The 60,948-nt window shown below is 40.0% G+C and overlaps 1 protein-coding gene across 9 annotated transcripts; it reads left to right on the forward strand.

The window, feature by feature from the left end:
- Window positions 1–31,586: 31,586 nt before the first annotated feature.
- Window positions 31,587–37,225, forward strand: LOC106827642 (saoe class I histocompatibility antigen, A alpha chain-like). Of its 9 annotated transcripts, none has more exons than XR_011505115.1 (8): window positions 31,587–31,804; window positions 32,134–32,363; window positions 32,573–32,848; window positions 33,466–33,741; window positions 33,866–33,970; window positions 34,070–34,243; window positions 34,411–34,440; window positions 34,588–37,225. XR_011505115.1 is itself a non-coding variant. In XM_070515327.1 (8 exons), exons 1-7 carry the CDS (start codon window positions 31,602–31,604, stop codon window positions 34,653–34,655), a joined length of 1,188 nt encoding a protein of 395 aa, XP_070371428.1. In that variant the 5' UTR covers window positions 31,587–31,601; the 3' UTR covers window positions 34,656–34,659; window positions 34,791–37,225. The 9 variants fall into 9 exon arrangements, 3 of the variants coding, with proteins under 3 accessions (XP_070371428.1, XP_070371427.1, XP_070371429.1); XR_011505117.1 differs by having other exon boundaries at window positions 34,122–34,243; XM_070515327.1 differs by lacking the exon at window positions 34,070–34,243 and having other exon boundaries at window positions 34,588–34,659; window positions 34,791–37,225.
- The last annotated feature ends 23,723 nt before the right edge of the window (window positions 37,226–60,948 follow it).

Here is a 60,948-nt window from a genome sequence, read left to right on the forward strand (position 1 = left end):
TTGTTTGAAACAATTAATGATTGGTTCTGATGAGGAGAAGGCTTACTTGCCAGTATGTGATGGGTTCATGGACTGCACCTGACTGTCTGTTGTCCAAAGAGGAAATGCTCCAGGATGTGGTTTCTGTGGGTCAAAAGTTCAGTTGGCATTCACTTGTGAATGTGCATAAGCTTCACTTCTTTAATGGCCTTCCAACTCTATTTTAGAAGCATTGACTTTTGTTACTCCATTTTGTAATCTTTCTCCACACCATAAATTAGTTTGGTCTGTTTTTGAATCCATATACATGAAATCGTAAGTCTCTACTCTCTTGAGTCTGGGTTGTTTTGTTCAACTTCTTTGTTGGTGAGATTCATCCATGTTTATGTGCATAGCAATAGTTCGTTCATTTTTATTTCTGTATAATATTCTATTCTCCAATTTTGATTTATCTGCCAGTGGAGTCTACCTAAAGCCCGACTCAGCTTCTTGGACTCTCAGCCACCACTCCCAACTTGACAAGTACTTTGAAGCATGGCATTATTCAATATTGGGCTCACATACCTGAGATTTCCCTCTTTCTAAATTCTGGTCCCATCAAGTCCTCTCTGCCTTGATAGCTCTCCATGGCCTTCAAGTGGATATTCTTACCTACTGACCAACTTTGGTAGTTGTTCTTGGTGGAGTGTTGGTCTGAACCAGGCTAGTCTGCAATCAATGGAGCTGGAATACTGCCCAGTTTTGTTTAATACAGATTTGGAGTTTCTGAGTCTTTATGCCCTAGTTGCCTTGACTGCGTTCTGAGAGGAGGGGAGGAAATATGCATAATTTAATCAATATGTTCAATCCAGTAGGAAACAAACTATCTAATGGATCTTAACTGATCAAAAATACAGCCCTTCCTGCTCATAGATGAACAGGGCCAAGGTCCATAGAATTTCATTTTAACTCATGGCTTAGACAAGCCATAGTTATTGAAGACTACTCTGACTAGGTGTCTGTAAGCTAAAGAAAAATGTAGATGGTAGGAGTTTCTACAGTTTTCTGGAAGGATGCTGTATTTTACTGTGGAAGTCATCATTTCTAGTTGTTGCTAATCTGACTTTTTGTTGACAAATTAGTTAGTTTAGCCTTAATGTTACATTGGAAGATGGTTAACTTAGCCCTGGCATGTAGTTGTGTATATTGGCATTAGCAGTGGTTTGGATTTTCAGTGTTCCCCTAATTAGGCTTTAAGACATGTGTGCATTGCAGTGCAAATCAGAGTGGTGCATGTCCCTGTAAGGGCAACTGAAGACTATAGATACATTTATACATATCTCTGTTTTCTTATGTTAGTTTGCCTACATCTTTGACATGTACAGTTCTAGAGAGTTTGACAACTCTCAGTAGCATATAGGATGGTCCTTCATCTTAAAAATTTCCCTCTGTATCCTTTTTATCACTCCTTTCTCCACTACCAGACACTGCTAATCTGTTACATATATATTTATCTTTTCCAGAATGCCGTATGAATGGAGTCATATAACATATAACTTTTTGGGTCTGGCTACTTTCACTTAGTAAAATTCATTTAAGATTTATCCAGGAAGACTTTTGACTTCTGCTTCCACATGTAGGGAGCTTGGCAGTTGCCACTCTAGCCTAACAAGTAAAAAGCTGAACTGATTGACTGAAAAATCAATAACTCTTACTCTATCTATAAATGAAAGGAGGACAGAGGGAAAACTACTGCCCCCAAGATTGGAGAGACAAACAGGTGATACAGGGGGTCGTGGCTTCCCAGAGGAGAGGCTCATGAGCAGAAACTGCCACAGGAACCATGCCAGGGTAGAAAAACCTGAAAAGTAATTGACAAATTGCTGGAAGGTCAGAGTGGACAAGTCTTAGGGTTAAAAATGCCATGGGGATCCAGTCCTAGGGGAACCCTACAATACAAAATTTACCCCCAGGAGCTCAATCCAATTCCCACAGGAAACAGAGCAAAATCCCCTCCTGCTTCCAGAAAGTGGAGGAGGAAAGGAACCATTTTGAAATATGCCACTGCACTCTCTTCTAAACAAGGCCTTCCCCTCAGAAGAAATTAGTTAATCAGAGCCCAACCTGCTGGGGTATTTTCAGAGCCTAACTGGCCCAGGGAAAAGGAAATACCCAGCTCTAGTCAACTCTAGCCTTCCACATGAGAGAAAGGAAATACATAACTCCAATCCACTTTAGCCATAATGTCCCACCTGAGGTGGGAGAAGAAAACTGAGAAACAATTGTAAAGCTTGCAGTCCTGAGGCACAGGCTCACTAGAAGACAGAGAGCTACTAATGGGACTATACAATGCTTCCTCTCTCCCACATACCTTGCCGTTACATTGCCAAAAGCCTATTTACAGCAGTTCCTTTACTTGCTATATCATGTTTGGCTATAAAGTAAAAATTACAAGCTACACCAAAAGAGAAAAACACAATTTGAAGAGACAGGGAAAGCATCAGAATCAGACATGGCAGAGATATTGGAATTATTACACCAAAAATTTTAAATAATTATGATTAATATGCTAAAGGGTTTAATGGATAAACAGACAGCATGCAAGAACAGATGGGCAATGTAATCACAGAGATGGAAATCCTAAGAAAGAACCAAAACTAAGTGCTAAAGATCAAAAACACTGTAACAGAGATGATGGCTTTGTTATTAGACTGGACATGGTTGAGGAAAGAGTCTCTGTACTTGAAGCTATGCCAAGAGAAACTGCAAAGACTCAAAATAACAAAACAGACTATCCAAGAACTGTGGGACTACTAAAAAAGGTATAGCATATGAGTAATTGGAATATCATAAGGAGAAAAAAGAGAGAAAAGAACAGAAGAAATATTTGAAACTATTCTGACTGAGAATTTTCCCAAATTACTGCCAAACACCAAACCACAGACCCAGGAAGCTCAGACAACACCATGAGGGATAAATATCACAACAAAATACACCTAGGCATATCATTTTCAAGCTATGGAAAATCAGAGATAAAGAAAAATTCCTGGGGGCCGGCCCAGGGACATAGTGGTTAAGTTTGCACACTCCACTTCAGAGGCCTAGGGTTTGCAGGTTCAGATCCCAGGTGCAGGCCTAGCACTGCTCCTCAAGCCATGCTGTGGCAGCATCCCACATACAAAATAGGGGAAGATTGGCACAGATGTTAGCTCAGCAACAATCTTCCTCAAGTAAACAGAGGAAGATTGGCAACAGGTGTTAGCTCAGGGCCAATCTTCCTCACACACAAAAAAACACAGATTGTCAATTGTCTAAAGGCAATAATTAAAAAACAAGGCCCAACTATATGTTGTCTACAAGAAACTCACTTTAAATACAAATAAACATATACATTATAAGTAAATGGATGGAGAAAAATACACCATGCTAACCAAAAGAAAGCGGGAGTAACTATATTAATTTTGAACTGAACAGACTTCAAATAAGAAAAGTTATCAGGGTTAAAGAAGAACATTGCCTAATGATAAAGAGGTCAATTCTCCAAGAAGATGTGATTCTTTACCAGTAAGCACATAAAAACAGTGTCAGACTACATGAAAAACTGATAAAACTGCAAGAGGAAATAGATGAGTCCACTATTATAGTTGGAGACTTCAAAAGCCCTCTCAGGAATGGACAGGCCAGCAGGCAGAAGTCAGTAAGGATGCACTTGAACTCAACCACACCATCAATCAACTGGATGTAACTGAGATCTAGAGACTACTCCATCCAACACTAGCAGAATACACATTCTTCTTATGCTCACACGGAACATTCACCAAGATGGACCAAATTCTGGGCCATAAAACACACAGTAACAAATTTAAAATTGCAATCATAGAATGTCTGCTCTCAAACAACAATTGAATTAAACTAGAAATCAATAACAGAAAAATAACTGGAAAATCCCAAAATGCAATGGAGATTAAACACTCTTCCAAATTATGAGTGAAAAATGAAATCTTAAGAGAAATTTGAAAATATTTTGAAGTAAATGAAAATGATAACAAGACTTATCAACACTTGTGCGATGCAGTGCAAGGAGAGCTTAGAAAGAAATGTGTAGCATTGAATGCATATATTAAAAAAGAAGAAAGATATAAAATCAGTAATTTAAATATCCATCTTAGGAAGCTAGAAAAAGAACACCAAATCAAATCCAAATTAAGCAGAAGATAAGAAATAATCAGAATTAGAGCATAAATCAATGAAGTTGAAAACAGGAAATCAATAGAGAAAATCAACAAAACCAAAACGTGCTTTTTGGAAAAGATCAATAAAATTGATATGCCTCTATCTAGGCTAACTAGTAAGAAAAGAGAATGGATACAAATTACCAGTGTCAGAAATGAAAGAGGAGATATCACTGAAGATCCTACTGGCATTACAAAGATGACAAAAGAATGCTATGAGCAACTCTATGACCACAGACTTGACAACGTAGATGAGATGGACCACTTCCTGAAACACAATTTGCCAAATTCACACAGAAGAAATAAATAATCTGAATAGACCTATGTCCATTAAAGAAATGGAATCAATAATTAATACCATTCCAAAACAGAACAGACCAGGCCTAGATAGGTTCACTGGTGAATTCTACCAAACACTTAAGGAAGAAATTATACCAATTTTCTACAATCTCTCTCAAAGGATAGAAGGAGAGGGAATACTTCCTAATTTATTCTCTGAGGCTATCATTATCCTGATACCAAAACCAAAGACACCGTGAGAACAGGAAACTGCACAACAGTACCGCTCATGAACATACATGCAAAAGTCCTCAACAAAACATTAGCAAATAAAATCTATAATGCATAAAAAGAACTATACACCGTGACCAAGTAGGGTTTATCCTAGGTGTGCAAGGCGGGTTCAACATTTGAAAATCAATTAATGTAATCCATCACATCAACAGGTTAAAAAGGAAAAGTCATATGATATATCAATAGATGCAGAAAAGGCATGTGACAAAAACTAACATCCATTCATGATAAAAACTCTAGGTATATTGGGAATAGACAGAAACATCCTCAACTTGAAAAAGATTATCTGCAAAAAATGCACACCTAAAATCATAATTAATGGTGAGAAACTTGAAGCTTTCCTGCTAAGATCAAGAACAAGGCAAGGATATACCCTCTCAACACTCCTTTGCAGTGTCATTCTGGAAATCCTAGCTAACGCAATAAGACTTGTAAAAAAGGAAATAAAAGGGATACAGATTGAGAAGAAAGAAATAAAGCTTCTATGTTGGTAGATAACATGGTTTTCTTTGTAGAAAATCCAAAGAATCAACCCAAAACTCCTAGAACTAACAACTAACAAGTGATTATAGCAGATTGCAGGATATAAGGTTAATATTAAAAAGTCACTAACTTTTCCATACACCAGCAAGAAAGAAGTGGAAGTTTAAACTTAAAATCTGATCTCGTTGACATTAGTACCCCCCCAAAATGAAATACTTAAGTATAAATCTAACAAAATATGTACAAGATCTATATGAGGAAAACTATAAAACTCTGATGAATGAAACCAAGCTAATTAAATGAAGAGATATTCTATGTTCGTGGATAGGAAGGTTCAGTATTTTCAAGATGTCAGTTCTTCCCAACTTAATCTACAGATTCAGTGCAATCCCATGAAAATCCAAGCAAGTTATTGTATAGATATCAGTAAGCTGATTATAAAGCTTACATGGAGAGGCCAAAGAACCAGAATAGTGAAGAAAATATTGAAGGAAAAAACCAACATTGGAGGCTGACACTACCTTACTTCACGACTTAGTAAAAAGTCATTAAAACAGTGTGGTATTGGTGAAAGAATAGACAAATAGATTAATGGAGCAGAAAACAGAGCTCAAAAATAGACCCACATAAATATAGTCTACTAATCTTTGATGAAGGAGCAAAGGCAATACAATGGCACAAAGATAGTCTTTCAATAAATGGTGCTTGAACAACTGGACATCCACATGCAAAAAAATGAATCTAGACACAGACCTTTTATCTTTCACAAAAATTAACTCAAAGTGGATCATAGCCCTAAATGTAAAACATAAAACTCCTAAAAGATAACATAGGAGAGAGACGATTGGTGGGCGGAGCAAAATGGCAGGGTGAGCTGACCCGGGATTCTCTCCCCTCTAAAATACAACAAAAGATTGGAAGAACTGAATTTCAGAGAATAAACATAATGCCAGCTCGTTAGAGACCTACAATACCAAGAAGGCGGAGATCATAAACCTAGCTTTACCCCTTTGGAGGCGCTGGAATGGTAGGAGAGAACATCGCTCCCTCCCCTAGAGTCTGTGATCGCTGCGGCGTGGGTCGGGAAGGAGCGGGGGGAGGGGCCACGCGACCGGGGGATCATCCAGGACTCCTGCCGCTGATTCAGTGGAGACCCGCTGATGGGGGGGGGGGGAGCTTCCATCCGCGGGGACCCTATAAATCAAGGGCCTTGGGAGACCAGAGAACAGAACTGATCTGAACCCAGACCAGCAGGTGTGAGTAACAGCCCCTCCCCCCCAGCAAAGCCAGTGGGCACAGCCATCTTGCCCCAAGGCGGAGAGCTAACATGCCGGTCTCGACTCCCATCTAGTGGCGACAGGCTGTAACTGCAACTGAATTCTACCACCATGAGAAAAAACCGCTCCTCTACCATCCAGCAATTTATAAAAGCCCCAGACCAGAAGGAAAACAATAAAAACACAGAATTAAGTCCTGAGGACTTGGAATTAGGTAAACTAAGTGATAATGAGTTCAGAGCAGCTATAATCAAAAAACTCAATGAGGTAGAGAGAAAGAGAGACAAGCTGAGTTCTGGAGTTACTTCACAAAAGAGATTGAAATCATAAAGAAGAATCAAACAGAATTACTTGAGATGAAAAACACAATGGACCAGATAAAACAGAATACGGATTCCCTGAATGCCCGTGTAGACAACATAGAGGAGCAAATCAGCATAATCGAGGACAGACAGGCTGAATGGCGCCAGACAGAGGAAGAAAGAGAACTAAGAATTAAAAAACATGAGGAAAATCTCCGAGAGATAATGGATTCAATGAGGAGTAAGAACATAAGGATCATAGGAATTCCTGAGAATATGGAAAAGGAAAATGGAGCAGAAAGTGTGCTTAACGAAATTATTGAAGAGAACTTCCCAAATCTAGGGATCAACGGAGAAATGTGTGTAGAGGAGGGTTTTAGATCTCCTAGATTTGTCAATGTAAAAAGACCCACCGCAAGGCACATAATAGTAAAGTTGGCAAATAGGAATGATAGGGAAAGAATACTTAGGGAAGTAAGAAAAAAAAAGAGAATAACCTATAAAGGAGCCCCTATCAGACTGTCAGCGGATTTCTCTACAGAAACCCTACAAGCTAGGAGAGAATGGAGTGATATATTCAAAGCTTTAAAGGATAAAAACCTTCAGCCAAGAATACTCTATCCAGCACGAATTTCCTTCAGATATGAGGGAGAAATTAAATCTTTTCCAGACAAACAAAAGTTAAGGGAATTTGTAACTAAAAGCCCTCCATTACAAGAAATCCTCAAGAAGGCTCTCATACTTGAAAAAAGGAAAAAGGGAGAAAGAGGACACAATCCACAGACTAGGGAGACTGATGGATAGAACCAGAACAGGATAGCAAATATTCAACTATAGCATTAGGGTAAAAATAAGGAAACTACCAAAACAAGGACGATCTTAGCACTCTAACTACAAATTAATAAGTTGGAATAAAAAATGAAAATAATTATTTAGGAGGGGAAGAGCAAAGGGTCTAAATCAGTATTGGTCGAATAAGTAAGAGACCACCAGAGAATAGACTATATTATACACGAGATTCTAAATACAAACTTCAAGGTAGACACTAACATAAAGTACAGAACAGAGTCACAAATCATAGATAAGGAAAAATCTAAGAAACCCAGCATAAGAAATTGCAGTATTAAATGGGTAGTCTAAAGCACACAGGAAAAGAAACACAGGAAAACAAGATAATGAGCGACAGAGTGACAGCATTAAGTCCACATGCATCAATAATCACTCTCAATGTGAAAGGATTGAACTCTCCAATAAAAAGACACAGAGTGGCAAAATGGATTAAAGAACAAGATCCAACAATTTGTTGCCTCCAGGAAACACACCTCAGCCCCAAGGACAAACACAGACTCAGGGTGAAGGGGTGGAGGACAATACTTCAAGCAAATAGCAAGGAAAAAAAGGCAGGTGTTGCAATTCTCATATCAGACCAAGTGGATTTCAAAATAAGACGGGTAAAGAGAGACACAGAGGGACAATATATAATGATCAAAGGGACACTTCATCAAGAAGAATTAACGCTTATAAATATCTATGCACCCAACACAGGAGCACCAAGATTCATAAAGCAACTATTAACAGACCTAAAGGAAGATGTTAAAAACAACACAATAATAGTAGGGGACCTCAACACCCCACTCACATCAATGGACAGATCATCCAGACAGAAAATCAACAAGGAAATAGTGGAGCTGAATGAAAAACTAAAACAATTGGACTTAATAGACATATATAGATCACTCCACCCTGAAGGAGCTGAATACACATTCTTCTCAAGTGCACATGGAACATTCTCTAGGATAGACCATATCTTGGGAAACAAGGCAAGCCTCTACAAATTTAAAAAAATTGAAATAATAACAAGCATCTTCTCAGATCATAGTGCTATAAGGCTAGAAATTAATTACAAGAAAAAAGCTGAGAAAGGCACAAAGATGTGGAGACTAAACAACACACTACTGAACAAGCAATGGATAATTGAAGAAATTAAAGAAGAAATAAAAAAATACCTGGAAACAAATGAAAATGATAGCATGCCATACCAACTCATATGGGATACAGCAAAAGCTGTATTAAGAGGAAAATTCATCATAATACAGGCACATCTTAACAAACAAGAAAAATCCCAAATAAGCAACCTTAAAGCACACCTAACTGAACTAGAGAAAAAAGAACAAATGAAGCCCAAAGTCAGCAGAAGGAGAGAAATAATAAAAATCAGAGCAGAAATAAATACTATTGAAACGAAAAGGGCAGTAGAAAGGATCAATGAGACAAAGAGCTGATTTTTTGAGAAGATAAATAAAATTGACAAACCACTAGCCAGACTTACAAAGAAAAAAAGGGAGAAAGCACAAATAAACAAAATCAGAAATGAGCGAGGAGAAATAACAACAGACTCTGCAGAAATACAGCAGATTATAAGAGAATACTACAAAAAACTATATGCCAACAGAATGGATAACCTAGAGGAAATGGATAAATTCTTGGACTCCTACAATCTCCCAAAGCTCACTCAAGAAGAGGCAGACAATTTGAACAGACCAATCACAAGGAAAGAGATTGAAACAGCAATCAAAAACATCCCAAAGAATAAAACCCCAGGACCAGATGGCTTTCCTGGGGAATTCTACCAAACTTTCAGAGAGGATTTAATACCTATCCTTTTCAAGCTATTCCAAAAAATTAGGGAATATGGAACACTTCCTAACACATTCTATGAGGCCAACATCACGCTGATACCAAAACCTGACAAGGACACCACGAAAAAAGAGAACTACAGGCCAATATCACTGATGAACATAGATGCAAAAATTCTAAACAAAATTTTGGCAACCAGAATTCAGCAATTCATCAAAAGAATCATACATCAGGATCAGGTGGGATTCATACCAGGGACACAGGGATGGTTCAACATCCGCAAATCAATCAACGTGATACACCACATCAACAAACTGAGGAATAAAATCCACATGATCATCTCAATAGATGCAGAGAAGGCATTTGACAAGATCCAACAGCCATTTATGATAAAAACTCTGAACAAAATGGGCATAGAAGGAAACTACCTCAACATAATAAAGGCCATATATGACAAACCCATAGCCAACATCATACTCAATGGGCAAAAACTGAACACCATCCCCCTGAAAACAGGAACGAGACAAGGATGCCCTCTATCGCCACTCTTATTTAACATAGTACTGGAGGTCCTGGCCAGAGCAATCAGGCAAGAAAAAGGAATAAAAGGAATCCAAATAGGGAGGGAAGAAGTGAAACTCTCGCTGTTTGCAGACGACATGATCTTATATATAGAAAACCCCAAAGAATCCATTGGAAAACTGTTAGAAGTAATCAACAACTACAGCAAAGTTGCAGGGTATAAAATCAATTTGCATAAATCAGTAGCATTTCTATACTCCAGTAATGAACCAACAGAAAAAGAACTCAAGAACACAATACCATTCACAATCACAACAAAAAGAATAAAATACCTTGGGGTAAATTTAACTAAGGAAGTGAAGGACCTATATAATGAAAATTACAAGGCCTTTCTGAGAGAATTGGATGACGACATAAGGAGATGGAAAGACATTCCAGGTACATGGATTGGAAGAATAAACATAGTTAAAATGTCCATTCTACCTAAAGCAATCTACAGATTCAATGCCATCCCATTCAGAATCCCAATGACATTCTTTACAGAATTAGAACAAAGAATCCTAAAATTCATATGGGGCAACAAAAGACTCCGAATTTCTAAAGCAATCCTGAGAAAAAAGAACAAAACTGGAGGCATCCCAATCCCTGACTTCAAAACATACTACAAAGCTACAGTAATCAAAACAGCATGGTACTGGTACAAAAACAGGTGCACAGATCAATGGAACAGAATTGAAAGCCCGGAAATAAAACCAAACATCTATGCACAGCTTATCTTTGACAAAGGAGCTGAGGGCATACAATGGAGAAAAGAAAGTCTCTTCAACAAATGGTGCTGGGAAAACTGGAAAGCCCATGTAAAAGAATGAAAATTGACCATTCTTTTTCACCATTCACCAAAATAAACTCAAAATGGATCAAAGACCTAAAGGTGAGACCTGAAACCATAAGGCTTCTGGAAGAAAACGTAGGCAGTACACTCTTTGACATCAGTATTAAAAGGATCTTTTCGGACACCATGCCTTCTCAGAGAAGGGAAACAATAGAAAGAATAAACAAATGGGACTTCATCAGATTAAAGAGCTTCTTCAAGGCAAATGAAAACAGGATTGAAACAAAAAAACAACCCACTAACTGGGAAAAAATATTTGCAAGTCATATATCTGACAAAGCCTTAATATCCTTAATATATAAAGAAATCTCACAACTTAACCACAAAACATCAAACAACCCAATCAAAAAATGGGCTGGAGACATGAACAGACATTTCTCCAAAGAAGATATACTGATGGCCAATAGGCACATGAAAAGATGCTCATCATCGCTGATCATCTGGGAAATGCAAATCAAAACTACACTAAGATATCACCTTACACCCGTTAGAATGACAAAAATACCTAAAACTAATAGCAACAAATGTTGGAGAGGTTGTGGAGAAAAAGGAACCCTCATACACTGCTGGTGGGAATGCAAACTGGTGCAGCCACTATGGTAAACAGTATGGAGATTCCTCAAAAAACTAAAAATAGAACTACCATACGATCCAGCCATCCCACTACTGGGTATTTATCCAAAGAGCTTGAAGTCAGCAATCCCAAAAGTGCTGTGCACCCCAATGTTTATTGCAGCACTGTTTACAATAGCCAAGACGTGGAAGCAACCTAAGTGCCCATCAACAGACGAATGGATAAAGAAGATGTGGTACATATATACAATGGAATACTACTCAGCTGCAAAACAGAACAAAATCATTCCATTTGCAATAACATGGATGGACCTTGAGAGAATTATGTTAAGTGAAATAAGCCAGCGAGAGAAAGATAATCTGTGTATGACTCCACTCATATGAGGAATTTAAAACTATGGACCAAGAACAGTTTAGTGGATACCAGGGAAAGGTGGGGTGGGGGGTGGGCACAAAGGGTGAAGTGGGGCACCTACAACATGACTGACAAACATTAATGTACAATTGAAATTTCACAAGATTGTAACCTATCAATAACTCAATTTGAAAAAAAGATAACATAGGAGAAAACCTAGATGACCTTGGGTACGGCGATGACATGTTAGATACAACATCAAAGGCATGATCCGTGAAAGAAATCATTGATAAACTGGACTTCAATAAAATTTAAAACTTCTGCTCTGTGAAAGACAATGTTAAGAGAATGAGAAGACAAGCCACAGACTGAGAGGAAATGTTTGAAAAAGACAAAATGATAAAGAAGTGTTATCCAAAATATACAAGGAACTCTTAAGAATCTACAGTGAGAGAACAAAGAGCCTGTTTGAAAGATGGGCCAAAGACCTTAACAGACACCTCACCAAATAAGATGTACAGATGGCAAATAGCCATATGAAAAATGCTCCTCATCATCTAGTATCAGGGAAATTTAAATTAAAACAGCAATGAGATACCACAACACACTTATTAGAATGGCCAAAATCTGGAACACTGACAACACCAAATGCTGGTGAGAATATGGAGCAACTGGAACTCTCACTCGCTGCTGGTGGGAATACAAAATCGTGTAGCCACTGTGGAAGACAGTTTGGCTGTTTCGTACAAAACCAAACATACCCTTACCATAGGAGCTAGCAATCACACTCCATAGTATTAGCCAAAGGAGTTGAAAATTTACATCCACACAAAAACATGCAAACAGATGTTTGCAGCAGCTTTATTCATTATTGCCAAAACATGGAAGCAATCAAGATATCTTTCAGTAGGTAAATGGATAAATAAACTGTGGTACATCCAGACAATGGAATATTATTCAGCACTAAAAAGAAATGAGCCATCAAGCCATGAAAAGACATGGAGTAATCTTAAATTCATATTAATAAATGAAGGAAGCCAATCTGAAAAGGCTACATACTATATGATTCCAACTACATGACATCCTGGAAAAGAGAAAACTATGAAAACAGTAAAAAGACCAACGGTTGCCAGGGGTTGGGGTAGGGGTTAAGATTGAACAGGTGGAGCATAGAAGATTTTTAGGGCAGTGACAATACTCTGTATGATATTATAATGATGAATACACGGCATTATACATTTATCCAAACTCATAGAATGTACACCACCAAGAATAAACCCTAATGCAAACTGTGGCCTTTGGATGATTACGATCTGTGAGTGTAAATTCATCAATTGTAACACTTTCACCAGTCTGGTGAGGGATGTTGACAGTGGGAGAAGCTGTACGTGTGTGGGGGCAGAGGGTAGATGGGAAATTTCTATTAATTTTGCTGTGAACCTAAAGCTGCTATAAAAAATAAAGTCGTAAAAAGACAAAAACAAAACAAACAAAAAATGTTCAGCCAGTTTGTTACATGAATAGTTCCTTTTTTTATCATTGAATAGTATTACAGTGTATGATGTACTGTGTTTGTTTATCCTTCCACTGTTGAAGGATATCTGGATTGTTTACCATTTTTAATGATTACAAATCAAGTTGCTATAAACATTCACCTGCAGTTGACCTGTGGAAATAAGTTTTCAATTCATTGGGGTAAATATCTAGTAGTGTGATCGCTGGAGTGTATGTAAAGTGTATGTTTAACTTGTAGCAGACTTCCAAACTATCTTCCAAATTGGCTTTACCGGTTCTCATTCTCATTGGAAATGACTGAGAGATCCTGGTGTTCCATATCCTTGCTAGCTCTTTTTATTGTCATTAAAAAAAAAAATTTTAGCTATGCTAGCATCTCATTGTGCCTTTAGCTTGTATTTACCTAATGACAAGTGATGTTAAGCATCTTTCTATTTTATTTGTCATCCATTATCTTCTTTGGTGATGATCTTTCAGTCAATTATTAAATAGGGATTTTTTATTTTCCAGTTGTTTTTTAATTTTTTTAAGTTTTTTAAATTTTTTATTTTTTTAATTGCAGTAACATTGGGGTATAACATTATATAGCTTTCAGATGTACATGGTAATATATTTCAACTTCTGTGCAGATTATATCATGTTCACCACCCAAAAAGTAATTATAGTCCATCCCCTCACATGTGAGCCTAATCACCCCTTTTGCCCTCCATGCCCCTTCCCCTATGGTAATCACCAACCCAATCTCCATTGCTATGTCTTTGTTTTTATCTTCTACTTATGAATGAGATCATATGGTATTTGACTTTCTCCCTCTGACTAATTTCACTCAGCATAATACCATCAAGGACCATTCATGTTGTCACAAATGGCCAGATTTCATCATTTCTTACAGCTGAGTAGTATTCCATTGTGTATAAATACCACATCTTCTTTATCCATTTGTCCCTTGATGGGCACCTAGGTTGCCTCCAAGTCTTGGCTATTGTGTATAATGCTGCAGTGAACATAGGGATGCAAGTATCTTTATGCCTTCGCGTTTTCAAGTTCTTTGGATAAATAGCAGTGGGATAGCTGGATCATATGGTAGATCTATTCTTAATTTTCTAAGGATACTCCATACTGCTTTTGATAGTGGCTGCACCAGTTTGCACTCCCACCAGCAGTGAACAAGGGTTGCCTTCTCTCCACATCCTCTCCAACATTGGTTGTTTCCTGTCTTGTTAATTATAGCCATTCTGACCTGAGTGAGGTGAAACCTCATTGTAGTTTTGATTTGCATTTCCCTGATAACTAATGATGTTGAGCATCTTTTCATATAACTGTTGGCCACTCAGATATCATCTTTGGAGAAATCTCTGTTCAGATCTTTTGCCCATTTTTTAATTGGGTTGTTGGGTTTTTTCTTGTTGAGATGTATGAGTTCTTTGTATATTTTGGATATTAACCCCTTATCTGATATATGGTTGGCAAATATCTTTTCCCAATTGTTAGGTTGCCTTTTCGTTTTGTTGATGGTTTCCTTTGCTGTGCAGAAGCTTTTTAGTTTGATGTAGTCCCATTTGTTCATTTTTTCTTTTGTTTCCCTTGCCCAGTCAGACATGGGACTTGAAAATATGCTGCTAAGACCCATGTCAAAGAGCATACTGCCTATGTTTTCTTCTAGAAGTCTCATGGTTTTGGGTCTTACATTCAAGTCTTTAATCAATTTTGAGTTCATTTTTGTGCATGGCATAAAGGAATGGTCTACTTTCATTCTTTTGCATGTGGCTGTCCAGTTTTCCCAACACCATTTGTTGAAGAGACTCTCCTTTCTCAATCGTATGCTCTTGGCTCTCTTGTCGAATATTAGCTGTCCATAAATGTGTGGGCTTATTTCTGGGCTCTCAATTCTGTTCCATTGATCTGTGTGTCTGTTTTTGTGCCAGTACCGTGCTGTTTTGGTGACTATGGCTTTGTAGTATATTTTGAAATCAGGGAGTGTGATACCTCCAGCTTTCTTCTTTTTCCTCAGGATTCTCTTGGTTATTCAGTGTCTTTTGTTGTTCCATATAAATTTTAGGATTGTTTGTTCTATTTCTGTGAAAAATGCTGTTGGAACTTTGATGGGTTTGCGTTGAATCTATAGATTGCTTTAGGAAGTATGGACATTTTAATGATGTTAATTCTTCCAATCCAAGAGCACAGAATATCTTCCCATTTCTTTGTGTCTTCTTCAATTTCTTTCAACAATGTTTTATAGTTTTCAGTGTACAGGTCTTTCACCTCTTTGGTTAAGTTTATTCCTAGGTATTTTATTCTTTTTGTTGCAATTGTAAATGGGATTGTATTCTTGATTTCTCTTTCTGTTACTTCACTGTCAGTGTATAGAAAAAGAGCCGATTTTTGTGTGTTGATTTTGTATCCCGTGACTTGACTTTATTCATTTATTGTTTCTAAAAGGTTTTTAGTGGATTCTTTAGGGTTTTCTATATATAAAATCATGCCGCCTGCAGAGTGACAGTTTCACTTCTTTTCCAATTTGGATCCCTTTTATTTCTTTTTCTTGCCTGATTTCTCTGGCTAGGACTTCCAATACAATGTTAAATAAGAGTGGTGACAGTGGACATCCTTGTCTGGTTCCTGTTCTTAGAGGGATAGCTTTCAGTTTTTCTCCATTGAGAATGATATTTGCTGTGGGTTTGTCATATATGGACTTTGTTATGTTGAGGTATTTTCCTTCCATACCCATTTTATTTAGAGTTTTTATCATAAATTGATGCTGTATCTTGTCAAATGCTTTCTCTGAATCTATTGAGATGATCATGTGATTTTTATTCTTCATTTTGTTAATGTGGTGTATCTTGTTGACAGATTTGCGGATGTTGAACCATCCCTGCATCCCTGGAATGAGACCCGCTTGATTATGATGTATGATCTTTCTAACGTATTGTATTCACTTTGCTAGTATTTTGTTGAGGATTTTTGCATCCATGTTCATCAGTGATATTGGCCTGTAATTTTCTTTTTTTGTGTTATCCTTGTCTGGTTTTGGTATCAGGATAATGTTGGCTTCATAGAAAGAGTTAGGAAGCCTCCCCTCGTCTTCAATTTTTTGGAAGAATTTGGGAAGGATAGGCATTAAGTCTTCTTTGAATGTTTGGTAGAATTCACCATGGAAGCCATCTGGTCCTGGACTTTTATTTTTTGGGAGGTTTTTGATTGCTGTTTTGATCTCCTTACTGGTGATTGGTCTATTCAAATTCTTCTTGGTCCAGTTTTGGAAGGCTGTGTGTTTCTAAGCATTTATCCATTTCTTCTAGATTATCCAATTTGTTGGCATATATCTTTTCATAGTATTCTCTTATTATCTTTTGTATTTCTGAGGTGTCCGTTGTAATCTCTTCTCTTTCATTTCTGATTTTATTTATTTGAGCCTTCTCTCTTTTTTTCTTGGTGAGTCTAGCTAAGGGTTTGTCAATTTTGTTTATCTTTTGAAAGAACCAGCTCTTGGTTTCATTAATTTTTTCTATTGTTTTTTCAGTCTCTATTTCATTTATTTCTGCTCTGATTTTTAGAATTTCCTTCATTCTGCTGATTTTGGGCTTTGCTTGTTGTTCTTTTTCCAGTAGCTTTAGATGCGCTTTTAGGTTGTCTATTTGGGATTTTTCTTCTTTGTTGAGGTAGGCCTGAATTGCTATAAACTTCCCTCGTAGAACAGCTTTTGCTGTATCCCACAGATTTTGGCACGTTGTATTTTCATTTTCATTTGTCTCCAGGAATTTTTTGATTTCTCCTTTGATTTCTTCATTGTTGTTCAGCAGCATTTTGTTTAATCTCCACATTTTTGTGGCTTTTCTGGTTTTCTTCTTGTAGTTGATTTCTAGTTTCATACCTTTGTGGTCAGAAAAGATGCATGGTATTATTTCGATCTTCTTAAATTTATTGAGACTTGTTTTGTGGCCTGGTATGTGATCAATCCTGGAGAATGTTCCATGTGCATTTGAAAAGAATGTGTATTCTGTGGTTTTTGGATGGAATATTCTATATATATCTACTAAGTCCATCTGGTCTACTGTGTCCTTTAAGGCCAGTGTTTCCTTATTGATCTTCTGTTTGGATGATCTATCCATTGGTGTAAGTGGAGTGTTAAAGTCCCCTACTATTACTGTGTTACTATTTCTCCTTTTATGTCTGTTAATAATTGCTTTATATATTTAGGTGCTCCTATGTTGGGCGCATAGATATTCACAAGTGTTATATTTTCTTGTTGGATTGTTCCCTTTATCATTATGTAGTGCCCTTCTTTGTCCCTTGCTACAGTTTTTGTTTTAAAGTCTATTTTGTCTGATATAAGCATTGCTACCCCCACTTTCTTTTCTTTGCCATTTGCATGGAATATCTTTTTCCATCCTTTCACTTTCAGTTTGTGAGTGTCTTTAGGTCTGAAGTGTGTCTCTTGTATGCAGCATATACATGGGTCTTGGCTTTTTATCCAATTGGCCACCCTATGGCATTTGATTGGAGCATTTAGTCCATTGACATTTAAAGTAGCTAATGATAAATATGTATTTATTGCCATTTTGTTACTTTTTTTCTGGGTGTTTTAGTAGTTTTTCTCTACTCCTTTCTTTTTCTCTTCCTCTCTTCCCTTGTGGTTTGATGGCTATCTTTAGTAATATGTTTGATTTCTTTTGTCTTTCTTTTTTGCTTACTTATTATAGGTTTCTGATTTGTGGTTGCCATGAGGATCCTACTTAATATTTCTGTGCATCTAACAGTCTATATTGAGTTGATGGACTCCTTGGCTTGCCCTCTTCCTAAAAGCTCTACTTTTTCACTCCTTTCCTCCCACATTTTATGTTTTTGAAATCATATATAGTCTCTTGTTTAGTGTGTGTCTATCCATTACCCTTTTATCATTGAAATTGGTGATTTTGGTACATTTATCTTTTAACCTTCGTATTATCTTCACAGGTAGTTGATCTGCTAACTTTACTATATTTTTACCTTTACAAGTGATTTTATTGCCTGGGGGTTTTTTGTTTTTGATCATTTTTTAAATCTCTATTTGTGGTCATTGCTTTCCCACTTAAATAAGTCCCCTCAGCTTTGCTTGTAGAACTGGTTTCTTGGTGATAAACTCCTCTAATTTTTGCTTGTCTAGAAAGCACTTTATCTCTCCTTCCATTCTGAATGACACCCTTGAAGGGTAGAGTATTCTTGGCTGTAGGTTTTTTCCTTTTAGCACTTTAAATACGTCATGCCATTCTCTTCTCGCCAGTAGGGTCTCAGCTGAGAAGTCCACTGATAGCCTTATGGGCTTTCCTTTGTATGTCACTTGTGGCCTTTCTCTTGATGCTTCTAGGATTCTTTATCTTTAATTTTTGATATTTTAATTATAATATGTCTTGGTGTGGGCCTCGTTGGGCTTATCTTGTTTGGAGCTCTCTGTGCTTCCTGAACTTGGATGTCCATTTCCTTCCTTAGGTTAGGAAAATTTTCATCTATTATTTCTTCAAATAAATTTTCTGTTCCTTTGTCTCTCTCTTCTCCCTCTGGGACACCCATAATCCGAATGTTAGCACACTTGATATTTTCCCAGAGTTCCCTTAGACTGTTCTCATTCTGCCTAATTCTTTCTTTTTTCTGTTCAGCTTGGGTGATTCCCTCTAGTCTTTTCTCTAGCTTGCTGATCCATTCTTCTGCATCCTCTACCCTGCTATTGAGTCCCTCTAGTGAATTTTTCACTTCCAGTATTGTATTCTTCATTTCTGATTGGTTCTTTTTTATGTCTTGCAGTCCTTTGCTGATGACCTCACCATGTTCATCTAGTCTTCTCCCAATATCTGTGAGCATCCTTATGATATTTTGTTTGAACTCTTTGTCAAGTAGGTCACTTATTTCTGTTTCATTTAGTCCTTTTTCTGGGGCTTTGTCCTGTTCCGTTGCTTGGAAAGTATTCCTTTGTCTCTTCATTGTGCCTCTTTCTCTGTGCTTATTTCTATGTATTAGGTGAGTCAGCTATGTCTCTTGATCTTGGAGAAGTGGCCTTATGTATGAGATGCCTTATGAGGCCCAGCAGTGTGCTTCCCTCTCATCACCAGTCCAAATGATCCAGGAGTGACCCCTTTGTGGGCTACTTGTGTTTTTCTGCTATGACAGGGTTGCTGTTACTGCAGGTACCCAAGGAGTCTAGTCTTTCCTTCTCTGGCAAGCTGCTTGTAAATCTGGTTTGGGAAGCCTCAGCACCATTGGCTACAAAGTCTATCAGCACCCTCCCATTGCAGTTTTCCTCTTAATTGGGTTGGTACCCACAGTAGCTGGTTGCTAGGCTCAGGGGCTTACAGTTGCGATAGGCCTCAGGCCTACAAGGCTGTTGTCAGCTCTCTTAGGAGTGCAGCTGAGTGGGCCTGGCCCTAGGCATGGGAGCACTCAATTGTTTCAGGCTTTGGAAGGTGGGGCTGATCCTTTTTATGGCTATTTGTGAAGCACAGGTCTTCTGCCCCTGATAAGCCTCACCCCCCCCCACAGGACCACACAAACTGTCAACACAGTCCTGGTCCATGCACACTTCTCAACCCCCTGGAACATACCCCAATGCTACACTGCAGAGGCCCCCACCTCTCCACCAATGGCCCCCACAGTTCAACTGGTCCTAACACAGGCTCTGCCCCACAGAGGTGGACACACTCGCCTGCCTATAGAGGATCAAGGCACCCAGTCAATACAGGCTGAAAAGTAGCCGGAGGGCTTGCTGTTAGGTGGGGCCAGTCCCTAGGGTGGGCTGCCTGCCCTGGCTGAACTGGATTAAATCTGTACTCTAGTGGACATGGCAGACCCCTTGGCTAATAGACCAAGTGAAGAACGTCAACCGTGCCCACTGGGCCCTGTGTCAGCACGCCTGCACCAGGTCAGAACAATGGCCCCCACCAATGTTTCAGTCTCCGGAGAGATCCCTCCTCTCACCAAGATGCCCCCAGAGCCCACCAGATGAGTCTCATTTCACCAAAGCACTGTCAGCCTTCTCTCTGGTGATTTTAGGTTGCTGCAATGAGTGAGTTTGTGCGTGGGCCCTTTAAGACCCAGGTCTTTTTGGCTTTCAGCTGATAGCTTTTCTGGGGGTATCCTCACTGCAGTTAATAGCCAGCAAAGCCAGGCAGTAAGACCCTCGTCTTGGTTGGGCTGAGTCTGAAGGATGCTTATAGCAGTATCGGCCCCACTCTGGACCTCACTCCTCTAGGAAGGGCTGCGTACCTTAAGGTGGCTCCCGCCTGGCCAGCTGAGAAGCTCCGCTGCTCCCAAAGGTGGCTTTTTTCCTCTCCAGCAGGAATTTCTGCCTCTTCCACCTTAGTCAGGACTGTCCCTTGTTGTGGGGGCTCTTTATATCCAGTTTTCAGTTCTCTATCCAGGATAATTATTCCAAAAATAGTTGTAACCTGGTTGTGTTCATGGGAGGAGAAGAGTTCAGAGTCTGTTTACACTGCCATCTTGATGAGATATCTGGAATTACCTATTTCTGCCTTCTGCATCTCACCAAACTGTTGTCATGATGCTAAGCTAGGTGCATAGACTAAGGTACGAGATTCACATTTTTCTATCTGAAAAGCAATTGCTCTGGGGAACTATTGTTGAAGATGATGTTAAGTGAGGAAATTGGTATTTTTGCCAGTATTTTTGACATTGTTAAACTACTTTTGAAACTTTTAAAGAAAAACAAAGATAGTTATTATCTTAAAGGCATTATTGTTATGGCACCCACATCTTGGAATTACTTGATCTGCTACTATATGTTCTCAAATTTGTTGCAACTTATTGTGGAGAACATTATTATTAAATGCAATTGCAAGAAAAATGCACAAATATTGTTGTATCTCCTTTCTCTGTCTCAAACTTTTAATCATTATTTTCCAAAGAGAAATGAAAAACTTTAAAGAAAAATAATCAGATAATAGAAGCATTGCTTTATAGAATCCCGGAACAATATTTAATTCAAATTTTGGTTTTAACAGGCATGTAAATTATTTGATACTCCTCCCTTCCAGAAGCGGGGCTTAATTCCCTCCTCTAGAGTGTGGGCTGTACTTAAGGACTTACCGCTAACTCGTACAGTAAGGCTGATGAAATGGTGTGTGACTCTGGGTCTAGGACATAAAACACATAGCAGCTTCCATTTTGGTCACTCTCTCTCTCTCGGATCACTTGCTTTGAGAGAAGTCAGCTACCTAGTCATTAGCCACTTTATGGGAAAGTCCACAAAGCTAAGAACTGGGGCCTCCTGGGACCATCCAAGGAGATGAGGCCTCTTCCAACAGCCATATGAACGACACATGTTTCCTGTAAATCCTTCAACCCCAGTCAAACCATGAGATGATGCAACTTGACTACAACCTTGAAAGAGGCCTTGAGCCTGAAGGAGTCTGGTAAACCTCTCCGAGATTCCCGACCCTGGGAAATTGTGGGAGATAATACACGTCTGTTGTTTTGAGATGCTAAGTTTTGAGTAATTTGTTATGCTGTGGTACAGTAATGTGGTACATAACTGTCGAAAGAGAGAAGGAATGATTGCACTTTGCTTTCTTTAAATTACTTGTAAGATGTTAAACATGTCATTTGGTTTTAATATTTAAGAAGAATTTCCACGGTTAAGAGACATGATCAAACATCAATGTAGGTGCTGCTGGGAAGGTATTTTGCAGATGTAACTAAGGTCTCAAATCACTTGACCTTAAGACAAGGGAATTCTCCTGAGTTGGACTGTCCTCACCAGGTAAGCACTTGAAATGACTGGGTTACTCCTGAGGAAAGAGACTCAAAGCATCAGAGGGCTTCAACGTGGGAGATTTTCTCAGTCATGGGTTTTGAAAGTGGAAGTCACATGGCAAAGAATGCTGGGGACCACAAGATGTTGGAAGCAGCCTTCCTCCAGCTCCTAAAGGAAACAGGGTCTTCAGTCCTACAATTGGAAAAAACTGAATTCTGCTAACAACCTCTCTATAAGCTTAGAGGAGCATCCGAGCTCAAGATGAGAGCCCAACTTTGTGGAACTCTGAACAGAGAACCCACCCACACCATGCCTGGATTTCTCACTAAGTAACTTTTAGCAAATAAGTGGGTGTTGTTTTGAGCCACTACGTCATGGAAATTTTTATGAAGTAATAAAATCCCAATACACAGGCTCACTGTGTAACAGATAAGCACATCACATTTATTCCACTGGAATGAATTTATGGACTGATATGCACACTAATTACATGTAAGAAAATCTTATCTGACTTTTTTTGTATTTTTTATTTTATGACTTTTATGTAATACAATTAAAATTTAATACAATCATATTTCATTCATTCATTCAACAACAACAAATCCTATTATGTGCCAGGAATGGCTTCATATGATGGGGATACAGCTTTGACTTAAACAGCCCAAAGCCCCTGTGCTCATGTGTGTTACATTCTAGAGGCTTCCCAAGAGTGAGACGGAGCCATTGGGGTGTTTTAGTAAAGAAATGACATTAGGAGGCAGGTGAGCCAGGTGGCGCAGGTGCCACAATTCAGGCCTGAGAAGGTGGTGGAGACTACGGGGAGAAGAGGGGCCAAGGGGTGAGAGGGACAGAGAAGGCGTGGAGGAGCAGGAGTGAGGAAAAGAAGCAGAGGTAAAGAATTCTAAAGCACGGGGTCGGCCCGGTGGCGCAGCGGTTAAGTTCGCATATTCCACTTCTCAGCGGCCGGGGTTCACCGGTTTGGATCCCGGGTGCGGACATGGCACCGTTTGGCAAGCCATGCTGTGGTAGGCATCCCACATATAAAGTAGAGGAAGATGGGCATGGATGTTAGCTCAGGGCCAGTCTTCCTCAGCAAAAAGAGGAAGATTGGCAGTAGTTAGCTCAGGGCTGATCTTCCTCAAAAAAAAAAAAACTAAAGCAGTGGAATTCTCAGATTTAAGCATACATAATGCATTAATGATCTTTAATAAATATATCTACAGGGCCTAGCAGAGTTTCTTGCATTTGGTGTTTAATACTGATATAAGAAATTTCCACTTAGTGATGTATTTAGGAAAGCCATGGTGGCTTATTCCTGATTCAGCCTGAACTTTATGTGGAAAAAAAATTTTATGATTTATGGCCTGCCAAACATGGGCTGTGCATCCGCTTTAAACATTATCCTAAAGTAAAGAATGTACTCTTTGAAGATAGGGGTGCATGCCTCCCTCCCTATGACCCCAATTCCTGTACTCCTTTGAAGAGATGTTTCTCTTTCCAGTAGCCGGGGTCATGTTGACCTGCTGCGTACATGCTAATGTGTGACAAAATGTCCTTGAAACCTGAAAAGAATGTACCCCTGTCACGCTCGCTGTATGTTCTTTGTTCTGAAATGGTATGTAAGTGGTGCTAAAAGCCAGCCTCTCCAGAGCACTTTCTTCCTTGGTGAAAGCTGCACTCCCAGGCTAGTTCTCAGCTTTGCCCCAATAAAACTATTCTATTCTTTACTATGGATTGATTATTGATTATTTGCTTTAATATTTATTGGTGTCTGGAACTCCAAAGCATAGAGTGGATCAATTGACAATTAACAAAAGTAGAAGATGAAGGGATGTTTGCAAGACACCATGGGTCCTGTTGGGTGACATTAAACACTAATGTGCTTGTCTCTATTGCAAATAAACTATCTAAAGCCTTACAAAGAAAAAGAAAGTCACTAAGGTTATGAACGTACAACTGCAACTGCTTAGCAGCCCAATTAAGGCACTTTTTCAAACCCTGACCAAAGACAAAATGATCACACTCATCATTATTGCCAAAACACCTGGTCATTTCCAACAATACTGCCATCAAATCAAATGGGACTTCGAATATGGCAAAGTCAAAAAGGAATGGGGTGCTCTGAGGAATATGAGAGGGCACTTCCCTCCTCCTCCCTAATACTTTAGGGGAAACTGAAATAATCTATCATAGGAGAAATGTCAAAGACCCTTCTAGATACTGGGGCTACATCGTTCTTAACCCTACACTTGTTTATTGCCTTCTCCCTTGGAGTAAACAATCAGTTCTAATGGTAGGGGTTTCCAATTTACCAATGCAAGTCTTTAAATCGAGGCTTATAACCTTTCAAATAGGAACCATCACAGGGAAATATGTGTTTCTCCTGGTAAAATGTGCCCCAATTCATTTGATAGGATGAGACCTATTGGAAGCATACAATGCTCATACTGCCTTTTCACAAAGGGGTGAAATGCTTCTAGATTTAGAAAACTTGAATGCTGATTAAAATTTAGTTACTGAAAAATTGATGGTTATGAAATGAATGGCTCAGATATAACAAATGAAAATCGATGACCTGTTATTGCAAGTGCCTAAAGAATTAGGGTCATCTTCTTCTTCAGATACTGGAAAGGTTAAATCACCCACTCCTATTAAGGTGACCATTGACAACTCTGAGCCTCTACCTAACATTCAACAATACCCACTTAAACCAGAGATATTAAAAGGAATAAGACCTATTGTTCAGGAATCTCTTGAGATAGGACTTATAATTCCTTGTACTAGTCCTTGTAATACACCTATTTTAGGAGTATGTAAGCCAGATGGGAAAAGTTGGCGATTTGTTGAACATCTGAGAGCTGTGAAGAATATAGTGATCCCTCAATGTCCTGTGGTCCCAAATCCACACACTTTGCTCTCAGCCATTCCAGCTGAGAGCAGCTGATTTCCAGTTGATTTATGCAGCACCTTCTTTAGTGTCCCAGTAGAAAAAGACAGTCAATACCTTTTTGCCTTTACTTGGGAAGATCACCAGTATACCTCGGCAGTTATGTCACAGGGCTATACTGAAAGCCCTGCTTACTTTTCTCAAATACTCAAGGCTGATTTAGCTAACGTAGATTTTCCTAATGGCTCTAGCTTAATTCAGTATGTAGATGACTTTCTTTTATATTCCAAACTAAATGAGACTCCCAAAAGGACACCAATCTACCTTTTACAACACCTAGCATCTAAAGTACATAAGGTTTCCAAAGATAATCTCTAATTTCATTTACCTATTGTAAAATATTTGGAGCACCTAATATCTAAAGATTCACTATTGATTGATTCTGAAAGAATTCAAAGAGTTTTGGCTTTTTCTCTCCCCCAAACAAAAAAGCAGTTGAGGGAATTTCTAGGACTGACTGGATACTGCAGGAATTAGGTATCTAACTTTTCACTCCTTGCTCAACCTTTATGTCTGTTACTTAAGTTTGACCAGACTGATCTGATTAAATGGATGCTAGAAAGAGAGAAAGCAGTAAACACCTTTACACAGTAAAGTCCATCTTGGCTCAGGCACTGGCTTTAGGTCACCCTAATTACAACTTGTCATTTTTCCTCTTTGTGCTCAAAGATAAAGGAAATGCTTTAGGTGTATTAACTCAAAAACATGGTGATCAACACCAACCTATAGGACATTATAGTCAGCAATTAGACTTGGTAGCAAAACGACTTCCACCTTGTATCAGGGCTATTTCAAAAATGGCTCTCTTACGTAAGCCTACTGAAGAAATGGTAATAGGGTCTCCTTCAAGCATTTATGTCCCAAATGCAATTGAATCTCTTCTAAATTCTCACCACACTCACTACTACTGTGTAATCAGATTAGCCTCTTATGAAGTAGTTGCTTTCTGCACCTAACATTAACTTAACTGATGTAATAACCTTATTGAGTAACCTTGCTTCTTGCATCACAAGAGGAAAACAACCACAACTGCATTTACTTAACAGATTATCTTGTTCTGAGGAATGACTTACAAGAGACTCCTACTGATAATGCTGACCTAATTGGTTTACAGATGGGTCCTATTTAAAAGATGAGCAGGGACATTATTGAGCTGGATATGCAGTAAGATCCACAATGGACATACTTGAAAGCTCTTCTTTACCAGAGATAAAATCAGCACAACAAGCTGAATTAATTGCTTTAATTCAAGCTTGTCAACTAGCTAAAGACCACATAGCAAATATTTATACTGACAATTATTATGCCTTTGGAGTGGCACATGACTTTGAAATGCTTTGGAAACAACGAGAGTTCTTAACCTCTTCAGGACAACCCATAAAAAACAGAAAAGAGGTTGCAGAGTTGTTGAATGCTATACAGCTACCAAAGTAATTAGCAATTATTATTAAGATTCCAAGGCATTCCAAATCTGAGACTATGAAAGCTAAAGGAAATCAACATGCTGATGTTGCTGCCAAACAGGCTGCTTTAAATACTCATCAGCCTCAAGAAGGCCCACTGCTCTCTGTTAATCCTGCGGAGCCAGTAAAAGATTTCCTTCTACAGATTCAAGAAATCATCACTGAAGAAGAGAAACAAATGTGGCAACAAAAAAGGGGGAATTTTGACCTGTCACACAAATGAGGTTTGGACCTGATAAAAAAAAAACCTATAGTTTCTGTGGGAACACAATTGCTGTTACTTCAGCATGTATATCATTTAACTCACTGGGAAACTGAAAAGATGATTTTATGGGGAAAGCAATATTTTTGGAAACTTTCTGCTATAGTGCCTCATAAAGCATATGCTCATTGTACTACATGTCCTAAAGACAACCTAAGGAAATCACTTCATGGGTCACAAGGCCACTTTCCCCTTCCTAAGGGAACTTTTCGGGGATGGCAATTGGGCTTTGTTCAAATGCCACCATCTCAAGGACATAAATATATCTCGGTGACGGTTTGGATGTTTTCACATTGGGTTGAGGCCTTTCCTTGCAGAAGAGCAACAGCCTTAACCGTAGGTAAATTGTTACTGGAATGGATAATTCCTGTTTAGGGAATTCCTTCTGAGTTACACAGTGACTGGGGAGATGATTTTACCAGACAAGTAATTAAATCTATTTGTGACAGTTGACCAATAATGCAGCACTTTCACTGTGCTTATCATCCCCAATCCTTGGGATTGGTAGCAAGAACTCAGGGCCCTACCCAAACTCAATTGGCAAAACTTTCAGAAGCATTTAACCTCTTGGCCTAAAGCTCTTCCACTAGCACTTCTCAATCTTAGGTCCACACCTTTTGGTAAATATCAGCTGTCTCCTTTTGAAATAATTACAGGAAAGCCTACATAGATGAGGGAATGCATGAACCAACTTTACTCAAGGGAGATAAATTACATTATTGTCAGGGTCACATTGAGGCACTCAAAAGAAATGAAATGTTGGTAGCTGATTCCTTCCACAGCACGCTCCCAGGAGACAAAGACCTTAAGGATCATGAACTGCAAGCTGGGGATTTTGTTTATTGGAAAAGCCATCAAATAAAAGGACCTTATCAGGTACTACTAACTAATCTATGTGTAGCCAAATCAAAAGGCATAGATTCATGGATTCCCATCTCTCATTTTAAAAAGGCACCTCAAGCTGAGTGGATTTTGACTCCTGTTTCTGGCTCTCAGCTTCAACTGATTAAGACAAGCACCACCAAGCCAGGATGAAAGATGACATCAAGGTAGGCAGCTTCTCCCAAGACTCAGGACCAGGCCTGTATTCTTACTTTTTCTCTATTTTATCACATCTGCTACTTTAGACAATATTGGACTCTGTCTATCCTCCCCTTCCCCTCTATTAACATCCCAAGGAAACAGCATGGCTGCCTGCCAATCTAACTAATGTAACCCCAAACACAGCCTTAATTTTATATTATGATGATGACTTAGATAAAATGCTTATGACTCCTTGGGTGTACCTAATATTCCTTTGGCTTTTGGAACTTACTTTTTGGGATATGTATATCACAGAGGGCCATTGTTAGGGAAAACTTTTCAGACAATATTACCTAATACAAATCTAACTTACATTGTATATAATACGCAACACACTGACCACTGTGTATCTATAAACTTAGATGATCAATTGTTAAGCAAAAATTCCCCGATACGATAGAAAAAAATTAGCAGCTGCTTGCCCAGTATGTCAAATATCGCATGCATTCATAAACCAAGTTTTTGTGGATGGAATGGCCGAAAACAAAATAAGAAAAAACAATGGGTATCTATCAAAAATTCCATTTTAGGGGTAAGCTGGTGGGTTCAACCCCCTCCTAAGTTTAAATCTACTATAACACCAGGAATATTATGGGAAGCCCTATGGCATACCCAAACAAAGAAATACCGAGGTGTTACTACTACCCATTTAACATTAGTCTGGGGAACCCAACATGTTCGGGTTGAAATCCTTTATCCTAATTGCACCAATGCCATTAACCTGCAATGTCAAGATCACATTTGGTGGATTAATCAGCACTGGCCCCAAAGGACAAAGCAAGCATTATGAGCTAGAGGATCAGGGTTAGGTATTCTTGGACAGGCTGCATTTACTTTTACTGAAGAAAGACAGTCAGAAGAAAAAAATTCTAAAACAAATAGGTAAGTTAAAGGGGCTGCTATTTCAAGAAGAAGGGAAAATATGGAGATCTGCTTGGGCTGAAATTTAGCACTAATGAAATAGTTAAAACAGACTGAACATATCATGGCAGAAAATGCCCATACCCAACAACAGGAAAGAGCATGTACTTTCACTCAACAAGGGCTTTTAGACATGCTAATTCAAATGGAGTCTGAAGTAGCAATGGGTCACTGGCCTTCTTTGCTCATGGCAGAAGCCCAAAATCTATATCTACAGAAGTTATATAGCCCACCTAACTTATGGAAATTTGTCAAAGGGTCCTGCAATTCACATAAGTGTTCTATTACAGCTTTAGTGTTTAAACCTGCAACAAGCCACACCTATGATGTTGTTCAATTGGTGGGTACAGGAATCATTTTAAATTCTACCAGGATTCTCCCTGTTGGGGAAGATGGGCCTTATTATCAAATAGCTCCTACTGGACCCCTATATCCACTCAGATTTGTGAATTTTGACTAGGTATGTGTCTATGGCCTGAAAAACAATGGAACCCCAAATTTACTACCACTTGCCTATAATGACCACACCCATACAGAAAGATATATGGTATATGAGAAAGAAAAATTTTGTTGAGAATGTTTATAAAACACCTCCATCATTCTTTCTGACCTGTATTGTCAGCAAAGTACTTTTTATCATAACTTTACTGCTATGTGGTGTAATATCGGCTTTGCTAGTCAAATAGAACTGCCTACCTTTAATAAGACTAGTGATATTGATATTGATGATCAAATGTTTGGGGAAATAGGACTACATTCACCATAAGATGTAATTTCAATGGAATCTAATTGGCCTGAAAAATCATTACAGGTAGCAACTAAAGATATTATTATTATACTAAACCAGTCTGCCCAAATTTATCATAAAGTACACATAACAGTAGATATAGGAGGCAAACAAATTCTTAAATTAGTTCAAAGTTACCAAAATACCCGTAGTGGATCCTTTGATTTCTTCTCTTGTCTTTTTCAGTCCGTGCCTAGTCCACACTGGTTACTTCAAATATTATTGATTGCTTTCTCATTATTGTTATTATATATGTTCTATAAATGTTATAAAACAATGCCATTGCAAAAAGTCACATAAAAGCACACGTACAAAGCTTGTGCAACAAGTCGATTTAACTGACAATGTGTATAACCTATGAAAATACTTCCCCTATCAGCACGTACATCCATGCTCGTCCACTATGTTTGACTATTTCCCCCCAATGTGGAGAACCAGGCAAGTCAATAAAAATAAAAGCCCAGCTCTGAGGGACAAGATGGACCCAGGGCAGGAAGGATCCACTTTGGCTTTGACGGACAAATATCTTGATCATTAATGCTTTCCTTGGAGGATTATTGATCAAAAGGGGAAAATACTGTAAGAAATTTTCACATACTTTGTGTAGTGAAGCCATTCTGGTGTACAATTGATTCTGCCTGAAATTCATACAGGGAAAATAAAAAGCCTGACTTACATTGTACTGACCTCCACTGTATCAAACATACACTGTACACCTGCTCTAAACATTACCCTAAAGTGAAGAATGCACTCTTCGGAGATAGGGGTGCATGCCTCCCTCCCTATGACCCCAATTCCTGTACTCCTTTGAAGATAAATTTCTCTTCCCAGATGCCAGGGTCATGTTGACCCACTGTGTATGTGCTAATCTGTAACAAAATGTCTCCTTGAAACCTCAAAGGAATGTACCCCTATCATGCTTGCTGTATGTTCTTTGTTCTGAAATGGTATGGAAACTGTGCTGAAAGCCATGCTTGTCCAGAGTACTTCCTTCCTGGGTGAAGGCTGCACTCCTGGGCTAGTCCTCAGCTTCGCTTGAAGAAAATTCTCTTCTATTCTGTATTATAGATTGATTATTGATTATTTGTGTTGACAATAATTCTGTGGGACTGCCTAAATACTAATTGCCTCCTTATGTTAATCAGTTTAAAAAATAGTAAGTAGCATCATAAAATATCCACACTGCTTAAATGTGAATAATTCATAAAAATAGGTAACGCAGAGGCAGGGCACTGGTGAAGAGCATTTTGACTGCAATGAACACTGGCAACTTTAGGGTGATTAAGGTTTGTAGGTGCTCCTAGTTGAAACAGACAGAAATTGTGCTTCCATGTGCTTCTTTGTATCCAAGATATGTCAGGGACTCACACAGACCAACTAGGGCTATGGGATGAAGATCATTTTAAAATACAACCACCTGGAATCACAGATATACTGTCTTCAAAAGTAAAACTTAGGAGCTTTGTGAGGCTGATTGCCGTGCTGTTTAGACACTTTTATTTATGAAGGAGCTAAAATCACTTCTTTTATAGATTAGATACCTGACGTTCAGGGTTTTCAAGATTGTGTTACCCACTGTAGTTAAGGACAAAAAGGAACTCGGTCTCTATGGGAACCTCTATCCGGTGTTTTCAGGCACATTCTCTCCAGGTTTACAGAGAAGACCAGTCCCTCCACCTCCATTCCCAGGGCTAGCTCACTCTCTGGCATCAAGGTCCCTGGGGCTGAGTTTTCTTCTAAAGCGTCCAGAGGGACAGGTAAGGGGTGAGAGGCAGGGAGTCCATTTTAGGAAAAAGCGATTCCAGTAAGAGAAGGAAAAAGGGCTGAGCCCAGCCTGGGGGTCTCTCCCTGGTTTCCTCAGACAGCCCCTGGGCCAGGACTCAGTAGACTGCCTGACAAAGAGCTCTCGTGCAGGAGGAGAGGGCGTCAGGGCAAAGTCCCAGGTCCCCAGACGTGGTTTTCAGGGTCTCAGGCCCGAGGGCGGAGTCGGGCGGGGAAGCTCAGTGTTAGGAGTCCCCTCTCCCTGAGTTTCACTTCCCCCTCTCACAACCTGCGTCAGGTTCTCCTACCTGGAGACTCATGACGCGACCCCAGTCCTCACTCCCATTGCGTGTCCGGTTTCTAGAGAAGCCAATCAGCGTCGCCGCGGTTCCGGGTTATAGAGGCTCCACCGACCCGCTAGGTCTCAGATTCTCCTCAGATCCCGAGGATGCGGGCCAAGGCGCCCCGAGCCTTCCTCCTGCTGCTCTCAGGGGCCCTGATCCTGACCGACACCTGGGCGGGTGAGCGCGGGGTCAGGAGGAAATGGCCTCTGTGAGAGGTGCAAAGAGGGGACTGCCCGGCGGGGACACAGGACCCCAGGGGAAGGCGCGTCTCCGCAGACACCCGCCCAGAACCCGCAACCCGGCCCCGCCCCATCCTGACCCCTCTCTTCTCCTGCTCTTCTCGGTCTGCCACCCCTTTGCCATCTCGCGACCCCCTGGCCCCCCACTTCCGGCCCCATCAACCAGGATCCGGGAACCTGCGTCGGGAGGAGGGTCGGGCTGAATCTCAGCCACTCCCCGCCCCCAGGCTCCCACTCCATGAGGTATTTCAAAACCGTCATGTCCAGTCACGGCCGCAGGGAGCCTCATTTCATCGTCGTCGGCTACGTGGACGACACGCAGTTCGTGCGGTTCGACAGCGACGCCGCGAGTCCGAGGATGGAGCCCCGGGCGCCGTGGATGGAGCAGGAAGGGCAAGAGTATTGGGAAGAGCAGACAAGGAACGTCAAGGACACCGCACAGAAATTAGAAGCAGAACTTAACACACTGCGCAACTACTACAATCAGAGCAAGGCAGGTGAGCGACGCGGGTCCGGGTCCAGGTCACGACCCCCCATCCCCACGGACGGGCCGGGGTCTCCCCGAGTCTCCGGGTCCAGATTCACCCCGAGGCTGCGGGACCTGCCAGGGCCCTCCACTGGGGCAGAGCCCGCGGGACCTTTACCTGGTGTTATTTTCAATTTAGGCTTAATCGCTGCCTGGTGGTGGGGGCGGGGGCGGGGTTAGTGTCTCACACCTACCAGTGGACGCACGGTTGCTACGTGGGGACAGACGGGCGCCTGCTTCGCGGGTACAGTCAGTATGCCTACGACGGCATCGATCATCTCTCCCTGGACGAGGACCTGCGCTCCTGGACCGCGATGAACACGGCGGCTCAGATCACTCAGCGTAAGTTGGAGGCAGCAGGTGCGACTGAGCAGCACAGACACTACCTGGAGAGCACATGCGTGGAGTGGCTCCTCAGACACATGGAGAACGGGAAGCAGACGCTGCAGCGCATAGGTACGAGGGGCTATAGGGGCCTTCCCCATCTCCCCTGGAGCTGAGTGCTTCTTACAGGTAAAGGAGGAAAATGGGATGACACCAGAGCACCCTTGTCCTGTGGGTCAGAAGACTAAGCCCATTCAGGTTTTCAGATCCGGTACCAGAGAGCAACTCCCTAAGAGGGCCCACCTTCCTCTCAGGGACATTAAGGCGCCCATGCTCTTGGGGATGGAGCAGGAACCATCCCTGAAAAAACTGACAACTGGTTCCCTTTGACTCTGGCAGCAGCTCTGGGACTTTATGCCTCAGGCCTTGTTCTCTGTCCCACACACAGTGTGTTTGAGGTCTGACTCCAGCGTTTCTGAGTCACTTGGCCTCTGCCCAGGTCAGGACCAGAAATCCTTTTTCTCCCCCTCAAAAACCTGCCTCCTACCCTAGGCTATCTCATTCTGATTCTAGAAATGTCCAAAGACTAAGAGATTATCCCCAAACCCTGTATCCAGGCTGGTGTCTGGGTTTAGTGCTCCCTTCCCCACTCCAGTTGTCCTGTCCATTCTCAGGATGGTCACATGAGCACTGTTTCAGTGGCCCAGGAGGCATTTTAAGTTCCTGAGTTTTCTGACCCTTCTCCTCAGAACCTCCTAAGACACATGTGACCCGCCACAGCATCTCTGACCATGAGGTCACCCTGAGGTGCTGGGCCCTGGGCTTCTACCCTGCGGAGATCACCCTGACCTGGCAGCGTGATGGGGAGGACCTGACCCAGGACACGGAGCTTGTGGAGACCAGGCCTGCAGGGGACGGGACCTTCCAGAAGTGGGCGGCTGTGGTGGTGCCTTCTGGAGAGGAGCAGAGATACACGTGCCATGTGCAGCACGAGGGGCTTCCTGAGCCTGTCCCCCTGAGATGGGGTAAGGAGGGAGCCGTGGGCTCAGAGCCTCTTCTCAGGGAAATCAGGAGCCCTTCTGGAGACCTTCAGCAGGGTCAGGGCTGAGGACTGGGGGTCAGGGCCCTCACCTTCCATTCCCTTCCCAGAGCCGCCTCCTCAGTCCACCATCCTCATCATGGACGTCATTGCTGTCCTGGGTCTCCTTGGAGCTGTGGTGGGTGGAGCCGTGATCTGCTGGAAGAAGTGCTCAGGTAGGGAAGGAATGAGGTCTGAGTTTTCTTGTCCCACTGGGCATTTTGAGCCCAGGTAGAAGTTTGTCCTGCCTCATTAATGGAAAGTCTCATCCACAGGTACATGTGCTTTCCTAGTCTGGGACCCTATTTGCTAACACTTAGTCTTTAGTAAAGCACAGGTGAGAAGGAAGGACAAATTCATCACCTTGATGAGTCTGATGATGAGGACCTGATTCTCAATCACAGGAGAGAGAGGAAGACCCCTACTGAGGACAGACCTTCAGGAGGATGGTTGGTCCAGTCCCCACACATGTACTTTCCTCATGTTTCCTGATCCTGCCTTGAGTCTGTACTCACAGTTTTAGAAACTTCCCTGGGGTCCAGAGCTAGTGGGTTCCTTTAGATCCTCATGACCCTGCCTCCTCCCTGGCTCCTCACAGGTTGTTTTCTTCCCACAGGTGGAAATGGAGACAGCTTCAAGGCTGAAAGTAAGTATGGGGGAGGTGGAGGTTGATCCCTGAGACTCTTGGGATAGTGTAGACGGGAGCCATGGAGGAGCTCACCAACCCCATAGTTCCTCCTTTAGTCTAATCTGTTGTGGGCTCTGACTACATCCTGTTTTTGTTCTACCTCAGACAGCGACAGTTCCCAGGACACTGTTGTGTCTCTCATGGATCCTAAAGGGGAGACCCTGCAGGCCTGAAGTGGGGAAGTATTCAAGGGGACAGACTGGATTATGGGGAGTCTTTGGTTGGGACATTTTGAACATGTGTTGGGCTGTTGAGAATGTCACCAGTTACAGTCACTGACTTAAATTTGTTCATGATTTTCTTTTGTAGGATGAGAGACAGCTGCCTTGTGGGGGACTGAGTGGTGCATGATTTTTTCATGCCACTACTTTTGACTTCAACAACCTCTTTCTGGGGCCAGCCCTTTGGCCAAGTGATTAAGTTTGCACACTCCACTCCAGTGGCCCAGGGTTTTGCTGATTCGGATCCTGGGCACAGACTTGGTACCACTCATCAAGCCATGCTGAGGCAGCGTCCCACATAGCACAACCAGAAGGACCTAAAACTAGAATATACAACTACATACTGGGGGCTTTGGGGAGAAGAAGAAGAAAAAAGAAAACCCTCTTTATTCAAAGGGCATCTGAAATTGACTGCATTAAGATAATGTGAGGAGGTGGGGAGACTGGCCCACCCCCTACCCACCACGACCCTTGACCACGCTGACCTGTGTTCTCTTCCCTGTTCAACTTCCGTTACAGCAGAGATGGGGCAGGGCCACATCCATCCCTGTCTGAACTTCGTGTTGCACTGAGCTACAAATGTTGCATATGGGGACAGGAGAAAGCTGTGAGGAGTCAAGCATGTCTAGGACCTCCGCCCGGTCAGTGCATGGTGGGCTTTGACATGGTCATTCCTCAGCTGGGTCATCTCTCTGCTCTTTTGTCCTTGTGCCTTCAGTAAACCTTGTCCCACCAGGACTTGTGATCACAGGAACTGGGACATCACACAGGCCTCGTCGTTTCCCCAGGACCGTGAGCAGTAGTGGCTTCATGTGACTGGGTCAGCCTAGGCTCAGGCCTGGGTCCAGCCCTCAGCCCCTGTCTTTTGGGTGTTTATTTCTTGTTTCTTTGTTTCTGTAGAGGTTAGGTCTGTTCTCTTTTTTTTCACCTAACTCATTCATTCACGTAATATTTGTTGTGTGCCTGATGTATGATCTTCTATTTTTGCATCCGGGGAAAATAGACAAATTCCGGGCCTTATGGAGCATGTGTTGTAATGGAGAAAGATAGACTGTATGCTATAAGCATAGTAAATAAAGAAAGCGTTTACTGATAAATAAATGACAAGCTATAGGATATATTGTAGTATATCAGGAAGCCATTTGGTGTAAAACTAATCGGCCTGACCTTGTTTTTCCAAAAGGGCCTGACGTGGCCATTAAGCATGTATTGTATATCTGCCTTAAGTATTTCCTGTGTCCCCAAAACAAGAACAATTGCCATTTAAGATAAAGATGTAACATCCTCCCCATCAGCTTTTCCTTAAAGCTAGGGAGGTTGCTGACCTGTTGTGAGCAGCCAGCTAAAGACCACAGACCTACTACCTGCTGTGTTCATCAATTGCTGTGTGAAATGCGGTGCCAGAAAAGCAATCTCATGACTGTTGCAAAAGGGACATTCCAATCATATGTGATACATACTCTTTGACAGTATGTAACCACTCTGTCAACCTCCACTTCTTCAGAGTGCTCCATTCTTTGTGAAAGGACTCTCTCAGGCTATATAGTTCTCAGATCTGGCTTGTAATGAATTCACTCCAATTTTGATTTATAGATTTCTTATGGATTATTTGCATTGGCATTACATTAAAGTGTGGTAAATACTATGGAAAGAATGCAGTGGGGAAGGCGACCCAGAGGGTGGGGATAGGGACAGGGAAGATGGCTGTTCTAATTTGGGTGGTCAGTGATGCTTCCCTTGGAAGGTGACTTTGAGGAAAGATGTGAAGGACATGAGGAGTTATCCACGAGGATGTCTGGGGTAAGTTCTTTCCATGCAGGGGAGCCCCCAGTGCAAATGTGCTAGGGCAAGAGTGTGTCTGTGTTTCTGGGAAGAGCAAGGAGGCTAGTGTGGCTGGAGCAGAGAGCAATCGGGATGAGATAGAGGTGCAACCAGACCATGTAGGCCTGGAGGATGTTGGAAGGGTTTGGCCTTTGCTCTGAGTTAGATGGGGAGTTACAAGACAGTTTAGAGCAGGAGAGGGACGTGGTATGACTTCTCCTTTAAAGGATCACTGTGGCTGCTGTGCTGAGAGCAGAACTGGGAGGCAAAGGGCGAGGGAGGCCCTAGGGAAGCAGCAGGAACCAGGGCAGGGTTCCAGGCTGGAGGAGGCCATGGCTTCCACTGCTGTGAGTGGAGGAAATAGTGGGAAGCGACTGGATCTGGATACATTCTGAACATGGACTTTGCAGCATTTCCTAATGGATTAATCTTGGAATGAGAAAGAGGAGTCAAGGAGGACACCCAAGATTTTGGATTAGGCAAGTAGAAGGATGGCATTGCTGTCAGGAGAGATGGGGAAGACTCTTGACAAATAAAAATGGCAAGCAATAGGATATATTGGAGTATATGAGGAAGCCATTTGGTATAAACCTAATTCGGCCTGACTTTGTTTTTCCAAAAGGGCCTGACTGTGGCCGTTGAGCATGCACTGTATATCTGCTTAGACATTTTGAGATAAAGGTGCAACTTCCCTCCCCCTACCAATGTTGGCATCTCCTTAAAGATTAAGCATCTTTCTTTAGGCTCGAAACTGATTGCAACGCTCATCTGTGACCGCCCAGCTTGAGGCAACAGACCTGCCAGCCTGCGGAGTTCACTGAGACAGCAGGCCTATCTGCTGTTTTCGTCAGTCACTGTGCTGACAGAGCAGCCTCGTGACTATTGTAAAAGGGTCATTTCAATCATATGTGAAGCATCCTCTTTGAGTATATAACCACCCTGTATACCCCTACTTCTTTGGAGTGCTCTATTCCTTTGTGGAAAGACTCTCCCAGGTTATAATCCTCAGATTTAAGCTCAGAATAAACTCACCCAAATTTTCATTTATAGATTGGTTATGGGTTATTTTCGTCGACACTCTGAAAGGGACACATTTACAGGAATTCAGTTTAAGAGGTGTTGCAGCTGAGATTCTATTAGAAGTGAGGTAATTAGATTGACAGTTGGACAGATGAGTCTGTAGTTTAGGAGAAATGTCTGGGCTTCAGAAATAGATTTAGGAGGTAACACCATATAAATGATATTCAAGGTCTTAAGAACCAAGGAGGCCACCTGGCGAGTGATGACTATAGAAAAGAAAGGAAAAAGGACTGAACCCTGAAACCCCCAGTGCTAAGAGATGTGATGAGACCACACACCCAGGGCAGACTGCAGAGTTCTGGCTCTGCTTCTAGCAGGCATGGAGATCAGGGAGTCACAAACTTTCCTGGGCACAGGAATCCCCTGGGCACCTTGTTAAGATTCAGAGTCTGGAGGAGAGCATGAAACTGAATTTATAACAAGGTGCTGATGCTGCTGGTCTTCAGATTACAGTTTAGTAGCAAGAATGTAGCTCAGGATTCCCACATGGCTGGGCATCAGCCTCACCTGTAGGGCTTGTTAAATAAGAGATTCTTTGATCTTGTACCTAATACTCTGAGATGGTGGGCCTGGGGAGAGGCCCGAGTATTTTGTAAGAAGCCCCACAAGCAGTCCTGGTGCTCAACCAGACTGGGAACCACTGATGTCAGTGACAGAGAGTGCCCAGGGTGGGGACTGGGTCTTAAAGGAAACTTTGAAACTGCTTGTACTCCCCTCACAAAGAAAAGGGAGGAAATATATCATCAGTTATGACACATGCTGTTGGGACATACATATCGTTCACTTTACCATAGGGTTTAGTCAGGTGGAAGATTCAGGAAGTGGTTCACAGTTCAGCGTAACAAAAATCTCTGCATGCTTGCTCTCTGAAACTCTTCCTCAGATTGATTTCCTGAAGCAAACAATGGAATCCAAATTTTTTCTAATTTAGGCATAAAGTAGTATATATATGTGTGTATATATATAATGTTGGGGTCTAATTTTTTTTGAGAAGACCACAGGACAGGATTGAGGCTACACAGCCAGGAACAGAATCCACAATCTCACTGTAGGTGGGGTCCCACGTAGGAACCACTGCCCCTGCTGCTGCTCACACCACTGACACCCTTCATGGTGGACACTGTACCCTGCATCTGGGACTGCTATCGCTACTGCTCCTGGCAACTGGCTGTTGTTGCTGCCACTCACATCACCCTTGCCAAATGCATTCTGCTCACTTCCAGCCTCTCCGTGTCACCACATCCTGAGTCAGAGTCTGAAATGTCGTCTCCTGACTGGTGGAGCCTAAGCCTCCTGCTATGTCCCTCTGCAAGAATGTTTGGGAAAGTGCGTTTTCTCTTTCATGGATGGAGGTGGTCTCTGCCTCCTACCAAGACTCTTTAAGTGTGGAATTCTCCTAATGTAGGTGTTTGGGGGTAAGTGATGGAAAAAGAATGACATGTTTTAATTCTTGGAGCAAAGATCTAGATGGAACTTTATCTGATACTTTGTAAGCACCCAAGTTTGGTTGGACAAGTGACTAAAAAGTGACATCACTCATTCCCTTGATATTACGTCATTAGATGCTCCTTTGTCTACTCCAGCTTATACTCACAAATAAGTGGAGTGGCATTGTGGGATGGTGAAATGATTACTCAAAATGCCTCGCCCTGCCTTTGTCTCTTACTAGGTTTAGAACACCCAGGTCTGTAAGACTTCAGAGGGTCTGGTCTGTGTGTGCACTGATGTTTTATATTAATATTTATATTTCCATGTATACATGGAAATATTTCTAGGGAGAGAATCTTTAACATTTATGTTTTTATTGGACCCCCCCCAAAAAGGACTACAAAACAAACAAAAGACCAAAACACCATCCTACTCTTCTAGTTTAGATGTAGTGCCACTCAAAGTCTGGAACATGAACAGCTGGTAGCAGACCCAAAGACATGATAGAAAATGCTTATATTTTGCTTATCTTTTGCTCTGGGACAGGATAAAGCAGAACTCTACTTGTTTATTCTTACTCTGAATTTCTCTTTGTGAGATGATAAGGGTTATTTTTTTCTCCACCCAACCAATTCTCTTATTTTCTGACACAAACAGAGTGTCCTACAGTCAGAGAATTCTGACACTGACTACTTGGAGTCAGCATCAGACCCCCCAGGTTTAAGGGCTCAGTCCCAGAAGACTGCCCTCACTTAAGACACAAGTTGTCCCCATTTTACCATGGTCCCCATGTTACCTGCACTTCTGTTTCACTTGGCTACAAAGTTCTCCCCCAAGTTTAATAATTTGCTGTAACAACTCATAGAACTCAGGAAAATGCTGTGCTTGCTATTACAGTTTACTGTCAAGGATACAAGTGAGCAGCCAGATGAAGAGGTAAGTAGGGTGAGGTCTGGAAAGGTCCTGAGCACAGGATCCTCTGTCACTGTAGACTTGGAGTGAACTAGCCTCCCAGCATGCGGATGTGTTCACCTATTCAGAAGCTCTCCAAATTCCATCATTTCAGGGTTTTTATAGAAGTTTCATTACATCGGCATGGTTGATTAAATCATTGGCTATTGGTGATTGAACTCAACCTCCAGCCCCTCTCCCCAGAGGTCAGGAGTGAAGCAGAAAGTTCCAACTTTCTAGTTGTGGTTTGGTATTTTTGGTGACCAGCCCCCACCCTGAAGCTATATCTAGGACCGGTCCAGCCAAGCAGTATCTCATTAGCATCCCAAAGAAGCTCACTCAACAGATTCCAAGGTTTTGGGAAGCATGTGCCAGGAACCAGGGACAAAGACCAAATTTTTTTCTTTCCACAGGCCACCCTATGGTCTTTGACTACAGATCCCCTATAGTAAAAGGACCATAATAGTTAAAAGATGCTGGCGCATTACTAGAGCCTCATCCAGTCATTAACAGTTAGTCTATCCATCATCATATTGTATGAATATGTCTTCCAGGACAAAGCCACTTGGGTTTACAGGCTTCCATTTGATCTTGTCAGGTTTCAGAAGCAGGAGTGGTCTCAGCAATATATGACTTCCATCTTTCAGACATCTGGATAATTGAGCAAGGAGACAATATCCTCTCACTCAGACCTCTTTTGAGGTGTTAGTGTAATATTGAATTTCCCCCATTATATAACCCACTTATTCATTACTTTGTCTTCAGCTATTATTCCCTGTTCTCTCTATTTTTAATAAATTTTTACGTCTTTGGAAGGGACATTAGGTTTGGCTGCTGTGCTGGTCTAGACCGCAGGCAGCAACACTAGTCTAGCAGTCCCTCCCTTTCAGTCCGCTCCCATTTGTAGAGTGGAGGGTCACATAGAGGAGGGTCAGAGAACTGGTGGATTAACTGACCACTAGGCAACATACCTTCCTTCGCTGTCAGCCCCAGTTTTACCAAATGAGATGAAGGCACAACCCACCCCTTCAAGGCCTTAGAAATTCTGACATAAAGGTTTAAAAATATAATTACAGTTTCTTGCTGAGGAATCATTCCTGTTTCTGGCACTTGTAATTGCATCCTTGTCCTGAGACCGCTGCCTCAGGTAGGAAGAAAGAAAGTCAAGGTGAAATACAGTTATATCAGTGACCTTCCCACTTGGGAAGAATTTTAGTCATATGAACGTTCTGCCTTACCCCTCCTCCACAGATCCCCCAGGATGAAGAGAGGAAATGCTCTAGTGGAGATACTCCCATAGCCCCCCTCATGTTGAGTGCGAGCACACATTTGAAGCTGTGTAAGCCAGCCCTTCATGCCCCTCTAGCCCCCTCCGCATTTTAGACCACCAATGTTTGAATTCCCCATTCCAATTCTCTATCAAACTATTACTCTGAGGAGGGTATCCCTCTGCCCATTGTTGGACATTATGGACTGTAAAGTACATTCTTTGGTCTGAAGAAATGTGACTCTGCAGTCCAAATGGGTGCAGTACCTTCTGTTCTTATTCGTTGTAACACTCGGAGCATTTGTATCTACCACTACATAAGCAAAGCCCAATCTAGAGTCAATATCTACTCCTGTTAAGACCCATTCGTAGTCCCCCTGGGCCACCAGCACCAGTCTGATTTGCCAGCTATGTTCAAGGCCTTGCCATCAGAGAATCTGCCACATAACCCTCTGTCTCTCTTGTCAGCAGGACAATTCTTTTCAGTATTTTGTGCCTTAGAAGATTCAAGAGGAATATGTCTAGATTCAGCACACCTCTGCATTGCTGCAGCCCCCCATGTCCACTTATTTCATGGACCCAGAGGACCACCTCAAGTGAGGACACCAGGATACCCACTGATCAATTCCAATCACCTTCAAAACCCAGAAGGGAGTCCTTGTGATGGGCAGCAAAATGTCCTACTTTGCACACCCCTCAAATTCCCATAGTGACTTCTATAAGACTGTGCTCCATATGGACATTCCTTTAATAAAACAGATTTCCATTACCCTCTGCCTGACCATATGGCCAGGCTGCTGCCCACTGCCCATGAGTGGTAAAACCAAAACAGGGGCTTTTATCATTGTTAAATTCTTCCATAACTGCTAGGAAAGCATTATGCTATTCAGCTAATCAAGCTGATCTGTTTTTACCCTCCATGATCAGAGGAACAACCTTCCAACAGGATGTTGTCTTTTCATCTCAGAACTGCTGTCCATAAACCAAGCAGCTCTTTGTAGATGGTGAGAGCTGTTTATAGGATACTGTGCAAGTGACAATAGACTCCAGCAGCTCCTCATGCAGTTCCAAAGTCAGTCCTAGGGGAAAAGAGGCTCCCTGCTCATGTGTGTATCCTCCCTGCTTTTCCCTGGTAGCATGATCCCGTATAAACCATTTCCATTTTTTGTGGAACTCTTCTGAACACTGTCCTCAAGATTAAAGTGTTTCTCCAACATTATCCTAAACCTCATGTGTATTTCAGGTTTCAAGATTATTTTATGTCCTTCAGTCATAGGGGTAGTTTCAGTTAATGTCCAATAGCAAGCCTGTAACTGCCTCTTGAATAGAAATTCTCTAGTTCAAAGTCCCATTAGTCAACACTGGGAAGCACTCAGGGGCTTTGCCAGAAGCTCCAGTGCCTGTTCCACACAGGGCTCTTGTACAGAGAATGTGCCTGCACTTCACACCAGCTTCTATTCTACACTGGTTTTCACAGAGCAGATCCAATTAACATTGCTTGAAGGGTGGATTTACATGCCTTCTGTTTTACAATTGTGGGGGATCAGAATTTTCCACCTCAAAAGGTGTCTCTTAGACTTGGTCATTTTTAAGAACAAAAGACTCTGAAAGAAACTTTGACCTTCCTCCTAATTACCTAAAAGAATTTAAGGAAAAAGATCTGTTGCAAGAATGAGCTAATACTATAAGATAACTATGGTATAATATAAATTGGGTGTGATAGGGAGGAACCTAACAAGGGCCTTTTAATCAAAGTCCTCTCCATCTCTCATTGCCTTTACAAGGCATGGTCAACATTTATCAAAAATTTCTTTTCCATCTCCATGTAAATTGCCTTCTTCTCTTTTGAAGTATCAAACCACTACCCACAACATCTTCCTTTGTCCTTAGTTGACGATGGTATTTAAGACAATGGCTTCTGCCATTTTAGCAAATTATTAGTTTTTCTGGGTTTCTCCTATGTATACACGTTATTAAATTTGTTTGACTTTCTCCTGTTATTCTGTCTTGTGTCAATATAATTCTTAGACCAGCCAGAAGAAACTAGGGAAAAGAGGAATAGCTCTTCCTCCTCTACACAATACTAGGTAGGGAAAGTGTTCCCACGTTGGACATAATATCCATTCTCATAAAACATTTGTGTAAAGGAGATATAACCTCTTCACTTAAAGCCTGTTTAAACATTCCATTTTCATCCAAATTTTCACCTTAATCCTATCAACTCTTACATTTCTATATTCTCTCAATCTCACTACAGCTCATGTTAGAGCGTCACCAATAGATTTTGGTGCCACAGTGCATGGGACTTCTGTGTAAAGGAGCCAACTTAGGCCATTTTACCCACTCTTGTGTATAAAGCATTGAGCCCCAGTGAGGGGTTGACCTAAACTACTCTCGCACTTTAGCCCTCTTTATCTTGATTAATCTACCTGACTGTTGTCCCAAGTGATTGCAGATCAGGTGTTTCATTGTAATCTTTGCCTTCCTGCTTTTGAATTGCTCCAAGCTGGGTAAATAGAGCCATCTTGTTTGAGGCACTTTAATTTGGGGGGACTAGGAGGAGGTCTATCCAACCTTCAGTAGTGCTGTATTAAGACCTTTGTTTTAACTTCACCCCATTTCTTTCTCTTCTTCTATTTTTGCAAACAAACAAAAAGCTCTTGAGTTAGGAAAGCAAATATTACCTTTCAGGAGAGAAATAGTGGTGCCTCAGCTTTTCTTGCTATGGAAATGCATAGACTGTTTCAAAGACAATTAGGACAAACTCACCTAGATACCCAAAACAAATCAGGAAGGATTCCATGTTTTATCATTATGTCTCTAGGCTAGTATTAAATAACAAAAATTCAACTGAGTAAATTTAGAAATCAGACAGGCTTTATTCAACAATTCGTGATTCACGTGACATCCCATCTAGCAAATAGAAAGGAGCTCCACTGAGCAGTAGAAAAGGGAGGATTTAAAAAGGTGGAAAGGGAGCAGAAAAAGGAAATTATTAGCAAAGAATGTACTGTTTCAAGCAAGGTCACCCTTCTAAGGGGATTAGAAGGGGTCTTTCAGGTGGATTTCCTCACTAGCTCTGACCAAATAACTCCAGGTTGACTGGTTAAAGGTCACATTCCTGGGAGAGGCTGAAACTGCAGTTAGGTTAGGTATTAAGTCTTGGTTTGCCGATGTGGGGCTGATCACAAGTGACTCCATTTGGGGCCTGCTGTCTCCTTTTTAACACTAGTGTGCCCTTAGGAATACATTAGGACATTGGAAACGTCCCCAAAATGAACCTTTGGAAGTGCTATAGTATTTTGTATTATACTAATTCTTTTTTTGTTTAATAAAGATTGGCACCTGAGCTAACATCTGTTACCAATCTTTTTTCTTCTTCTTCTTCTTCCCAAAGCCCCCCAGTACATAGTTGCATATATTCTAGTTGTAGGTCCTTCTGGTTCTGCTATGTGGGATGCCACCTCAACATGGCTTGACGAGCAGATCTGTGCCCAGGATCCAAACCAGTGAAATCCTGGGCCACCAAAGCAGACTGTGCAAGTGTAATTACTGGGCCACAGGGCTGGCCCCTAAGCTAACTCTTTGTTGTACTAAGTAGTAACCAACATGCCTGGTTTTGTGTGAGCTGCAGATGCATCACTGGAAGAATAATAGCCCCTGGGTAGCTCTAGATCTTCCCTGAAGAATCTTTGAGGAAATAAGCACTACGCTGGGACCCGACTGAACTGGGGCTACAAGTATGGAGCTAGTCATGGATTTTCTCCAGGGTCCATCAACTTTGGAGGTATGAGTTGTGGGCAGAGGCTGATTCAACAACCTGTCTTGCCAAGAATTCCAAGGGAGTTCTCTAGTTTGTCTTGCACCTAAACCTAAGAATACATTTAAAAACTAACTTTAAGGGATCAGACCCATGGTCAAGTAGTTGGGCTCGTGTGCTCCACTTCCCCAGCCCAGGATTCACTGGTTTCCATACTGGGCATGGACCTATGCAACACTCATCAAGCCATACTGTGGAAGCATCCGACATAAAGCAACTAAAATGATTTGCAACTAGGATATACAACTATGTACTGGAGCTTTGGGGAGAAAGAAGAAAAAAAAAAAGAGGAACATTGGCAACAGATGTTAGCTCAGGGCCAATCTTCCTCACAAATAAATAAATAAATTTAAAATTAAAAAAATAAAAGGTTGGGGTCAGCAGTGGCTCAGCAGTTAAGTGCTCACATTCTGCTTCGGAGGCCCAGGGTTCGCCAGTTCGGATCCCAGGTGTAGATATGGCACCACTTGGAAAGCCATGCTGTGGCAGGCGTCCCACATATAAAGTGGAGGAAGATGGGCACAGATGTTAGCTCAGGGACAGTTTTCCTCAGCAAAAGGAGGAGGATTAGCAGCGGATGTTAGCCCAGGGCTAATCTTCCTCAAACAAATAGATAAATAAAAGGTTGCAGGAAATTTGAGACAAAAGAATGGGCATATTATAAGCATGGCATAGCATGACTCTGTTCAGCCATGTTAAATCCTCCACAGTGAAAACAGGGCAGGTAAAAAACCCAGTCATATCTCTTCTTCACAGGAAAGAACAAAAGCAACTTGTTCTGCTCCGCTTTGTTTTCTGTCATGAGAGAGAGCAAAGCAAGTCTTGATGCTCTGAACCAGTGGTTTCGACCCTCCTACTTATTAAAATAATCTGAAGGGCTTTTTAAAGAGACTAAAATATCAGTGCCCACACCAGAGATTCTCATTTATTTTCATTGTGGGTAGGGACCAGAAATTGATGGTTTAAAGCTTCTCACCTTCTCTAAACCCTACCTCCGACCCTTCTAGGAGTGGTTCATTGTAGAACATGTGGACTTTTGCTTTTCTTTCCATTTTACTATTTCTGTATTTAGATATAACTGACATATAACACTGTATTAGTTTGAGGTGTATGACACAATAATTTGATATATGTATATATTGTGAAATGATTACCAGAATAAGTTTTGTTGACATTCATGACCATGCATAGATACAAATATGTTTTCTTGTGATGAGAACTTTTTAAAATTTACTCTTTAGCAACTTTCAAATATACAATACAGTGTTGTTAACTATAGTCACCATGCTGTACATTGCATCCCCAGGAAATATTTATCTTATAACTGGAAGTTTGTACATCTTGACTATCTTCACTCAGCTCCACCACTCCTCACACCCAACATCTGGCAACCACCAATCTGTTCTTTGTATCTATGAGTTTGGGTTTTTTTAGATTCCATATATAAGTGAGATCATACAGTATTTGTCTTTCACTGACATATTATGCCTAGCATAATGCCCTCAGAGTCTGTCTATGTTGTCAAAATCGAAGAGATTCCATCTTTTTAATGGCTGAATAATACTCCACTGTGATTATATACACAATATTTTCCTTATTCATTCACCTGTTGACAGACACTTAGGTTGTTTCCATGTTTTGACTATTGTAAATAATGCTGCAATGAACATGGAGATGCATAATCCTTTTTGAGATAGAAATTTGTTTTCCTTCAGATAAATATAGAGTAGTGGAATTGCTGGATCATATGGTAGTTTCATTTTTAATTTTTAGAGGAAACTATACCATTGGAGAGGGCAATCTCCTTGACTGAGTCCACTCATTCAAGTGCTAATTTCACCTGGAAACTTCCTCACAGACATACCCAAAAATAATGTTGAGCCAAATATCTTGTGACTGAAACAAGTTGATACATGAAATTAAACATCACAAGTCCTTCCATTGTCAACTGGGCACCAATACCCATCACCTTAAACCATACTTAATCTCCAAATAAACACAACAACAAGGTCGTGATTTTGCATAACATGATTCAACTATCCTACATAAAACAAAAATGCACTAACCTCTTCCCTGGAAGAGGAAGTAAAGCCCTTGAGTGATTTTTATTCTTGTTCTGCTAAATACTATGATGTAAAATTAACAATGCTTAAATATCATGATATAAAGTCAATTCATGTTATGTTACATGATAAGAGAATAAAAGAGGAAAGAAAGTAAAGATATTTGATACACACACAAATGTATTCATTATTCATAACAAAATAAGGAGAAAATAGTCATGACAATTATAGTCTCTGTTTCTTTAACTAGTCCACTCTTTCTCCAAGATCTATCTGTTTTCTGCATAGGCTAAACAGCTGAGTTGAATGGGGACATAGTGAAAATTATGTCTTTCTGCATCTTTCAAGTCTTTGATGGGAGCACCAGTCTCTGCAATGCCTCCAGGAATATGGTATTGACTTTGGTTTACTATTTTCTAGGTAGAGATAGTTCTAGTGTCTTCTCCCTTGGCCTCTCCCAGCATAATAGCTATCATTTCACAGGTCAGGGAACTAATCTGGGGATTCTGACAGTTTCTGAGTAGGATTAAATTAAAATGTCAAGATTTAAAGATAAAGAGAGAATCCTAAAAGCCACAAGAGAAAGGCATCAAGTGACATACAAAGGAAACTCCATAAAGCTGTCAGCTGACTTCTCAGCAGAAATCTTATAGGCTGGAATGGAGTGGCACAATAGTGCTGAAAGGGAGAAACCTACAAACAAGAATACTCTACCGGCAAGGTTATCTTTCAGAATGGAAGGAGAGATAAAGAGTTTCCCAGACAAGCAAAAATTAAAAGAGTTTATCACCAAGAAATCAGCCTTACAAGAAATGCTAAAGGGACTTATTTAAGCAGAAAAGAGAAGACCACAAATAGGAATAAGAAAATTATCCAAAAAAGGCAATAAAATCACTGGTAAAGGCAAATATACAGTAAAGGTAGCAGATCAACAACTTACGAAGCTAATATGAAGGTCAAATGACAACAGCCCTAAAATTGTCTATTTCTGTGACAATAGGGGCACAGATACACACACACACACACACACAAAGAGGTTAGATACAATATCAAAAACATAAAATGTGGGAGGAGGAATAAAAGAGTAGAGCTTTTAGAAAGAAGTCAAACTAAGAGACCATCAATTTAATATAAATTGCTGTATACGTAGGTTATTATATATAAACCTCATGGTAATCACAAACCATAAACCTATAATAAATACACAAAAAATTAAGAGAAAGGGGCCCAAAGATAATACTAAAGAAAGCCATCAAACCACAAGGGAGGAGAGCAAGAGAAGAAGAAAGGAACAGGGAAGAACTACCAAAATACCCAGAAAAAAAGTAACAAAATGGCAATAAGTACATTTTTATCAATAGCTAGTTTAAATGTCAATGGAATAAATGTTCCAATCAAAAGGCATAGAGTGGCTGACTGGATAGAAAAAACATGACCCATATATATGTTGCAATTGGCACCCTGAATTGGAAAGAATTGTTGGAACCTCCAGTTCCTAGCCAACCAGTCAGAAGCACAGATAACAACCTGGGCTTGTAACTGACATCTAAAGGGGATGGAAGTATTGTGGGACTGAGCACTTACCTACAGAGTCTGATTCTATCTCCAGGTAGATAGTGTCAGAATCAACTTGAATTCTCAAACATGCCTTGCTGGCATGAGAGAAATGCCTGCTGGTGTGGAGAAGCACCCACACACACACATATATATATATTGGGTCTAGGAACTCTTTGCACCTCCTGTTAATTTGTTGCCCAAATTCACTTAATTGTGTAGGCAAAAATGATCTGTACCGTCATGCATCTCTTAAAGACAGGGATATAGAACTGCATTGTTACACCTTTTTGTCATTGTGCCAACATCACAGAGTATACTTAAATCAAGTACAAAAGAAAATGGTGCAATTAAGTGATGCAATAAACATAAATGTATGAGGCTGCTGCCAGCATAATACAGCATATTGTCTCACAGTAAAATTTTTTTATAAGTAGAAAGACTACTTTCCAAAAAAATGATAAAAAGTTTAGTATAGTAAACATAAACCAGTAACATAGTCATTTATTATCATTATCAAGAATTATGTACTGTACATAATTGTATGCACTATACTTTTATAAAACTGGCAGTACAATAGGTGTGTTTACAACAGTATCACAAAAATGTGGATAATGCATTCTGCTGCAATGTTATGACAGTTAAAACATCACTAGGCCATAGGAATTCTTCAGCTCCACTATAATCTTAAGGCACAAGTATTGTATAAGCAGATTGTCATTGACTGAAATGTCATATTTCAATGCATGAATGTATTTGCTCAAAACCGGAGCAGAAGAGGAAAAATGAAAATCTGCAGGAGGAAAAAGAAGATACCTTATATGAATAATTTTGAGAATGACATTTGCATTAGAAACTATGCAAAAGAGAGGATCCATGAGCAATATCATTAATGTACATGAAAGTAAAATTCTATTAAACTAGAATGCTATTCCCCCAAAAATATCTTTCAAAAATAGAAACATTTCAAAGTGAAAAGATGGAAGATGTTACTCCAAGCAAATGGCAACCAAAAGAAAGTGGGTGTAGCCATACCTGTATTAGGTAAAATAGACTTCAAACGGAAAAAGATGACAAAGGAGAAAGAAGGACATTATATAATAATAAAGAAGACAGCCCATCAAGAAAATGTAACATTTATTAATATTATGCACAAACATAAGAGCATTAAAGTATTTTAAAAAACAAGTATTAACAGGCCTAAAGGGAGAAATTGACAGCAACACGATAATAGTAGGTGCTTTAATACCCCACTTACATCAATGGATAGACCATCCAGAAAGAAGTTCAACAGACATAAAGGCAACATCAGCCTTAAATTGAACTTTAGACTAGATAGATTTAAAATATATGTAGAACATTCCACCAAAAGCAGAAGAATACTCATTCTTCTCAAGGTCACATGGAACATTCTCAAAGATAGACCCTATGTTGGGAAACAAAACAAGTCTCAAAAGTTTAAGAAGGTTGAAATCATATTAAGCAACTTTTCCAACTAAAAGATATGAAACTGAAAATCAACTACAAGAAGAAAGCTTGGAAAGTCACAAATATGTGGAGAATAAACAACATGTTATTGAACAATTGTTGGATCCATGAAGAAATCAAATAGGAATCAAAAAATACCTGGAGAAAACTTAAAATGAACACACAACATACCAAAATTTATGAGATGTACCAAAAGTAGTACTGAGAGGAAAGTATATAGCTATACAGGCCTACCTCAAAAAAGCAAGAAGAATCTCAAATAAACAATCTAACTCTACATCTAAAAGAGCTAGAAAAACAAGAACAAATGAAGCCCAAAGTCAGTAGAAGGAAGAAAATACTAAAAACCAGAGTGGAAGGGGCCAGCCTGTGGCCAAGTGGTTAAGTTTGTGTGTTCGGCTTCGGCAGCCCAGGATTTCACCAGTTTAGATCCTGGGTGCAGACATGCACCACTCCTCAGGCCATGCTGAGGAGCATCTCACATAGCAAAGCCAGAGAGATGTACAACTAGAATATACAACTACTTACTGGGGGGATTGGGGAGAAGGAGAAGAAGGAGAAGGAGATTGGCAACAGATGTTAGCTCAGCTGTCAATCTTTAAAAAATAAATCAGAGTGGAAAGAAGTGAAATGAGGACTAAAAAGACAATAGAAAAGATCAGTGAAACTAAAAGCTGGTTCTTTGAAAAGTAACCAGATGACAAACCTTTACCCAGACTCACTAATAAATAAAGAGAGAAGGCTCAAATAAATAAAACCAGAAACAAAAGAGGAAAAATCACAATGAATACCACAGAAATATAAAGGATTATAAGAAAACACAATGAGAAGCTATTTGCCAACAAATTGGATAACCTAGAAGAAATAGATAAATTCTTAGAATCATACAACCTCCCAAAACTGCATCAAGAAGAAATAGAGAATCTGAATAGACCAATCAGTAGTAAAGAGATTGAAATAGTAAGCAAAAACCTCCCAAAAAATAAAAGTCCAGGACCAAAACACTTCTCCAGTGAATTCTACCAAACATTCAAAGATATAATACCTATCCATGTCAAAATCTTCCAAAAAATCAAAGAGGAGGAGATGTTTCCCAACTCATTCTATGAGGCCAATATTACCCTGATACCAAAACCAGACAAGGATAACACAAAAACAGAAAATTACATGTCAATATTGTTGATGAACATAGATGCAAAAATCCTCAACAAAATATTAGCAAATTGAATACAATAGTACAAAAAGACACATACGCTATGATCAAGTGGGCTTTAGTCTAGGGACGCAAGCATGCGAGAACATCCACAAATCAATCAATGTGTTACACTACATTAAAACAATGCAGAATAAAAACCACATGATCATCTCAGTAGAAGTAGAAAAAACACTTGACAAGATTCAGCATAATTTTTTTTCAATTAATTTATTGAGATCATAATGATTTATAACACTATAATTTCAGGAGTACATTATTATTTATTGATTTTTGTACAGATGGCATTGTGCTCACCACCAGGAGTCTAATTTTTATCCATCACCATACATCTGTGCCTCTTTACCACTTTCCCTGACCCCCAAGCCACCTTCCCCTCTGGTAACCACTAATCGGTTCTCTTTATCCACGCGTTTGTGTATCTTCCACATATGAGTGAAATAATGCAGTGTTTGTCTTTCTCTGTCTAGCTTATTTCACTTAACATCACACACTCAAGTTCCATGAATATTGCTGCAAATGGCACAATTTTTTCTTTTCTTTGCTTCTTCCTTTTTTTTTTTTTGCTGAGGAAAGTTCATCCTGAACTAATATCTATGGTCAGTTTACCTCTTTTTCTGCTGAAGAAGATAACCCTGAGATAACATCTGTTCCAATCTTCCTGTTTTTGTATGTGAGCCACCACCACAGAAAGGCCACTGATGAGTGGTATAGGTCTACGCCTGGGAACCAAGCCTGAGCAGAGCTTTATGAACTTAACCACTGGGTGACTGGGGCTGGCCTGTCTTTTTTAATGGCTGAGTAGTGCTCCATTGTATATGTATACCACATCATCTTTCTCCATTCATCCGTGGAAGGCCCCTTGGGTTGCTTCCACATCTTGGCTATTGTGAATAATGCTGCAATGAACATAGGGGTGTTAAATCTCTTTGAATTATTGATGTCAAGTTCTTTGGCTAAATACCCAGTAGTGGGATAGCTGGATCCTATGGTATTTCTACTTTTAATTTTTAGAGAAATCTCCATAGTGGCTGCACCAGTTTGCCTTCCCACCAGCAGTGTATGAGAGCTGCCTTTTCTCCACATCCTCTCTAATAATTTTTATTTTTTGTCTTGTTGATTATAGCCATTCTAAAGGGTGTAAGGTGATATCGCATTGTACTTTTGATTTTCGTGTCCCTAATAATTGGTGATGTTGAACAACTTTTCATGTGCCTGTTGAGCACTTGTATGTCTTCTTTGGAAAAATGTCTGCTCATATCCTCTGCCCATGTTTTGATCAGGTTGTTTGGTGTTTTTTGTTGTTGAGTTGTATGAGTTCTTTGTATATTTTTGAAATTAACTGATTGTCAGATTTGTGATTTGCAAATGTTTTCTCCTAGTTGGAGAGCTATCTTTTCATTTCATTCATGGTTTCCTTTGCCTTGCAGAAGACTTTTAGTCTTATTTAGTCCCATTTGTTAATTTTTCTGTTTCCCTTGCCTGATTAGACAGGATAAATATTAAAAAAGATGTTGCTAAGACCGATGTCAAAGAGTTTACTGTATATATTTTCATGTAAGATTTGTATGGTTTCAGGTGTTACATTCAAGTCTTTAATCCATTTTGAGTTAATTTTTGTGTATGGTGCAAGATAATGGTCTACTTTCATTCTTTTTCACGTGGCTGTCCAGTTTTCCCAGCACCATTTATTGAAGAGACTTTCCTTTCTCCATTGTATGTTATTAGCTCCTTTTGAAGATTAATTGTTCATAGATATGTGGTTTTATTTCTGGGCTCTCAATTCTATTCCATTGATCTCTGTTTCTGTTTTTGTGCCAGTACCATGCTGTTTTGATTACTATAGCTTTGTAGTATTTTTTTGAAATCAGGGATTGTGATGCCTCCAGCTTTCTTCTTCTTTCTCAGCATTGCTTTGGCTATTCAAGGTCTTTTGTTGTTCCATATAAATTTTAGGATTCTTTATTCTACTTCCATGAAGAATGTTGTTGGGATTCTAATTGGGATTGTGCTGAATCCATAGATTGCTTTAGGTAATGTGGACATTTTAACTATGTTTATTCTTCCAATCCGTGAGCATGGAATATCTTTCCATTTATATCCTCTTCAATTTCTTTCAATAATATCTCATAGTTTTCAGTGTATAGGTCTTTCACCTCTTTTTGATTAAATTTATTCCTAGATATTTTATTCTTTTCATTGCAATTGTAAATGTGATTGTATTCTTGACTTCTCTTTCTGTTAGTTCACTATTAGTGTATAGAAATGCGACTGATTTTTGTAAGTTGATCTTGTACCCTGCAAGTTTGCCGTAGTTGTTGATTATTTCCCAATAGTTTTCTGATTGATTCTTTAGGGTTTTCCGTATACAGAATCACGTCATCTGCAAACAGCCAGAGTTTCATTTCTTCCTTTACAATTTGAATTCCTTTTATTTCTTTTTCTTGCCTAAAGCCTCTGGCCAAAACATCCAGTACTATGTTGAATAGGGGTGGTGAGATTGGGCATCCTTATCTCATTCCTGTTCTCAGAGGGGTAGCTTTTAGTTTTTCACTGATAAGTATGATGTTGGCTGTGAGTTCCTCATATATAGCCTTCATTTTGTTGAGGTACTTTCCTTCTGTACCCATTTTATTGAGAGTTTTTATCATAAATTTATTTTGGATATTGTCAGTGCTTTCACTGCATCTATTGAGATGATCATGTGAGTTTTATTCCTCATTTTGTTAATCTAGTTTATAGCATTGATTGACTTGAGGATGTTGAGCCATCCCTGAGTCCCTGGTATATATCGCACTTGATTATGGTGTATGATCCTTTCAATGTATTACTGTGTTTAGTTTGCCAGTATTTTGTTGAGGATTTTTGCATGTCTGCTCATCAGGGATATTGGCTTGTAATTTTCCTTGTTTGTGCTCTCCTTGCCTGGTTTTGGTATAGGGTAATGTTGGCCTCATTGAATAAGTTAAGAACATTTCATCTTCCTCAATTTTTTGAATGGTTTGAGAAAGATAGGTATTAAATATTCCTTGAATGTTTGGTAGAATTCTCCAGAGAAGGAATCTGGTCATGGACTTTTGTTTTGGGGGAGGTTTTTGATAACTGTTTTGATCTCTTTACTTGAGATTGGTCTACTCAGATTCACTATTTCTTTTGACTCTGATTTGGGAGATTGTATGAGTCTAAAAATTTATCCATTTCTTCTAAGTTATCCAATTTGTGAACATATAGTTTTTTATAGTGTTCTGTTATAATATTTTGTATTTCTGTGGTATCCATTTTGATTTCTCCTCTTTCATTTCTAATTTTATTTATTTGAGCCTTCTCCCCTTTTTCCTTAGTGAGTCTGTCTAAGGGTTTGTCAATTTTGTTTATCTTCTCAAAGAACCAGGTCTTAGTTTCATTAATCCTTTTTACTGTTTTTTTAGTCTCTATTTCATTTGTTTCCACTCTAATTTGTATTATTTCCCTCCCTCTGCTGACTTTGGCATTTTTTTGTTCTTCTCTCTCTAGTTCTGTTAGGTGTGGGTTAAAATTACTTATTTGAGATTTTTCTTGTTTGTTAAGGTGAGCTTGTATTGCTATGAATTTCCCTCTTATAACTCACCTCTGCTGCATCCCATAGGAGTTGGTATGTTGTATTTTCATTTTCACTTGTCTCCAGGTATTTTTTAATTTTTCCTTTGATTTATTCATTGATCCAATGGTTGTTCAGTTGAATGCTTTTTAGTCTCCACATATTCATGACTTTCCCAGCTTTTTTCTTGTAGTTGTTTTCTAGTTTCATGGCATTGTGGCCAGAAAAGATGCTTGATATGATTTCAATCTTAAATTTTCTCTGAGACCTGAACATGGGGGCTCCTCTGCTTCCTTCAAGATCTCTCTTTGATCTTCACTGCTTTTGACAGCCTTTTAGCCTACTTTGTAGTTGGGGTTTCAGGTGTTTAACATTCCTAAAAGCTTAAAAAAATAAACTTTAAAGAGAAAAACAAAATATACATACAAAATTGCTCAAATCATAATGGTACAGATCTAGGTCTTATCACAAATTCTCCATACAATTACAACCAATACCCAGATCAAGAAAGAGAAGGTTGGGGCTGGCCCGGTGGCACAGCAGTTAAGTTCTCATGTTTCCCTTTGGCGGTCCAGGGTTCACCAGCTCAGGTCCCAGGTGTAGACCTTCTCACTGCTTGTCAAGCCATGCTGTGCTGTGTGTCCCATGTATAAAGTAAAGGAAGATGGGCATGGATGTTAGCTCAGGGCCACTCTTCCCCAGTAAAAAGAGGAAGATTGGTGGCAGATGTTAGCTCAGGGCTAATCTTCCTCAGAAAGAGAAAGAAAGAAAGAAAGAGAAGGTTATCAGCATCTTTTTCATGCTTATTCCAACCAATAGCACCCTCCTCCTCTGAAGTAACCACTCTCCTGGGTTATAATACCAAATTTGATGAATAAGGGGCATCAACTACAAGAAAATTAGAAAATGAGTACTGAGGGTCTTAAAAACTGAAATTCAGGAGACAAAGATTCAAGTAGAAACTCAAACGTGTTCCAAAGAGGACAAAGGATACAAGGGTTTACAAAGGCAAAAATCACAAGCTTCCATAGATCATTTTAAACAGTTAATGTGTGGTTCTGGTGAGGAGAAGGCTGACTTGCCAGTATGTGATTGGGTCTTGGACTGTACCTAAGCTGATTGTCCATTTTTCAAAGATGAAATGCTCCAGGATGTGGTTTCTGTGGTTTGAAAGTTCAGCTGGCAGGCCAGCCCCGTTGCCAAGTGGTTAAGGTTCTGTGTACTCCACTTCAGTGGCTCAGGTTCATGGGTTCAGATGCCAGGTATAGACCTACTCCACTCATCAGCCATGTTGCAGAGGCATCCCACAAACAAAATAGAGGGAGATTGGCACAGATGTTAGCTCAGGGCTAATCTCTCTCAAGCAAAACTAAGAGGAAGATTGGTAACAGATGTTAACACAGGGCAAATCTTCCTCATACAAAAAAAAAGTTCAGATGGCATTCAGTTTTGAACATGCATAAGCCCCATTTCTTTAATGGCCTCCCAGCTCCATTTTAGAAGCCTTGACATGTGTTACTCCATTTGCAACATTCACCGCACCATAAATTCGTTTGGTCTGCTTTTGAATCTATATACATGAAATCATACAGCCTCTACTCTTTTGAGTCTGGCTTGTTTTTCTCAACATCATTTTTGGTGAGATTCATCCATATTTATGTGCATAGCAATATTTCATTCATTTTCCTTTCTGTATAATATTCTATTCTCCAATTTTTATCTCTCTACCAATGGAGTCTGCCTAAAGTCCTTGTCAGCTTTTGGACCCTAGGTCACCACTCCCAGCTTGACAAATGTTTTGAAGGAGAGTGTTATTCAATATTGGGTTTACATACCTGATATTTCCCTCTTTAAAAATTCTGGACACATCAAGTCCTGTCTGCCTTGATAGCTCTCCATGGCCTTCAAGTAGGTATTCTTACCTACTGACCAGATTTGTAGTTGTTCTTGTGGGGAGGGTTGGTCTGAAACTGGGTAGGCTGCCATCACTGGAAGTGGAGCCCTGTCAAGTCTCTTTTAAGATAGATTTGGAATTTCTGAATCTTTATACCCTAGCTACTTTTACTGATTTCTGGGAGGAGGGGAGGAAACATGAATAATTTAACCAATATGTTCAATCCAGTAAGAGATGAAGGATCTCCTAACAGACCTTAATTGCCCCAAAATACACCCCTTTCTTCTCAGAGATGAATAAGGCCCAAGTCAATAGAATTTCATTTTAACTCATGGTTTAGACAGGCCATAAGTTACTGAATGTTATTCTGACTAGGTGTCTATAAGCTAAAGAAAAATATAGATAGTAGGAGTTTCCACAGTTTTCTGTAAAGATGTTGTATTTTACTGAGGAAGTCTTGGTTTGTAATTGTTGCTAATATGGCTTTCATTGACAAATTACTTAGTTTAGCCTCAATGTTACATTGGAGGGTGGTTAACTTAGCCCTGGCATATAGTTGTGCATATTGGCATTAGCAGTAGTTTGGATCTCCAGCATTCCCCTAATCAGGCTTTAAGATGTGCATTGCAGTGTAAATCAGAGTGGCTCATATCCCTGTAAGAGAAACTGAACATTATATATAAATATACACAGGTATAATTGTACATCTCTATGTATTCATATATATTAGTTTGCAGACATCTTTGTGATGTACAGTTCTAGACAGTTTGATAAATGCATGAAATCATGTATTTACTATCCCAGTAGCATACAGAATGGTTCTTAATCTTAAAAATTTGCCTCTGCATACTCCTTATCAATCCTTACTTCACCACTGGCCACCAATAATCTGTTTTCTTTCCCTATAGATGTGCTTTTTCCAGAATGTCATATGAATGGAGTCATATAACATATAGACTTTTGGGTCAGACTACTTTCACTTAGCAAAATTCATTTAAGACCCATCCAGGGAGACTTCAGATTTCTGGTCCCACATGTAAAGAGCTTGAAAGTTGCCACTGTAGCATAACAAGTAAAAAGCTGAACATACTGGAAAATCAATAACTCACTGTACCTGTAAGACAGAGGGAAAACTGCTGCCCCTGAGACTGGAGAGACAAAACAGATGATACAAGGAGTCATGGCTTCCCAGAGCAGAGACGGTCACAGCAACAAGTGCCAGGGTAGGAAAACCTGAACACTAAATGACAAATTTCTGGAGGATCAGTGTGGACAAGTCTGAGAGTTAAAAATTACAGGGGATCCAGTCATAGGGGAATTGTACAATGTGAAATTTACCTCCAGAAGCTCAACTAGATTCCCATGTCAAATAGAGAAAAATCCCCTCCTGCTTCCAGCAGGGGGACGAGAAAGGAAACAATTTTGAAATATGCCACTGCACTCTGTTCTAAACAAGGCCTGCCTTCAGAAGAAGCTAGTTAACTGAAACCTAACTTGCTGGGGTATTATGAGAGCCTAACTAACCTGGGGGACAGGAAATACTCAGCTCTAGTCAACTCTAGCCTTCCTCATGGGAGAAGGGAAATATATAACTCTGGTCCACATTAGCCATACTCTCCCATCTGAGGCAGGTAGAAAAAACTGAGAAACACTTGTGAAGTTTTCAGTCCAGAGTCACAGGCTTACTAAAAGACATAGAGCTAATCATAGAACTATAGAATACTTCCTCTCTCCCACACACCTTACCAGTACATTACTAAAGGACTATTTATAGCTGTTCCTCTTACTTGGTACATCATGTTTGGCTATCAAGAAAAAATTACAAGGCATATCAAAAGAAAAAAACACACAGTTTGAAGAGACAGAGCAACTATCAGAATCAGACATGGCAGAGGTATTGGAATTATCAAGCTAAGAATTTAAAATAACTATGATTAATATGCAGAGGGCTCTAATGGATAAAGCAGAAAGCCTACAAGAACAGATGAACAATGTAAGCAGAGAGATAGAAATCCTAAGAAAGAACAAAAACTAAATGCTGAAAATCAAAAGTACTGTAAGAGAAATGATGGCCTTATTAGGTGGGACATGGCTGAGGAAAGAATCTCCCTACTTGAAGCTATACCAATATAAACAACAAAGACTGAAAATAACAGAACAGAATATCCAAGAACCGTGGGAGAAATACAAAAGCTGTAACATATTAGTAATGGGAATACCATAAGGAGAAAAAGGAAAAGAAGGAATATTTGAAACAATAGTGACTGAGAAGTTTCCCAAATTAATGTCAAACATCAAACCACAGACCCAGGAACCTCAGAGTAAGCCAAGCAGAAGAAATATCCCAAAAAACTACACCTAGACATATCATTTTCAATTTATGGAACACCAAAGATAAAAATAAAACCCTGAAAGAAGCCACAGGAAAACAACACCTTACCTATAGAGGAACAAAGATAAGAATCATATTCAGCTTCTCCTCAGAAATGATGCAAGGAAGAAGAGAATAGAGAAAAACACCAACTAGAATTCTGTATCCTGTGAAGTTATCCTTCAGAAGTGAAGGAGAAATGAGAATTTTCTCAAACAATAATTGAAATAACTTATTGGTGATGGATCAGCTTTGCAAGAAATGTTTTGAAAAAAGTTCTTTAGAGAGAAGGAAAATGATATAGGTCAGAAACTCATTTACATAAAGAAATGAAGAACATCAAAGAAGGAATAAGTAAAATGAAAACTTTTATTCTTTTGGCCTTAGTTGATCTAAAAGAAAAGAGTTTGTTCAAAACAATAATAGCAAAAACATACTCAATTGAATACTTGTATGCTTATGTACATATCATATATTCATATATGTATATATAATATGCTTATGTATACATCATATATACATATATATGCTTGTATATAAAAGAAATGAATGACATCAGTATTACAAGGGATGAAAGGGAGAAATTAGGATTATTTTGTTATTATAAGGTACTCACACTATTGGTATTGTTATTTGAAATTGGATTACATTAGTTATAAATATATATGGCAAACTCTAGAGTAACCACTAAAAAAGTTTTTTAAAAAGTATAACTGATGTGCTAAGAAAGAAGAGAAAATGGAATTTCATAAAATGCTCAAGTAAAGCCACAAGATGTAGAAAAAGAGTGGAAGACCAAAGTAGGACGATTATGTAGTAATTGTATCAAATATTGTAAAATAGTAACAATTATGATGGATATAAATCCAATTATGTCACTAATGACTTTGAATGTCAATTGTCCAAAAGCACCAGTTAAAAGATAGAGATTGTCAGGGCCAGCCCAGTGGTGTAATGGTTAAGTTTGTGTGCTGCACTTTGGTAGCCTCGAGTTCACAGGTTCGGATCCTGGGTGCAGACTTAGCACTGCTTGTTAAGCCATGCCATGGAGGCAGTCCCCATACAAAATAGAGGAAGACTGGCCCAGATGGTTAACTCAGGGAGAATCTTACTCAAGCAAAAGGAGGAAGATTGTCAACAGATGTTAGCTCATGACCAATATTCCTCATAAAAATACAAAATAAAAATTTTTAAATTTAAATAAAAATTTTTTTAAAAAGATAAAGATTGTCACTGATCTAAAGGCACTAATGAAAAAACAAGACCCAACTATGTTTTGTCTACAAGAAACTCACTTTGAATATTAAGAAACATGTAGATTATAAGTAAATGGATGGAGAAAAATATACCATACCAACACTAGCCAAAGGAAAGCAAGAGTAGCTATATTAATTTTGAACAGAGCAGACTTCAAATAAGAAAAGTTATCAGGGATAAGAAAAAGGACATTACCTAATAAGAAAAAAAATCAGTTCTCCAAGAAGACATAATTCTTACTCTAAGCACCTAAAAACGGTATCAAACTACATGAGGCAAAAACTGATAAAACTGTAAGGAGAAATAGATGAATCCACTCTTACAGTTGAAGACTTCAAAGCCCTTTTGTCAAAAATGGACAGACCAGCAGGCAGAAATCAGCAAGGACATACTGGGAGCTCTACAATACCGTCAATCAATTGGATATAATTGAGATCTCTAGACTACTTCATCCAATGTTA

This window comes from Equus asinus, chromosome 8 (assembly GCF_041296235.1).
Source record: "Equus asinus isolate D_3611 breed Donkey chromosome 8, EquAss-T2T_v2, whole genome shotgun sequence".
In the NCBI taxonomy this organism is placed as follows: Eukaryota; Metazoa; Chordata; class Mammalia; order Perissodactyla; family Equidae; genus Equus; species Equus asinus.

Excerpts from the sequence above, each read along its gene's own strand:
- LOC106827642 (XM_070515326.1), top strand. The coding sequence starts at position 31,602 with ATGACGCGACCCCAGTCCTCACTCCCATTGCGTGTCCGGTTTCTAGAG. Across the intron at positions 31,805-32,133 it reads CCTGACCGACACCTGGGCGG|TCACGGCCGCAGGGAGCCTC; the intron begins GTGAGCGCGGGG and ends CGTCATGTCCAG. Across the intron at positions 32,849-33,465 it reads GCAGACGCTGCAGCGCATAG|AACCTCCTAAGACACATGTG; the intron begins GTACGAGGGGCT and ends CCTTCTCCTCAG.